Source organism: Lygodium microphyllum, chromosome 22, assembly GCF_053477565.2.
Source record: "Lygodium microphyllum isolate KBCC chromosome 22, Lygodium_microphyllum_v1.1.10, whole genome shotgun sequence".
Lineage (NCBI taxonomy): Eukaryota > Viridiplantae > Streptophyta > Polypodiopsida > Schizaeales > Lygodiaceae > Lygodium > Lygodium microphyllum.
Window position 1 is genome coordinate 124,592,289 of NC_141156.1, and position 72,089 is coordinate 124,664,377.

The following is a 72,089-nucleotide window of genomic DNA, read 5'->3' on the forward strand; positions in this document are numbered from 1 at the left end:
TACTTACCCAATTTACAATGACTAATATTCATCCAAGATCATAAGACAAAATAGGGGTTAATGTCAGCCATTACAATGAAATTCGGGAAGAGGTATGATGGTTGTATGCAATCTTGAATCTCTCCAATAATGGATTACGCTCAGCAAGTGGCTAATTTGAGAGATTAAGATCAGAGTGGCATATCTCTTTAATGCTTGTGACGATCGTTGAAGCCCGAATCATCATGATGCCACTTGCTCCATTGAATCACAAGTCTGGTTGTTGGTTGGGCATCCGTGGAAGAGTGCTTCAGCATTTGAGTGCTCTTGCTTATGAAGAAGGCTCCCAAGCTTATCCGCGAGCTTGAGCTTCAAGAATGGGAAGCTTCAAGTGAAGCTTTCATGGTTGCCCGCAAAGCTCCCATACATGCTGAGCTCAATGTCTTCATCCGGGTAAGAGAAATCCTTCACGAGCTGAAGGGCTTGTGGGGTTGAGCTCTCCGGGTCAGGGAAAGCTTCAGTTAGAAGAATCAATGGCTGTCCCAAACTGTTTCAAACAGTCCTAGCTGTTGTCCACCATGGAAGATGATTTTCGGGTCAAAATGCCAAGGGGGAGAGGAAGGGGTATGATGAATCAGTGCCCAAGAGTGCTGGGGAGGTGGCAAAGCAGGAGGAGAAGGTGGGCAGGGGTGCTGGAAGAGGCAGGCAACTCAGCGCAAAATACACCGCATTTTGCGAGCTGCTGCTTGCTGTCCTTGATGGGTTGAAGGTAGTCACCAGGGTGCTTGCTAGGTAGGAAATGGCCCTGGGGAGCTTGTGGGAGGGCTGAATGTTGAGGTTGAGGGCTGAGTGCAGCAGGAAGAAGGGATTTGGGGGCAGTCCACCATGGGAACTTGAGGGAACAGCTTGATGGGGAAGAGAGAGAAGTCTGGAATAAAAAGTAGATGTGGTTTTTCCCTTCTCTAAACTATTGAACCCCCAACTTGCCCTGGGACTCCTAAAATTTGCATGAAAAGAAGCGACGACCTACTACTTTAACCGTTTTACCTCCAAATATGTCTAACTCTCCAGCCGTAGCTCCTGCTTGCTCCAAAAGGCTGGAGTTAACTGCAGTCCTTCTTGCTGTACCTGTACCTGTAAGTTGAGTAACTAGGGTTTTTGGGATTTGAAAAGGGAGAAAGGGGAAAGAGGAAAAGGACCAAAGCCTGAAGCTCTGATACCACTTGTAATGAAAGAGGCTGAGGGGAGAGAGAAGGAAAGCTGAGGAGAGAGAAAGAGAACAAGAAGAATAAGGAAGAAGACTAGAAGAGGAGAGAGAGAGAGAGAGAGAGAGAGAGAGAGAGAGAGAGAAGAGGAGAGAAGGGAGAAGGAAGCCATGGAAGCTAGAGATAAAGGTGAAGAGTATGATCTTGATAATAATTGGTTGCCCTAATCTGAGGCTCTTACACCTTAAATACCCCGGTCAGTATGACGGGGTGTCAAAACCCTAGTCGGTGTGTATCCCGCTTGTTACAGAGAGGAAAAGAAAAATGAGGAAAAATAGAGACAAAGAATTAAAAACCAAGAGAAAGATAAAGAGAGAAGAAAAGAAAGAAGAGGAGAGAGGGGGAATGGAGAGAGAGAGAGAGAGAGAGAGAGAGAGAGAGAGAGAGAGAGAGAGAGAGTAGAGTAGTTTATTATCATCCATGGAAGGCCAAATTATGACCCATGGGACCTTTTCAGATATACAATGATTCTCCTCCCCCATGGTAGGAAAGGGTAGCTATAGTGAAAGAATAATCTATGCAGCGTGGTTCTCACAAAAGTGTAACATGCGGGTGATGAGAGCTCCCTAACTTCGATATAGGAGTAGTGTTCAAAAACTGGTGAAGTGGCCCCTGTAAAGGGGTATCAAAGCTAGCCCGTATGTGTGCATATGATGGGCATGTCATAATCATGTGCTCCTCTGATTCTACACTCTGTAGTCCACACAGCTTGCATAACCTTGTCTCTCTTGCCTGTCCACTCCATGCATCTATCTCGATCAATAAAGTGTGTGATCGAGTTTGAAGTCGTACAATACTCCGTCTAAATACCATTGAGAGCGGGTTGGGTATGTATGGCTGCGTGTGTACCTTTGCTTGCATGTAGGATTCCCAACATGAAGGATAGATATACATACTGTAATAAGCAAGTTTGCCATTTTGCTCCCTTGCTTTGATGTTTTGCTTGATACAAGAGAGAGAGAGAGAGAGAGAGAGAGAGAGAGAGAGAGAGAGAGAGAGAGAGAGAGAGAGAGAGAGAGAGAGAGAGAGAGAGAGAGAATATTATTTTGATTGTAGGTTCAGAAAGCCCCAAACCTCCAGAGGGCTTCCCGAATCTAGCCCCTTGTTCCAAACCTCTATTTTTCTTAGTTAAAACCCTCTCCCCTCTTTCTCACATGTAATCTCTTCCTTTCTCTTCCCCCCTCCCTTTTTTAATTAAACCCTCTCCTCCTTTTCTCCCATGTGTAGAGCCTAGGTTCTCTCTCTCTCTCTCTCTCTCTCTTTCCTCTCCCTTTTTAAATTAAATCAAAAGTTTTGCCCTCTCTCCCTCTCTCTCTCTTTCTTAGTTAGATTAAACTTTTGAAGTTAAGCTTTCCTTTTAATTAAACGTTTTAAAAGTTTTTTTGATATAGTTTTTTCTACACTTTGAGAGGGAGATAGAAGAAAAAAGAGAGAGAGAGAGAATTATAGAGGAATGGTGCATTTTAAAAGAGAGAATAAAAAAAGAGGAGAGAGAGAGGAAGAAAAAGAAGAAGAAGAAGAAAGAGAAAAAGAGGGAGAGAGAGGGGGAGAGGAAAGAGAATAGTCTTTTTTAAATAAACCTTTCTTGACATAGCCTTTGACTTAGAGAGAGATAGAGAGGAAATATATAATTTGAGAGAGAGACAGGAAATAAGGGGAGAGAAAGGGGAAGAGAGAACAGAGAAAAATAGAGAGAGAAGAAAAAATATAGAAAGAGGAAAGGGAGCAAGAGAAAAAAACCTAAAAGAGAAAGAGAGGAAGTGAAAAACGAGAGAGAGAGAGAGAGAGAGAGAGAGAGAGAGAGAGAGAGAGAGAATATAAAAGTTAAAAGAGAGAGAGAGAGAGAAAAAAAAAGGAAGAGAGAGAGATAGGAGCGGGGAGAAAAGAAGAAAAGGAGAGAGAGGGAGAGAATTAGACATAAGGAATTGGGGGGGAGGGGGGAGAGAGAGGAGAAAAAAATTAGAAATAGAGAGAGAAAGAGGAGAAATGGATTGTTGAGTAAATTCGCTTATTGCTTCGTGACAATGACCTAGTGTTCTGTGCGTAGTATAGATTAGTCAAAGTAGGGGCCTTAATTTAGCTAGGTCCCATTCTTTATTCCAACAAATATTGATGTGCACTTTTTACAACCATTCTTGCCCAAGTGAAGCAAAGTTCCACTTTTGGGGTGATGAGTCAATGCTATAGAGACATGAAAAGTAGTAAACTACTGGGTTTGATAGGCAAGAGTTGAGATTTGAGATATGAAAAGTTGTAAACTATTGGGTTTGATAGGCAAGAGTTGAGATTTGAGATAGGAGCATAGCTTAAAAAAAACTTGGAACCAACCAATCATACATACAAGACTTCATTAACTCCAAAGGGGGCAAACATGTCACAAAATTGGCTTTAGAATGCTATGGACTTGGGGAGATCTTTTTGCTAGAGTATGTGGGTTGGTTTTTAGTCACTCCCTTACCCTAATACAAAAAGAATTAGAATGTACTTATCTTAATTTATTGCTTAGGTTGCATTTTTGACATCTGTCGCACAATGTGATAACATCAATAGAACATGATGAAGGTTTAAATCATGATCTTGGTTGTTCTTGCAACAACTAGGACTCTAACAAAATATATTTGGTTGTTGCATGTACAAAAACCATTGGAAAACTCAAAAATTTAGGGTTTCAAACCTTCCTCTTAAAAAATGCAAAGTTATTTTTGGTACATTTTTATAAGTGACATTGAAATTGAACCTCATTCTTGCATAAAAACAAATTCACCACTTAACAATCGGGTCGAAAAAGTTACAATTCATTTTACATTAAACCTCAAATCTTGGATAGAAGCAAAGCAATACACTCCGTGATTGGAGCCAACTCGACTTGCGGGTATGATTCTTAGAACTACTAAGGTCTAGCCTTTGTGATGTCAAGAGTGTACCTTTTAAAGAGGCTGACGTGGAGTTATCCACTTGGTCACTGTATTCTTCTGTGTTGTACCGATCCCTTCGACAAGAAGGGGGAGAGAGAGAGACAGAGGGGCAAAACATGTTCTTGGCTGATAATCAGCAAACGCGACGATAACTAATTCGGATCATTGAGATTAATAAAATATTTATTAATAGTGGGCGGGTTAAAATTCTATTTCGTTGCGAGGACTCGCCGTCAAATCTGACTGACGGGCGGCGGGAATTTGACGGGGCCGGTTGACCCGACAAACCCTAAAAACAGGGTCGAAGGTTGGGGGGCGGGGAGCGATCGCCACCGTCGGGGGGCAGGACGGACGGCCGAGATGTGCCCGATAGAAAGAGACAGAGAGGGAGATGAATGAGAGAGTATTCACTCCGAGCATTTTTTCCTTCTCCCTTTCTCTGAGATCAAAATTATTTTCCTCTGCATCGGCCTCACGCTCTCTCTCTCTCTCTCTCTCTCTCTCTCTCTCTGTGTTCCTGTCTGATTTTCTACCGCAGCTCCCAAACCTCAATTTTGATGGCGTTCTTGCCCATTCCTAACTACTAACTACTATACGAAGCTTGCGGGCGGTCCCCATTTTCCCCGGCCTCCTTTTTTGCCCCCCCACCCTTTCCCCTGTTCCTCTGCTCGGAAAAAATTTTCCCCCTTTTCGGGCTTTGCATTTCCATGTACAGTCACAGCAGAACCTCTCCGGTTCCGCCTTCATTCTTCTTCTTCTTCTTCTTCTTCTTGGCGCTCCGATCTGCTGCTTCAGAAGAACTCCACTCCTCTAGCAAGGTTGGTTGCTCTCACACAGCTGTTTTTTACAGTTAATTTCAAATTGAATTTTTTGAATTTTGTGTTTCTTGCACAAAAACGGAGGAATTTGAGAGATGTTTCTTGTCACCCAGTTCTTGTTTTGAGACACCTGATTTCGTGCTAAAGTCACTCATTTTTCTTCCTCCAGTTGTTTTCCTTTCATGTGAGAACTCTTATGTAAACATGCCTTTTTTCCCACTGTTGAAGCTCATTGGCCACGCTTTGCTTGGTAATTTGCATCAGTTTGATGAAACTGTCTCTTGAATACCCTCTGTGTCTGTCTCAGTGGGCAGTGCAGCTGAAGGCAGCGCGATGACTAGTCTATCACCGGGGAATGAAGCCTGCATCCAAGGTTTAACGCAAGTACAGCAAAAATGGGTAAGCATGTACTCTTCCCTTGCATAACTTTCTCCTAAGTACTGTACTAATATGGCCACGAGTAAGTGAAATTTTTTGGCCCAATCGAGGCATTGAGCTCGCAGGCTTGTAAATAATGGTCTCCAACCTCACAGATACTTGATGGCAGTGACATTTTTGTAGATTCGGCTGCGGAGTGAGTTAAGGGTTTGCTTGTCCACATCAGAGGAGAAGCATGGCAACAGAGAACCCAATGCGTATAATGGCTGCAAGTGGTATGAGGACAAGACTCAGCATGGGTGATAATACAAGTTTTCCAGGTGGGACTGGGCTAAGTTCTTCTTCCTCACACGAAGGTGCAGCACAGGAAATAGGGATGCTTCTCAGAAGCCATCAGAAACTTGACAACACGCTCAACAGAAGAGAGTCACTTCCCTATCGAAGTGGAAGTGCACCTCCTAGTGTTCAAGGATCTCGCGCTCTGATAGACGGTCTCTCAGTTCCCAGTGCTGAAAGCGGGAACTCCCTCATCAACGCAGGTGCTGGTGATGTGGTGGATGCTGTAAATTCAGAGCAGCAATTGCGGTCTGATCCAGCGTATCTAGCATACTATTATTCACACATAAATTTAAACCCACGGTTGCCTCCCCCTATTATCTCTCGTGAAAACTATGTTCTTGCACAACGTCTTGCAGCTGGTGGTTTCACTGACAAGAAGAAAGTAAGGGCTCTCGATGACAATAATAGCAGATCTTTGTTCTCACAACCTGTGCTTCCTACTCATAATGAAGAGGCTGAGCTATACGAAGATGAAAAAATGCCAACATCCAACTTACTTAGGCATGCAATAGATAATTGGGAAGAAAAGGGAGTTGATGGTGTTTTGGGGATGACAAGTCATGGTTTAGGGGCTCGACCAAAAAGCTTAGTCGACCTGATTCAGGTAACTCTACATATGGCATTTTTTTGAACTGTGATTTCCAGCCAGAAATTGCATGCAACAAATGTAAGAGGCCTGACATCGTGTTTTCTATGTTTGCAAGTCAAGTGTTAGATTTTTATATTAGCTGTTGATGGTTTTTTGTGCCTTGTGTGAAATACCTTTTGTGGCCATGATGGACTCTTTTGAGTTGTTTGGTTAGAATTTGAACTGTGACTATACCTGGGTTTGCATTCTTTAAATTTCATTCACTTAGTTGGGGGTGTATTCTGGTTAGATCAGGTGCTATATCAGCAGTGTGTTTTATTAGTAAACTGTAGTGATGTATATTAGATGTATGGAAGTATAGATTGTTTGCCAAGTCCCTTTCATTTATCAGCTTTATAACGTTAAAGTTCATGAATCTTTGTGTCAACATTTTGACCACAGAGAACGAATTATCTTGCATATGGGTATGCATTTCATTGTGAACTATTCACATCTTCTTTCAGTCCCTTTTACTGTCTGTGGTTGTGGTTTGAAAACTTCCCACTTCCGGCCACATTACTACAATGAATAGTCCTGGAACTGCTCGTTGCCTAATACTTCTGCCATTGGCTCTGTGAAAACATCAACAGTATCTCCATCAACATGCTGAGAACATTGGATGCAAGGATAGTTGTAACCTTCAGGATAGTTGTAACCTTCAGCATTCTTGTCATGTTTTAAACTGGTCATGATGTCAATCTGTAAATGTGTGCAGGGATACTAACTAAATCTTTTACGGAGAGTAACTAAATCTTTAAGTATCAAGGATTTGAGAAGTTAATGTTACCAATCCAGTTTTATGTACCTTTACAACTCGAAGTCTTTTTTAGGAGAAAAACTAACTCTTCAATTATCCAGGATTAATTTAAAAAACATGGACATTTACATTTCTTGAAAATGACTGGATTTTGTTGGATCTCCACTGGATTTTGTTGGAAAGTCACTAAATTTTGTTTGACAGTCTATGACTGATCTCAGTGCAGATAATATTTACAGTATATTTATTACTTTTCTACTGCAGGTCTTTACAGGTCCTTTACTCGCTGTATCCAGAAGCCATTTTTTGGATTTTGATGGATTGAGTTAATTAGACAAGCTATTGAATCACATAACCTCTGGTTTGAAGCAGAGTTTGTTTGGAATTAAGTGTGTGTGTGTTTGTGATTTGAGAGTATTCATTTAGGGCTTTCTTAATATTGTGGTCAAATTATTCTTTTGATGTGCTGTTGATGATCTGGCATGCAGGAAGATTTCCCAAGAACTCCATCTCCAGTATACAATCACTCACGATCTTCAAGCCGTTTGGCTAATGAAGAGCCAGTTGATGGAGCTTCTGCATTAGATGCTCATGTTTCACAGCTGAGAGAGGTTGGCATGTCTGCTGCAACTGTAGCAGAACTAAGTGCAGCTTTGTTGAGTTCACGGTCAGCTACATCTAATGTTGTTTTGGGTTCCCGCTCAGTAACACCAACCCCTGGATTAAGCTCACTTGCACCAGCATCTAATCCTGGAGGGGTCCACTTAAGTTCTACAGTATCGTCATCTTTGTCTTCTGGGCCTGCCAGAATTCCTACACCAAAGCCTCCAAGTACTGATGACGGATTTGAAGATCTATCAGGTTTAACAAATGCAGCAATTGTAGGTGCACAATCTCTCGATGCGTCACTGGTTGGTGCCTCCAGTTCATCTGGAGCTACTGATCTGGCAACTACATTGCAAGCCTTAAACTTATCAAGCAGACAGACGGCAGCATCGACTGAGCAGCCACCCCAGTTGCACCTACCAGTTGAGTCTCAGCAGTTGCAACAAGAGATGCCTGATCAACATCAGTCATTAAGGTTGCAGCGGCATAATCAGCGATCTCAAACTTCTCAAATTCAGGCTCAGATTTCTCAATCTCATGTCTTCTCACAAGCGCTTCACCAGCAGCAGCAGTTCTCTGTTGCTGAGCAGGGCTTCAGGGGACAGGGAAAGTATGGGCTTTTGAATTTGGCATCTCAATCCCAGAACACTGCAATGCAGCCTGGGTCTGCAAACAACATGTACGCAGCAGCAGCAGCAGCTGCTGCCATGTCCTACATGGCTGCTGGTAATCCATATTATCAGAACCTCCAAGGTGGTAATTTGTATGGGTCTCCTTATAATTTAGCAGGTTACCCTGTTAATCCGGCTCTTATTCCTGGAATGATGACAAGTTACCCTCCATATGATACACCTGCAGCAGCAGCAGCAGCTGCAGCTGCTGCTGTAGCAGCAGGGATGGGTGCGCGGACGCCTGGATCAGGATCATTGTCAGGAGGAGGTTTAGACATGCAGCAACTGTACAAGTATGCAAGTCAAACGGGGACTTCACGGCTGCCAGATCCTTTATATCTCCATTATTTACAGCAGCAGTCTGTAGATGATGCTCGTGCTGCTGTCAATGCAAATGAGTCCTCATCTCTCCGGGGATATGCAAGTGGGACTAGTATTGATACTATGGAACTGCAGAAAAGTCAGTTGAGCTCTGTACTTGGTTATCCGAATGAACAGAAATCCCAGTTTTCCAGAAGTGGCTCTCTTGGTATTCCGATAGGTAGCAAGAGTGGATCTGTTAGTCCAGTTTACTATGGCAGTCCTCCTGGTGTTGGATTTGTCATGCCATTTCCAAACTCTCCGATTTCCAGTCCCGTGCTTCCTGGCTCGCCTGTGGTTCCCGGGGCCCTCTCATTGAGGCAGGCAGATAGAAGCTACCGTTACTCTTCAGGGAATAGTAGAGCCTCAGCTGTTGGCGCTTTTGTTGGGTGGCAGGGTCAGAGGGCAAGTGAAACGGAAGAGCTTAAAGGATCATCTTTACTAGAGGAGTTGAAGAACAATAAGTCTAGGAGGTTTGAACTTGCCGACATCACCGGTCATGTTGCAGAATTCAGGTAAAATGCCAAAACTCTCATGCTGTTCATGGTTTTGCTCTTGCTTTATATCTTCTAGTACAACCTAACTGTGTTTCTACTTGAGCAATTGCTCACAGTGCTGATCAGCATGGTAGCCGATTTATTCAGCAAAAACTGGAGTCAGCATCTGCAGAGGAGAAGGCAATAGTCTTTCGAGAAGTCTTGCCCCAGGCACTTTCCCTCATGACTGATGTTTTTGGAAATTATGTCATTCAAAAGGTAATTGTTGTCCTCAATTTCAATGGCAAGATTTTTCACATAGCCATTTAAGACTATTTACTTCTAGTATGTGATGTTGGTGAGAGAATCTACTAGTTTCCAAATTTCCATGTTTATTTTGAGGGCTATTCTTAGTCATTCATTTGAAGCTCTTAACTTCTGGTACGTGTAAAATGTTGGTGAGAGATTATTCTGTTTCCAAGCTTTCATGTGCACCTTGAAGGGTATGCATAGGTGCTAGATGTGCAGTTTCAACTTCACTGAGATGTTATTATAGTAGTAGTGAAATGTTTCCTTCCCTCGTGAAAGAAGAGCCAAATATCTTACATAAGCTCCCTTACAACAATGCATTCTTCTTTAGTTGTCTACTATGTTTCCTACTTTTTTCCCTGCGATTATTCTTATTTTTCAATTCCATGGGTATCTTCCTTTTCCCCACCGCAAATGTCACCTTAACAAGTCTCTAGTTGTGACTTGCCTTAAAATTGTCCCTTGTTATTGGATTAATTTTTGTCTCCCTATTCACCTGCCTGACACCCATTCTTAGGCTCCAACATTGTTTATATTTTGATGTGATCAATGGTGGGTTCATCCACACTTTCACATGGGCAGGTGTTGTGGACTGAAGGAATACCATACATTAGGTATGGAGGCTCAGCTATCATTAGAGTGGGCTTTGCCCAACTGTTTACAATTATAATATTGATGATTGCATTATCCAGCAATAGGACTCTGGGAATTATTTATCAACTTGTGGCCAAAGTATTTTTAATCACCTTCACTACACATGGCCATTGAGTTCATTTAGCATGAAGCACTTCAGCTTGATTCCGATATGTTTTTTGGTATTTTTAGCTCTCTTGTAAATTGCCATTCTTTTGATGATTGTTGAATGAAGTTTAAAGATCCACGTACAGTAGTAGAGGACTTATAAGGCCTTCAAATTGCTGCCTTTCTGTCTGTTGAGAGTCTCTTTGGTTTTTAAAACATCCTATTTTCAGCTGCATTGGATAATTTTGTTTATGGAATCAAAATTTTGCTTATTGCTTTGAAATGTTGGAAAAATAATGCGATAGTGGAGGGCTTATAAGGCCTTCAAGAATTTTCAACATTGCTGGCTTTCTGTCAGTTGAGGTGTCTTTGGTTTTTGGAACATTCTCTTTCATGCTGTGACAACGATTGGACAGTAAATTGAGGATATTTCTAGGAGTATCAACAGGTGTGTCTGAGAGAATGGATGTTCAAGATAGACAGCTCAACCCAATTTTCAATTCCTTTTGCAAGTTGAGTATCAATTTGGGGGAAATGGCTAGAAACTGACATTTATTATGTATTGGTCATCACTTTTAAGAAAATGCAGACTGCCTGTCAATTGTACTTGTTAAGTAAAGAAAAAATTAAGCAACCAAGTTGGATCAGAGGTGGAGGATATACTGTTTAAAGATTACATCACAGATGCTAAGCCCATTGCAATTTTGTACCTCTAAGAAATAATGTAACGTTCTATTTTTTGGCTCCCTAAACTTAATTTTTATGAATAGGTTGAATGCTTTTTCATATTGTGTGAATGCAAGCTAGATTTTGTTAAGACAGGGGACACTGATGCTAATAGAAATTTATAATGTGATATTGGCTTGGTTTTGATTAGAAACCTGGGGCTATACAAGTTATTGCACAGCCTCTAATTTAAGATAGTTTCATGTTTCATATCTATAAGGAAACTAATTTTGTTAAGCATATGCATCTTGCGATTGAATGCTGTAAGAAGACACATCTTGTTTAGTTAGTTTGATTGATGATATGTATTTTGTAATTACAATGTTTGCATATGTTTGCTTGCTACAAGACCAGGGAAGTACCTAAAGAATAATGGTGATTTTCATGTAGAGGAAAAATTTCTTGCCTATATTGTAGTATAAAGTAGGGATATAGTCTGTATATTTAATTAGCAGGGAAAGTTGTTTATGAGAATATTAAGCTTACACAATAGCCTCACTGGACTCTTCCAATATAATGGAACCCTTGCATATCTGGTCATGGAGTCAGGCTTTTGTTGTTTAAACAAATATCATTACCTAGGGTTTTCTGGTAAACCTGAACCTGGATTGTTAAATTTGGTAATGACATGGTTTATCAAAGAGCTGTCCATTGAACCCTAACTGAAGTCAGAAATATCTGAAATGATGTGAAAACAGTTCTTCTCAATGGAAATATACTCCAATCCAACCTAATAGTTTAGAGAATAGATTGCCCTAGCCAATGTGGTGGAAGGCTTACAAGCATCTTAACCTGAGGTAGAAAACCATACTCAAAACTTTAAGAGACAGTAGATAGTTGGATTGAAGTCTAAATCCTAAGTATTGGTGGAAGTCTAAGTCTATAAACCGTTAGTGTCGGTGGAAGTCATAGCCTAGAAAGGTGGAAGACAAAAGTAAGAGGATGTATGTAAGGATTACACCTTTTGGCACACACTCTTATGTGTTGCTGGAAAATTTGTATCGAGTCTTGATTTAGATGTCTAAGCACTCATGCTTAATCATCAATTAAATTGCATGCCGTTGTTTGCAGATTTAGCTGACACTTGTTTTGATAGATAGTACACGTTTATTTATTGCCTATAATTTTGTAACTTTATGAATCTTGCCATGCTCTGTTCGAGATGTTTTAAGCTAGACAAATTACAGGATTACTGAAAACATTAGCAACTCAAGTCTTTAAAGACCAAAAACAGCAGACTGAGACCATTATTGGACTACTTTGACAAATTGTGCTAGGTCACAATGGACATAGAATTGGGTAGACCTTAATACAAACAGTTGAAGAGACAAAAATTGAAGTTGATTTAGTTGTATCATTTCTTGTCTTCAGCCATGGTCTTGGCTCTTTTGGTGGGAGCACTCCCTTAAAGTGAGAGATGTTGAAAAACAATGTGATTGCAAGAGTGATTGATTTTTCACTTCAAGTTGAGCAGAGAGAGGCTTGAGACATTTTCTTTCTCTTCTTTCTTGTAGTGCATTTGCGAGAACGAAACAGAAAATAGATCATTAAGAATTTGATAACTAGCAAAATCTAGAAGAGAACATGAGAGAATTTAGTGCTTGAATATTCCACTTGATCCTCTGGCCTCTTTTTGTCATTATTGCACACCATCTACCATGTCTCAGCATAAGTTGTATGCTACCTAGGGTGGAAAAGCATTGATCTACCTTGTTAGCTTTCACCTTTCCATCTTTAGGCACCTCAGTTCATAATCTGTTTTATTTCTTTGAGTGCACTTGTTGAGAATGAAACAGAAATAAATCAATAAGGGAATCAAGTCAACGAGAGGTGATTGTTGATCTATGTCCCTACTGTATTGAGCAGCTCTCCATGCCTACAAATCAAACAAAAAAGTTAAGAAACTTTGGGTATTAATACTCCTCTTGATCAGCTTGCCTCTTGTAATCATTCATTTAGAATTTAGAATGATATATTATGCCCCATTTTCCATGCCTTAGTGTAATCTAGCCCATTATCTTGCATCATCAGGCACCTCAACTCATTTCCTTTCCCATTGCTGGTTTTTAGAGTAGTAGACTTTGTAAATTCACTCTAGGGCCCTCCTTGGCCTATCCTTCTTAGCTTCTCTCCTCCACTCGGGGGTTGTGAAAAGACATTCAGGACACGGTTGAGTCTTAGAACTAGCATAGCATCACTTTGTAAGGGGCCAGTGTGAGACTATGCATCAGGGGAGATTTGGACTCAAGTTTGGGTCTTTTAGTTTTAGAGAGAGAAAGCCTCTCAACCAGTAGGGGGGGAGAGCTACTGTTATGATAAAATGGGGTTCTCCAATTGTGAAGTCTTTTATCTCCTTTTTATAGATTTTTGAAAAAAAAGTATTTTTAGGTATTTTTGGAGAAAATTCATGAAGGCACAAGAAACAAGAGGTATTTGTACAAATAAAGACACTAGATGGAGATATTTCTTGTCAGCCCTATAGTCTCCCGGTCCTTCAAGTGATTATATGGATGTGAAGCTTCTGTGGATTTGTACAACTTTGCATAAATGTGAGTACTGAGTAAGTGTTTCTTACTGTCAAGTTGATTGTCAATGTGCTCAGCCCTCTTAGGTTTTTGGATGGATGGGAGAGAAATGCATGTCATTTGGGGTGTTGCAGCAAAGGGGGCTGTCCATCTTCAACCTTCAATCAGCCTTGTACTCTTTTGTGTGTCCATGGTTGTAAACACACTAATTATTTGGGTAGTTTTTCAAGAAGCATCTCATATCTTTATGTTTTTTTTGGGCCATTCTCGGGTCATTGATGGGTCAAATTTCCATCAAAGCTTTGTGTCAAGAGATGCAGCCATAAGCACAGAGATTGATGGTTTCTGCATTCTGCTAAAGCTTATGGAATATGGATGCATAGGGCAGAGCATTATTATCTTGGGCATATAATATTTGCGCACTTTTGTACCACTTGTATGCCACCCAATGGTTGTACTGTATGCCTTTGGAAAGGGTGTGCATATATATAAAGGGATGGGGCACTGGATGCATTTTAAAGAAATAATAAGGTTTGCATGGGAGACTGGTAACAAAGTGTTCGACAGACACTATTATTGAATGAACTCAGATCATAGAGAATGAATGGATGATGAGTAGACACAATGATGATACAATGAACTGAAGCCTATGTGTCTCCAGGAATGGGGCTGAGGAGAGCCAAGAAGTTGGTAATGCTGGAGTGGCTCAAGATGGCTGCATTGCATAGTTGCCCAAAAACACATTTCCTGTAGGTAGGAGAATTTCAATTATTATTCATCTCGAAAGAAAGCCATTTTATGTTTTTCCCATTTTGAAACCCTTGGCAACTATGCTGCACTGTCCAGGCTAATGAAGACTGCATCACCTGTGGAAGGAGTGTGCACTGTGGGGAGTAAAACAGTCCTGGTCAGCAGGGTGTTAAATAACGACTCCAAGCAGCAAAACCAAGTTCTGCTGGCTGAAATGTAAACTCCATGATCAGTCAATGAAGATGATGATTGCACCAGTGGGCTATCCTTTTGGCAGTAAAACTGCAGGCAGCTGGAGCAAAACACAGTCAGCAACAGATGATATTAGTAGGGGCTGCAGCTGAGGTGATGGCGATCAGCTGGATGGCTGTAGAAAGAGCTGGGTGGCAGCAAGTCAAACGAGCGGTGATGGCAGCAGGGTTGGTGCCAGCTAGGTGGCAGCTACAAAAGTAGGATAGACTTCTTCCAATTGGTGATGACTGCCAAAATTGCTGGTGATCGCAGTCTCTAGGAAATGGGCATGGTCCTACCATCCAAAAATAAACCTCTTTAACATGAACAAAGCTTTTTGGGTCTGTTTTAGGAGTAAAAATAGGCACTAATGCATGACAAGTTAATATTAATGCATGCCCTAATTTTGGGGGCTCGATACACACTTCTTTGTAAGATTGCTTTGCTTGTGTGGGAGAGTGGAGTCTTGTGCCCATTCCACGTACCATCTTTCCATGTGTTGGTGTATCCAATTGATCTTTGCTAGTGGATTCCTTACCCTTTTTGATTGAATCTCGTGTTTCACTATGTTCATTGATTATTGTTTTGTGTCGTTCTTCCATTGGGACATATTCTAACTTGTCATGGTCGTGAGAGTGTCTTACGTCCCACCTTGTCATGGCCGTGGCTGTGTCTAGGCTCATGATTTGGTATGTGCGACTGTGTTGCAACATGGCTGCATTCTTGTTCGCCTTGATTGTCATGCATGCATGGCAATTTGCATTGACTGCATACATTTGATTGTTGCGAATTCTTTGGTCTTGCATGGATGTTGGTGTGTCAATATTGCAGTAGACACCTGTGACAATACTTGTTTGTGTTGATCTGCGGGTTATCTTCATGTTGGCAGGCACTGACCTATTGTTGTTGCTGCTGTTGTTCATGTCGACTCCTCTTTTGATGATATTTCTATTGTGGTTTTATACTTAAAAGATGGTTATCCACACACATGTCCTTTCCTTTAGTTTTATGATGGAGTTTTCCACTACTTCTGATCTTTGAGATTAATGTGTTTTTTTGTGCTTATGTCTCTTTGCACAAGGCAAGCTGTTATGATTGAGAGATCCATTGTTTTAATGTACCTCACGAAGCTTTGATTGAGTGCTTTTGTGCTTTCTATTGCTTTTGGGAGAGGATGTTGAATTGCTATGGCCTTTGGAGGAGTTTTTACTTCCATCACCATTGGCTGGCGATGATTATGCACGTGAAGATCAAGAGAGGGAATGGTGTGACTAGGTGTCACTACAAAAGACAACCACAATATGGATGATCTCTTGTTGCTACAAGTGGTGGCAATGCTGGGTTCTGTGCATTGCTGAAGATGGTGATCACATAGTGGTCTCTATCTTTGTTCACTTGGGGTCTATTGATTGCTTGAGTGATACACTCTTTAGCATGGTAATGTTGAATTCACCCTCCACCTTTATCCCACTAGAGAGAGGTACATGAGAGGGCGAGAGAGGGTATGCTATTGCTATCATACTTTGGTGTGGTGGATTATGTGGATTTGTTTGCTAGTGTTCACATTTACACACACTCTTGTTGCTATGGCCTTCTATGCCAGCCTTCTATGCCAAAGGAGGTCATGGTGTCTTGAGGCATATTGTTTATACTTCAGCAAAAATAGTTGATGTGCTTATTAGCTTTTTCTTCATGGACTTCACAACAAAAAAAAAGGCATGATATAGACGACTGCTGTAATAGACTGCACGACGCGAGAGAGGAGAGAGGAGAGAGAATAGAGGGACACTGCAAAGAGAGAACTCAAAGATATGCTCGGGAAATGTAATCCATAAACCAAACATAACACAGTCATGTACAATAGTGAGACGCTGATTGTGTGGGCATTGGCATTGGCTCCCTCTCTCCAACAAAACCTGTTGTAGAAGTATACAGGAAGAGACGGGAGGGAGCACCTGGCCTATAAACAGGCTGACCAACATGAACTGGTTGGCCAGCAATAAAGGCCAATAAAATAAAGTCACCACATAAAAAAATGCCAGTCGGCCATAAAATCAGGCGCAAATAATTGGGTAACCACATCATTGGAAAAGGTTTAAAGGTAAATGCCCTGCCCATAGACACATGCACAGACTCACACATGAACTGACACACCTGCTAACAATATTCTGCAAGATAACAAGAGGACTCTGAGCTTTTGGCTGGGAGTTAAAGCTTTGGTTGGAAGTCAACTGCTCTAAGTGCTGGCAAGGACAATTCCTTTTAGTTCTGGTCAGTTCTCATACTGACTGCTAGAGGGCATTATTCTTTTTGATGTTGATTATGTTTTCGAGGGTATAATAGCCTTGTCGGAATATGAGAGTCGCTTTGTTTATACAGTCCCTTAAAATTGTAGCCCTTCATGTTCCTTATTGTTATGGCATAATTGATGTCAGTTTTTTTCCTTGATACTTTGTACGTGTGTGTCTCACTAGGATTAGTGGTTTATGTTTTGTAACACCAGGAAGAGAATATATGGAACCCTTTGTATCTCTTCAAGCAGGAATTTTAGGAGTATGCCTTAAGCTTATCAAGTTAAACTGTTATAGAATTGTTCCTTGATTGTTTGGAATGATGTATTGTTGAGAGATCTCTCGTAGTCAATTCCGATGTTTTCCAATCTGCTTCTCACAGTGTGTCTTGTGCCTTGCTCGACCATTCCATAGGTGTGGATGCCATAGTTCAGTAATTTATATTTCCTTCACTTCCTTAATTAAGAATGTGTGCATCATAGAATTGTCCAGAGGCCCTTGAGAGGAGGTGTCCTTTTGTCTTTTGGTTTTGTGGTCGAACAGGAGGTGGGGACTTCAATATAAGTTCCACTTCATTGCATTTTCATGATGGATTAAGCAGACTGGTAGCCTTTCCTAGTTATTTGGTCTCTATCTGCACATGCTCTTCTGTAGAGATAAGGTAGTGCTCCTGTTGAAATCACACACACTTTCTACATAACGTGTAACGAAGATTAACTATTGATATTGAAAGCACACCTTTCTAAATGGCAGATGTCTATGCTTGTTTAAGTATTAAGTGCTGAACAAATTGAAAAGCACACCTTTCTAAATGGTGCATGCCTACGTTCCTTTAGTATTTGTTGACTTGTTGATGCTTTTTAATGACAGTTCTTTGAGCATGGGACCCCTGAGCAAAGGCTGGAGCTTGCCAATCAGCTCCTTGGCCATGTTTTAAGTTTAAGCCTTCAGATGTATGGGTGTCGTGTAATACAGAAGGTATACAATTTGGTTCATTGCCCCTCTCAGCTTCCTTCTGTTCCTCTATCTTCTCTCTGGCCTGCCTGGACATGTTGCCAGTCCGTGATCAATCAATGTTGTGCTGCATGAATAATTTTTTTTTCTAATAAACTCACAAGCTGGTTAATTTATTTCAGGCATTAGAAGTAGTAGATGTTGAACAGCAAATACGAATAATTGCTGAACTGGATGGTCATGTGATGCGATGCGTTCGTGACCAGAATGGTAATCATGTGATCCAGAAATGTATCGAATGTGTTCCCCCTGAGCACATACAGTTCATAATTTCGGCATTTTATGGTCAAGTGGTGATTCTGTCAACTCATCCCTATGGTTGTAGAGTGATTCAGGTAAAAAAAAGTGCCTCTTCTTTAATGTTAAACAGCTTGTAGTAATTGCAGATATTGTGCAATGTGCTTTCTGATTTCTTTATTAATGTTTATTCACACTGTTCTGGTCTGGCAGCGTGTTCTGGAGCATTGCACTGATGAACAGAAACAGAATGGTATAATGGAGGATATTTTGCATTCTACATGCTCTTTGGCGCAAGATCAGTATGGCAACTATGTTGTGCAGGTTTGTATCATCAAATTTGAGGCACCTGCCACCAGCACCAGCTTTGGCTGCATCTATGGACTGGTGCATGTATGGGTGGAGCTCTCTTAACTCCTTGATTGATTATGTACATGACAGCATGTTCTGGAGCATGGAAAACCACACGAAAGAAGTGAAATATTGACGAAATTAGCTGGTCAGATAGTTCAAATGAGTCAACATAAATTTGCTTCTAATGTTGTCGAGAAATGTTTGGAATTTGGAGGCCCTGCAGAGCGGCAAATTTTAATCAGTGAAATGCTTGGTCACAATGATGAGAATGAACCACTGCAGGTAAAGCCTTAATAAAAAGTCTGAAGTGTTTGCATGCATAAACTTATTTCTGTCTCCATAAATTATCATCCCAGGTCATTAGTTTGCAGGCCATGTAAAAGAGGCAAGTGCTACTCCTAGACTTTGATTGGGTTCTTGGGTTATGAGTTGCAGGCAATGATGAAAGATCAGTATGCTAATTATGTTGTACAGAAAGTGTTGGAGACGTGTGATGATCAGCAACGTGAACTGTTGCTGTCTCGCATTAGGGTACATCTCCATGCACTGAAGAAATATACATATGGAAAGCATATCGTTGCACGTGTCGAGAAGCTTGTGGCAGCTGGAGGTACTTCTTCTGTCTAGCAGTCTATGTAAGGTAACTTCTTTATTGATATATGAGATATTGCACTGAGCTTTGGGCTGTGATATATGCAGAACGACGCGGGGCTCAAGTTTTATCTCTATAATGGAACAAAAATTTAAAGCTAGGAATAGGCCTGTGTTCCCTCATTCAATCTGTGAATAGTACACATCTCAACAGTGGGACACCATTTACGGACGATTGACTTCCAACAGTATTCTAATCTTATTTTATAAGGGCTAACTTCGACAAGAGAAAATAAAGGGATGCCAGCGAAGAGTGCTTTTGCAGCTTGTACCGGAATGTATCTTTCATAGTAAAGCTGGCAGTAAAAGTAGAGTTTGATTAAAGTTTTATTTTGAAGCCATTGGAATAGTTGTCTTCTGAGTGTGACAGTTAGTGCTCTGTAGGCTTTCAATGGTGCACCCCAGGTGTACAGACAAGGTATATTAGTGATCTGTACAGACTTCACATGGATATTTAGATGTGCCAAGCCTGTTGCAGATATGCTGGCATGTTTGCATCGACTTCACTTTTCTGCTGTGTGCTGTATATATGGCTTGTGATTCCAAAGGCCATAGGCAATTTTTTGGTAAATTGCCAAATGTATCATGTTCTATGATGGTCATCAGTTTGGAATTTGTTTGTCACTGTATGTTAAGACCTTCCAAGTATTGGAACAAATTCACAGTTGGTTTCCTTACAAAATTCACTTATTTGCTTAGCCTTTTTCCTGGCCTTTTTCAAGGTAAGCTAGGTAAAAATGATATTGTTGTTTTTTCTTTCACAAACCTTTCTCATTTGCGGTTTTTGTACTTGTTTCAAAATTTGTCTTTGTTCAGTGGAGGCTGTAAAGCTGAGTTTTGTCGAGGTAGGATAATTTAACACCTACCGATTGGAAAAAGAAGCCTTGGGGTTAAAGTTACCTGTTTGAACTAATGTAGTTCAACCCTCTCCACACACACATGCACAGGCACAGGCACATGCACACTTGAACACATCCATAGACAGTGTGCATTGACAAGCCAATGTATATTGACAAGGCAATGTACAAGGGCCAGTAGTTGACTTTTCTTATCTCTGGGCTACTTCCATTTTGATGAAACATCTTGCATTAAATGAATGCACCTAGCAAAGGAGTTTTGATGCTTTGACATCTTTGGCTGGAAAATAAGCCTTGCTTCTAAATTGTCTAGGCTTGGTTGCTATGTGAAGCTTACATTGTCAAAACTGCTGATAGTTTGCATTGCCTGCTACAACTAACCTTGCATGGTCAGTCTTTGGTGGGGTTCTTGATGTTAAATAGGCTGTGCTGTTAAGATAAATTAAAAATTGCAAGGATAGGGAAAATGTGTAGAATAACTCGCATGGCCAGTCTTTGGCGGGGTTCTTGATGTTAATTAGGTCGTGCTGTTGAGATAAATAAAAAATTGCAAGGATAAGGAAATTGTGTAGAATAACTCGCTTGAACTGGTGGCCTTGGCCAACTGACTGCCAACAACCCCCCCAAAACATGCACCGTAGGCTAGGTGCCACGTGGCTGAGAATACGGCAAAATTCCTCTCCTTACCAACTGAGCTGCCTTAAAAGACTGGAGGGCTTTTGTGGGCAGCTTTTGTTGTAGATTTCATCTTAGTGCATTTGGGCCAGCCAACTTCCAACTGCCAAACCCCCATGTGCCAGAAAAAGATGAAGAATACCCTCCATGGCCTACAACTGTTCCACAGATGTTGCTAGAAAGACCCGTGGAAGGCATTCATGATGTGCTGCTATGCCTAATGTCTATTGCACGAGGTTGCCCAATCCAACTCCCATTGCATCAAAACATCTCTTGATCTTAGTTGTGCATGCCAAAAAGCTTTGTGGTGTCGAATGGAATTTCTGTGGGGTTCATGAAAGTTGCTCGCCGTAGGGACGATGTTATGCGAGATGGGAGCACGGAGTTCCAAGTACAAATCCAAGGCAGATTACAAATTTCAAAGCTCAATCAGGACAGTTACAAGGAATACATACGGAACTAGGTGTTCATATATCAATCATGAAGAGAAATATGGTCAGTTTGTTTGGATGGCAATGTCGATATGATAAAGAATACTTATACATGGCATGATAGCTCCATCTCTTTTGCAATTTTAAGTAGCTTTGGGAGTACATGCGAGTACCACGTGACTTCTTTTCCAAGCTTTGGGATTTCAATAGTGCTGATACTAAGGCATGAGAAAGTGTCCATTCTTTGTAAACTGTCAACAAGGTACCACTCCATGTCATGATGCAAACAAAACCTTAGCCTTTCACAAGAGAGAATAGATGATCACACAAAAGAGATAATAGATGAGCTCACAATAACTTGTTTTCTAGAGTCGTTTGGAGAGGAGGGGCCTCCACATTATCATTATATTTGAAGACATTAATGCTATCGTCTTCAACACGGGATGATTGTTGCATCTCAACCGAACTGCAATCAACAATAATAAGTAATGGTGAACTTAAGCTATAAGATTAACTCCCTCTAGCAAAGGTATACTCATTTGGCTCAACGCCATCCGCTTGCATACACAGATAAACTCCTAATGCATCAACACCATGACCACAAGCAGTGTATGTTGAAATCAGGGCTGTCCAAGGAACTACCGATTAGCATGGCCAGGAAAGCAAAATATGGTGAGCCTCATTAAGGGCACCACACTTGGCCAAAGCTCTAGAAAGATGCTCGCGGACGACAGGAGAATTCTCGAGAACACCGCCCTTGTAGAGAAGGGTGTGGTTTTGGAGGGAGAGCCCTGGCTTTGCTAAATGCTGCATTCATTATTACCGAGCCTGCACCGATACCGACGAGCCAATGACTCTGGCTCGCAGTTCCAGTTGATGCGGCTGCTGTTTATGCCATGACGAAAGCCAGCTCCAAGAAATCACTGCAAGCGGTGCGATCGCGTGGTGAGCAACCAGGATGGCAATCATGACCGGAAGGGCAACTAGGTCTTCTCCTCCCTCTGGGGCTGCCAAAAACTTCACAACAGCTTTCGATTAAGACTCTTCAATGCGCACGACTATATATCCGCCATGAGTGCCGCTTTGACGTCGTCCAGCACGAGCTGCAAGCCACGATTACGCCTTTCATCGTCTTCTTCAACCGCTGCAGACTAAGCCATTACAGAAGTCGGCTTCCAACAATCACGACGAGCAATCCGGATAACAATCGCGATGGAGAGCTGTTCCACCCTCGTCACCCCAATCGTTTTATAGCCAGTGCCACCCTCGAATTATCACACGGTTACGCTGAAAAGCCGTAGCTTTTTTATCCCAAACACGCTTTAAAATTCTCTTTGCCTTGACATCAGTAAATATATATAGTGAAAACGTAAAAGCTTGAAAAAAGAACATCGCTGAATTGACAATCTAGCTGGACAACCGCTATCAGTTCTGCGGAATATCAATGGCCTTGCAAGCCTTCCACTAGGATCCTCCTTTTTGTGATAACCAACACACCATATATCTACCATAACTAGCTCCATTTTAGTTATGCCCCTCTTCTTCATTGCATCTCTCAAGGGAGGAAAGGCTTTTACTGTGGCTTCACACTCCACATATTCCATTGCATCCTTTTTCAATGAATGAGAATTCTTTCCTAGCCCATTGATAATCCAAGAAAGAAGAGGAAAATTGCTGTCCACATGAACAAATATCCACCTTTGTACCAATAAAATATCATATTAATCAAAGCAAGCTCCCCAAGTAGAAAAACCAGATTTACCACATGCATACTAATCTCTATATCAACAAAATTATAGCTTGGAAATATACAGGTCCAATAAACTACATTTATAAGAAAAACTACTTCCCAGCAGCATCAACATGGCATACTTCAAGTACTTGTCAAATAGGTCACCTATAGCAAGAGCTATCACCAAGGCAGGAGAAAATAGGTGGCTTTACAATTCTGTGAAGTTCATTGCTAGACAAGTCCTCTGATATATTTGGTGTTGCAAATTCAGAAGACATAGAAGTCTCTTGGCTTGAAGCTGGAGATAATCTTAAAGTTTGATCTATCATTGGATTCCCAGCAATGCCAAAAGCCCCTTGCAAAAAATCTATGGAAGCAATGATTCATGGTGAAATTCATCACTCCATAATATGTATTCTCCCCATGTAGTATCTTCCACAAAATCATAAAAATAGAAAGACACACACAACGAAAAATAAATTCCTAATGACGCTGACTAATGTATTCAAATTCTTAGCGAAAAACTGTCCTCAGGTTCGTAGTACTGGTGGATGTGCAGCATCATGACAACGATTTCTTGGCGATTGTCATGGCTGGCCATATCCACTGTCCAAGTTCCCATTCTGGCCCATCTAGAGCATGAAATCTCCCATTTCCAAAGGTGTCACTTCCATGATATGGTTAGGCCCGACACCTTGGTCTTCCCCTGGAGGTTGATGATGCGGGTCCTCCTCCAAGGGATGGCAAAAAGTCTTCATCCTATTGACCTCTATCAATGGCTAGTTGACCACAAACCCTAATTGTGAAGAGAACCTCATGGGGGGCCCCATCCACTTTGTTTGTCACTTGTAAGGGGATGCCTCTCTGTGAAAGCATAGCAGCCCCCACACCTCTCTAGATTGCGTAGGATCTTTGATCTTTTAGGGGGGTGGTTTTCTAGCCACTCCTATGGGACTGTTGCCTCAATCTTCCTTGTAGCCCTCGACTCTCTTAAGATCCACCCACCTATTTGATGCTGGCTGTTTAACACGCCTCGAAGGAGACCTTAAGCATAGCCATGGGATGCAAGAGTTTAAGTTAGTAAAGATATTTATATTTGATAATCAACTCAAACTTCAACAAAATAAGTTTATTCTAAAGTAGGTTAAGTCTCTTGAATTTGATAGGAAGGGTAAATATGTGGAGGCAAATGTAGATGTATGGATAAAATTTATGGAAGATTACTTTTGGGCAGTTTGGGATTAACATTGGTAATTAAGCAATAATAGCCAAGCTAAAGATGATAGGGGAAGTGTGCCTTTGGTGGAAACAATGGTGCAATGACAGTGGCACCTAGGAGGCCAATATTACTCTGGAAGAGATAAATAAGGTTGTAACATTGCTACTTAGAAGTCTATCAAGATGAACAAATTCTTCAACCTGAAGCAGTACAATTTATTTGACAAAGCATATTATTCACGCTTTGTCACTTTGTAGAAGTATATACACGTCATGGAGATTGCTAATTGAGTGGTAAGGTTTTGTCAAGATCTCAATCATCCCTTGAGCACAACATTGTTATCTATGTGGCTAAGTTACCTACAAGGTGTGCTTGTTCGAGAAAAACCTCGGTAGAGAACTTTGACAAAGAATTCTAACAAGTGTTAATTTGGATTGTTTTTCTAACTAGTGCTAATTTGGGCAAAAACAATCAACATAATGGGTAGAAATCTTACCTCAAGAAGAAGGGATAATTAAAATTAACTATATGGCCAAAGGACAAAGGGTTGAGCTAATCTTGCAAACACTCTAGCCCAAACCAATAGGAATGACAACGGGTGGAGGTGCTTTAACTTTGATGAAGTGGGTTAGCTTGTACCAAATGATGTCAATCTACACTATGGTAAGGGACTAATTACCTTTAAAATTCTTCAAGGAAAGTTGGCCATAGAACATGGAGAAGCTAGATAGCCAAAAATTTAGCTTGCTAAAGCATACCACATAGCTTAAGGCATCAAGAAGGGCCTTCCTTTGTATCTCATCAAGGTCAACACACTAGAGAAGCTCGCCAAGAGTGTCCCTAGATGGAGTAAGTGGCGTATTTTTTGGAAGAGCTGAGAGAGTTACCACTAAAGAGGGATGTGGATCATGAGATCAAATTAATCCTTGAACCAAGTACTATTGCAAAAAGACCATGTAAGTTGTTAATTGGTGGAGGCCATCAAACTAAAGGAGAAAGGTAGGAAGCTAATAGATCAAGGATTTATCCACCCTAGCAACTCTCCTTAGGGTGCACTAGTGTTGTTCCATAGAAAGAGGGATGATTCTCTTAGATTCTGTATTGACTACAGGGATCTAAATCATGTCATAGCAAAACACAAGTACCCTATCCCCAAGATTAATAAGCTCTTGGATCGCCTATAAGGAGCAGTAAGGATTTTCTCAAAGATAGATCTTAGATCCAAATACTACTAGATTAGTATTAAGAAGGGAGGACATATCAAAGACAACATTTAATACTAAGCATGAACATTATGAGTTCATTGATATGTCCTTTGATCTAACCAATACACATGCCACCTTTAATAAGTTAGTGCATAATATTTTTAACCTTACCCTAGATGAGTTCGTCTTGGTCTTCTTTGATAACATCTCGACCTATTCAAAGTAAAAAGAACACATTGACCACTTGTGCATAGACCTAGTGACATTGAGAGAGCACAAGCTATATGCCAAGAAGAGATAGTGTGTTCTTCAAGGAACAAATAGAATGCCTTGGTTTCATTATTTCAAACAAGGGAATTACTGTGGATCCAACTGAGGATATTCAAGATTGGCCGCCACCACAAATGGTCAAGGAAATTAGAGGACTCCTTGAACTAACAGAGGTTGGTACTAAATTTTCATTAGGGATTGCGCTCTTATAGCAGTTCCTCCCATCAAACTTCTTAAGAAGAAAAACCAAATAGTCTACACATAGGTGGAGTAGAAGAGCTTTGATAAGCTTAAGGAGTGCTTAACTATTGCTCCTATCTTGAAGATCCCAAACTTGTCAAAAGAATTTGAGGTTATTACTAATGCAAGTGCTCTAGTACTAGGATGTGTCTTTACCCAAGTGGGATATCAGATAGCTTACTCCGATCGTAAATTGAAACCTTGTGAGAGGAATTATGCTACACATGACCTTGAACTTCTAGCGCTCATCCATGCCTTGAAGATGTGGTGACATTATTTGATAGGTATAATTAGTCTATCTTACTCATTGACCATAAGAGGGTGAAGTGGATATTCACTCAATTAGACCTTAACATGAGGCAAAGGAGATGAATTGGTTTGCTTCATGAGTTTGATTTTGAGATCAAATATTGCCCAAGGAAGGACAATTGGCAGTAGATGCCCCTAAGTTAAAAGGCATTTCTAAATGCAATAATTACAGAAGTCTTCCAAAGGAGAAGCCTTGGTACAACTCATATCCACGTTGAGCAATCCTATTCTTGAAGCAATTACTTAAGCCATTCTTAGGGATTTCGTATATATACAACTTGTTCAAGATAAGCACAAGGATCCTAAATTATAACACAAGTATAAGAATTATCATGTAAATGAATAATATTTTGGCAACTTGTCCTAAACTATAGCACGAGAATAAGCATTATCATGTAAAGGGATAACATTTATACTTCAATAATAAGGTATGCATTTCAAAGGATGAGGAACTCAAAAAATTGATACTTTGGGAATCCCATGATTCACCTATAGTAGGTCACCTAGGTTACACTAAGACCCTTACTGTAGTAAGGAAAAACTTTTATTGGCCATGCATGAAGGGTGATATACTTAAGTATGCCACTCAGTGTTTAAGCGGTCAAAGAGTCAAGGGTGAAAGTATTTAAGTTATTGGAAAAGCTACAACCTCTTGACATGCCAGAGATGAAATGGGAGTTCATTAGCATGGACTTTGTGCTAGGACTTCCTACAATAATTTAAGGGGGTTATGACTCCATTTTGGTCATAGTGGATATGTTGACTCAACTTAAAAATCCTTCAAAATCTCTATTAAATTACTATTTTTGTAATTATTTTGATTCATTGTGAATTTTATTTACTCATACAATTCTATTGCAAATATTTATTTCAACCATCATGACAAATTTATAAGTACTTGACTTGTAAAACTAGTTATTTGTGTGTTCCCAATAGAAAATAACCATGTTGAAGAAAATTTGGATATTAAATAATGAATTCCAAACACAAGAAAATAATGATTTTGATCATTGAATTCAAGCCAAAGGGTGAAAACACTAGTTATCTCAAAATTTTAATGAAAAATGTCAAAAATGAGGAAATATATGGAAAGTTAGAAAAAAAAGTGGGTAAGACTATAGGGATCATGTTAAAAATAGTAAATATAGGCCTAAAAATAATCAAAATTTAGCATGGGTTGTAGGAGCTTGCCCCAGAATTATTCATCATGATTTCTATCTCTCTTCTTGATTAATACCTCATCTACTACACTTTTATATAGAAAAACAATTGATTTTTGGTCCCCTTGATCTCTTATCTTCATGAGATCTCTTTCGAGTGGATATAGTAATTAATGAGATGAGAACTTGTCATAAAATTTGAAAATTAACAACTACATGAGCAAATCCAGCAACAACAGCTATCCATGACCTCTAAATACTCATCCTAATCGATTGCACACACCGACTCTGAATTAATCCATGAGCATAAGGACAAGGCCAAACCACTTCTATATAAACAATTGAAAACTCCCATGATTGAACAATAGTTGTTAGAGAGCTTACATGCTGTCATGCTCAATCTAGAACCCTTCCATAGCCTCAATCTAGCCCCAAAATCTAATTTCTGGTTCGAAATTAGCACCCTATGAACTGAGTTTGATTCCTATATTATCTCAAGCTAGAGAAGAAATTGAGATTGAATTTGGTCTAATTTAAGCTTGGATTTAGCTCACTTTATAGAGCTTAATGGCACTGTAATCACTTCTCCACACATTCCAAAAATAGTCTAGAATTAGCTACCCATCGCATTGTCAAGTACTATTTGACATTTCTATTGCTAGCTCCAAAATACCCATTAAAAATTCAAGCTATTTTAGAGGTGATATTAATGGTTTTTAACAAGGTATGGAGTATCCTAGATTAGCAATTTCCTTTAGGAAATTATCAAAAATTTACAAAATTCATTGGTAGCCCATATACGGAGCTGCTGGAGCACCAATAGCTAGTCTATTAAAGGAAGTGGATTCAAGTGAAGAGTTTGCATTCTAAAATGGCCCCTTGAGTGACATGGGAGGGTAGTTGAGCTTGACATAACCACAATTAGAGTGGAATTGATTGTTGTGGCTGTGAACACAATATTGTTATCCAATTGGCAACCCCCATGACAAGTGCTCTATGCATAGTGTCTAATTAACTCACATTGCTATATTATTAATTATAAATTCATTCATTTTCTTAATAAGAATAATTTTGACAAATAAAATTTAACAAGTAAAATTAATAAAAAATTACCGATTTAGTTGAACTTTAATAAACATAAAAACTACGAGTTAATTAAATACATTATTACTTTCTCCTACATTGTAGATCCACTTCCTCCTACACTATAGATCCACTTCATTCTCTTCCCTTCAGGGACTAGCTCCCGTGACTCCAATGCCAAGCTTCTGAGATTCTTAGGCTTCACAGCCTCATGGGTTAATGGCTTTGATACCATGTTCAAGTTGAGAGAGAGAGAGTCAAACAAAGGGGAAAAAGCTTAGAGTGCAGTATACTCGCTTCTTCTCATCAATATTCCATCACACACTGAAAATCAAAGTACAAATAAACTAGGTCTAAAGTGACCATGCACACTAACTAGAGTTAGTTTGTTACCTGGCCGACTTATTTATGAAGCACACGCTAGTGATAGCTAAGGACACAACTGTCATGTTGGGGTTCAGATAAGGTATGATGGATTGAGCTTTCATAGCTGTCAACACTTAATGACTCTACTATAGTCATTAATAGAATTTTATTGTTGAGGTAAGAAGGCCACTATTGCATGATCAATCATAGCTTGAAGTAGGCAAGCATCATAGTTCATTCAATGAGGTTGAGAAATGAGGGGGAGTAGAATGTCTACCCCATTGCCCAGAAGGTAGTCTCATACCAACCCCCTAAAATGATGCTGTATTGAGATCTAAGACTTGGACATGCATTCTCTAAATCTTATTGAGAAGTCACTCAACTAATTGAGTCCACCCAACCATAAGGCAACTCTCATCAGGAAGTTGTCCTCGTGTTTTCTATATACACACCCAAAATGTCTTTAGTTTTCTAATTAGGGTCCTAGCATATTTAGTCTGGATATTCAAAACTAGCTTACTTAATTAGCCCTTTAGCATAAGTTTGTTTCATGTCTTTGGAACACATACAAGAAAACTAGTTAAAACAATCCTTTATTTCAAACAAGATAAATGTAGAGGCCATTGTCTAATAATCATATCTTGTCATTTAATCATACATAAAATTGGCTCTAAGTAAAAATTATCCTTTATAAAGCCGAAATTGCCTTGGATAGACGGATCAAAAATCAATTTGGATTGGGACTATTGGTACCAAGCCTTCACCAACTAACTAGTATAGGGTATTTTTGGAACCCATTCGAGCTCAGTAGTCATTAATATGATCCTATGCCTATGAAAGTCTTCCTAGACCCATGGAATTCATCCTAGACCCATGAAAGTCTTCCTACAACCCCATTAGTTATCATAGTCTCAAGTGATCAGTCACACCTTATGGAGAGACCTCTCGTTTACGAACCTAGTTTGAGTACTCGTGATGGAACTAGTTCCTGGTGGCAAAACCCAATAGTGTGCTTGGTGTGATAGCCACACCCATTGCCCGTACACTCTGCATGGACTCAATCCATTATTAGTAGCTTCTTTTGGAAAAACGTAAGCAAGGCATCCAATATTACCTTAAAAAGAATACTTGCAAACAAATTTTTTCAAACAATGATTTCCCTACTTGCATCTAACAAAGGTGCATCTAACAAAGCAAATAGTAATTTCAATATTTACAAAAGTGTACTACGTTTTTGTTACTATAAATTGATTGAGTGCTTTGATTCATGTATGCCAAGGTTTGCGAGTTTAAAAAAGGGGTATTATTTTGAGTTTACCTTATGCTTTACTAGTACTAATTTCTAGTGAAATAATTTGATTAGAGCCCCATTAGTTATCATAGACTTGGATAATCAGTTGCACCTTATGGAGAGACCTCTCATCTACAGGATCAATCTAAGCACTTGTGGAACAATTCATGGGGGGTGAAACTCAACGGTGTGATTGGAGATAGGAATTAGCTCATATACTTTGTGTGGACTCAATCCATTATTTGTCTCCAGTGGTGTGCTTGGAGATAGCCACCACTTCGTATACTTTGTATGGACTCAATCCATTATTATTATTCTTTGGAAAGCATAGGCAAGGTAGCCAATATTCACTTGTAAACAATTCTTGCAAACAATTTTTTCCAAGATGCTTTCCCTAGTTGCATCTAACAAAGAAAACAATAATACCAATAACTACAAAAGTATATCACATTTTTGTGAATATAAATTGACTAAGTGTTTCAATTCGTGTCTGAAGGTCTAGTAGTTTCAAGAAGGGTATTTTGAGTTTTAATGGTACTAATTTCTAGCGAAACGATTTGACTAGAGTCACTTGGTAAACTAGAGTGGAAGAGAAGAGGTGCTATGATCACCTTCAATGTACCTTGGTATCGAAACTAATTAACATAGTCACTAACATTTCAACAAATGCTAAGCCGGGGGGGGGAGGGAAAACTGGGACTAACATTTTAACCTTCCTTATTTAGAAGGATATCAAAGAATACATCCTTTTGCAAGATAACTTGCATAAGGATCTGCCATCCTTGCTGAGGGTATTTAACCTTCCTTCTTGTGAATCAATCACAAGACCATATGACTTCGTACTCGCTGCGCAAGTCCTGCATCGTAATATACGATGAAACAATCCGTTTTAGTTTCTTTAAGCTGACGTTTGTCAGACCTAGGATCTCTTTTTAAGAACCTCAGGGACAAACCCTAGTTCTTTTTTATTTACGATTTATTGGCCCTACAATCAGGGAAGGTAGGCAAGTGTTTAAGGTATAAACGTTTCTTGGTTTTTAAAATCATTCCCAAGGCATATTTCGCAGCATAGGTATTTCTAAGTTTACATTAATTCGGTTAACTTTTAGAAGGTAATATTGAGATCACCTTGGCACGATTTGTTATCCTTGTGACAATTGATTTTTCAGTCCTAAACTTTATTGTTTTGAGGTTAGGTAAATTCAATTAATCTTCCTTTTTCCTTGCGAACGAAACTCATGCCAAATAACAATCTTTTCCTTGCTAAGATATGCATTTAGCAATGATAACTTGAGTTCAAGCAACGTAAGAAACCTTTCATGAATTTCATCTTCTATGATGATTCGTTGCAAAAAAGAATAGGGGTTAATGGTGCAAGATGCAGTTTTTATACCTTCAAGATTTAACCGAAATATACTACTATAGTAGGTAGATAATCTTGCTCGTAATTCGTTTCAATGCATGATGCTATTTGAAGGAAACTATGTTTTATATATTATCATTTTTGCATGTTCAATTAAACTAAACTCCTTCATCGTAAATAACTAGGACAAAATATATCTTATCCCTAACAATTCATCTTGCATGATTGAATTAAAACCGATATAAAACCAAGAAGGAAAAACCTAGTTTTGGGGTGAGATATCCACATGGATACCGGGAGATGACCCTCTCGCAGCTACTCCTTGGACTTTCTTAGGTGGCATCGCAGTTGTAATCATTCGAACATGAAGGCAGCTTTACACTCCTTTTTCAGAATTCCACCACCGCTTCAATACTCTTCTTCTTTCTTTCGAGGCAAGGAATCGTTAAGGGATTTAACCACGAAAAGGGGTAACAAGACCTTTAAGGTCTTAGCTTCTTCGGAGAGGGAAAGGTTTATAAAGCCTAAGAAGGCCCTATAGGGTATATACACGGCAAAAAGGTTATGGGTGAGTGTGGCTTCGCATCCATATGAACCTTGGGAGAACTTTGGGCTTGGGGTAAAAGGTATAGGAAGGGGGATTTTTGGAGAGGTTTTGGGACACGGAGTAGTAAAGGTTTTAGGGATTTTAACCCGGAGTGATAGGGGAAAGGTGAAGGGTGAAGGCTTATAGCACGGGGGAGAGGGAAAACGGTGTGTAAGGAAAAGGGGATACGGGGTTAGAAAGGGCTTAGGGGTTTAAAAAATCGGGGGGGAGGGGGGGGGGGGGAAGGGTGAGTAAAAAGGGATATAAGGGGGGTGAAAGGGTTCTAAGGGAACAAAACCGGGAGGGGGGTGTGAAAGGTAATAAGACTATAGGAAGGGGGGCTTAAGGAGCCCCCCCTTAGAAGCTTCAAGAAGCTTCTATAGCCACGTGGGGGGAGGAAATTTGACGGCGATGGGGGGTGAAAAGTTTGCAGGCGATGTCGCTGATGGCGCACGTGGGGAGAGAGGATAGAGGCGGCAGGCAACATCGGCTCGGCTTTATCCTTCTCTCCACACGCGCAGGGTGCTGCCTTCTTACCGCAGCTCCTCGCGAGTCTCTCGCAGGCCCAGCTCAAACTTCCCCCCTTTCTTCCTTCACACGCTCGGCAGTATGGCAGCATCGACGGTCGTTTTCACCTCTCCCTTCACAGACTGTTGTAGGTTTCAACTAGACTCTACTCTTCTAGCTTACGGTTGTAGGTTTCAACTAGACTCTACAATCCCTCTTGCACTAGAAGTTTCAATTGGGAAATGACTCCCATAGTGTCCCAAAAGTAGCCAGTTAAAGTGTGGTAATATGATTGAAAGTAGTTTTAGGAATGGAGCTATGTTTGGGTCTTGTGATGTATGGCAACTCATGAGCCTTTAACTGATGTTATCCGTGGTGCTCTGGTTCGCCATGATTCAAGAGTCCTTCTAGGCCTCCGGTGGTGAAATGTGAGGTAACTTCCTACAACCTAGACTAGTGTCACACACCTAACCCTACTATGCATTATGAGGGTCCACACCTAAGTGCATCCTAAGAATTAGCTAGGTAATTTGAGGCATTCCTAATTGGATGTGTCTAGGGTTGTGCCTAGGTGTGCATACTCAGGGTGGTGCTCATGCAAGTGCACTATAGGGTTGAGAATAAGTGTATGGTTAGTGTAGTGATACTTTACTAAGGTGATGGTGTGTTCTACAAAGTGCACTAAGCAATTAAATTAAGGAACGTGCGAGTGTACTAGTGAAGGACATGGGTGATGTGGTGTCATCCTCGGGTGGTGTGAAAGTGATGCAATGCTAAACCCATGAGCAATGAGTCTACATGAGTATGTGTAGTTGGGGTATTATAGGGTGTTTTGGATGGTCATCTTGCATCAATACAGCACCAATGCTAAAACCACTACATTAGTAAAATGACTAGAAATAATCATTTACTAAAATTAGAGAGTTGTAAAACAAGTGCATGAGTTAATTCATGTTTTAGTAAATCAAAGGATCGCTACTATTGGTTGTCGGCCTAACAAAATACAAAACTTTTCTTTAATAACGAAGGTAATAGCAAAGCAACTAATGAAAAGTTTCTAACAAATTTACGATAAAAAGTGGCTAGTCCTGAAAATGAGCAAACTTCGAGTACATTTTTTTATGTAGGCCATGGTACTCGTTTCTAGATTAGCAAAAATACGATTTTGTTTTAGTAAACTAAAGACTAAAGATAACTGATTTTCATGTACTCTTTCATTTTTACTAAAAAAATAATATCATAAAAAAAGACAATAATATAATGCTAAAAATTTAGCAATATTCGATTTATCATCCTATTGAAAGTGGCAGGTGCGTTAGTAAGACCGAGGGCATTACTAAAAATTCATAGTGGGGCCAAGTTGGATCCTAAAGGTAATTTTATAAATGTTAGATGTAGCCATGAAAAATTGATGATAGCCAAACTTAAGGTCAATTTTGCTAAACGTAATAGTGCCTTGTAATTTTTCTAACTGGTCATCCACACGAGGAATTGGATATTGATTTTTAACAGTGTTTTTATTTAGAGCTCTGTAGTCTATACACATATGATAGATTTGATTCTTTTTCTTTACTAAAAGAATGGGAGCTCCAAAAGGTGAACTGCTAGGTCAAATTAATTTTCTATTGAATTTTTTTCAACTTATTTTTGAATTTCTTTTTGTTCTACTTGATGATGGCAATAGGGAGCTTTATAAGGAGGTTGATTGCCAGCAGGTAGAAGGTCAATTTCGGATCGTGATGAAGAAAGTTGAAGAGGCAAGTCAGAAGAAAAAAAAATATTAGTAAAATTTTGCTCTCTTATGGTTAGCTTAGACTTGGCAGCTTTGACTTCATTAATTAATACGAGAAAAGTTTTAGATTGTTTTCAAATGCCATGCTTTGCCTGAGTGTGACTAAATAAAGGGTATAGCTAAGTGTCTGTTAGTCCTTCAAGAAAAAGAAATTTACCTTTATGTTGGATATGCATTGAATGCGTGTCATAATCAATGTTAGGATTAAATTGATGCCGCCCAAGGCATACCTAAATTTACATTGGCAAATTGTAACAATGCTACTATATATATATATATATATATATCCTATAAGGCCCAATGCAAATTTCTAATCCATATACTTCTTTAGTACTATTATGTCGTTGCCCTAAAAATGTGACCTTAATTTTATAAGTGGACAAAATAGTTTCTAGTTGTAAATTTTTAACTACCTTTTTTGAAACAAAGTCATGCATACTACTGTCATCATGCAAGATAATCATTTCATTATTGCGGATTTTACAACTCATTTTCAACAAAGCATGGATATAAATTTTACCGGCAAGTTCTTTAGCATCATTAGAATTTTCTCCCATAAGTGTGGCTTCATTGAAATCAAGCATCGCTTCAAGGTTTTTAATTGCTTTGTTAGCTCCAAGATAATTTAAATGGGCGACAGTTTTTTCCCCATTACGAGCATTGCTCATAAAACAATGATTAGCAATGTGACCAGAGAGATTGCATTTATAACAAATTACATTCTTGGAATTGGTATTTTTGAGGCACTTGGATTAACATTTTTAGGTTCAAATGACTTAGACATATTAGAAGGTAGATGAGAAATCTTGGAATTAGAATTTGAAGTAGGGTGGCCTACATTATTATAAAAATTTCTCATCCAAGGTTGGTAATTAGGATGATTCTTTTCAAATTGAAAGTTGGAGGCATTAAAAAATTAATATGAGAGTTGTTGTTACCCATAATATTATCCGTGTGGAAGCTAGAAGTTGTTATGTCAATCTTCTTTAATTTGTTTATTTTCGATATCATGCACCAAAGAGATAGCCTCGCCAAATGTGTTGGGTTTAAACATGTTGACTTCAGCTTGGAAAAATGGAAGAAGGGCGACCATATACTTCCTTTTAAAAGTTGTTATGATGACATGCTCGATCATTTGAAGTTGCAGCAAAGTGCTCTAAGGAATGGTCTCTTGCTCTCGTTATAGAAAGACATCCCATTGTTGTTGCACGTGAAGCTCGAATTGGACAAGAAGAAAATTAGTGAGAACCTTCTTATGGAATGCCTCCCATGTAAGAGGATGGTCATTGCTCTTGCATGTGACATCCCACCATAAAGAAGCTTTGTCGATAAAATAATGTGAAGCACACTTGATTTTATTATTTTTAGCATAATTTTTATGATTAAAATATGAGTTGAATTGACTTAGCTAAGAGAGAACCTTATGATCATCTTTAATACCATCATATGTATTAAATTTAAATGTGCATTTGCTTATCTTTGTCTCTTTACTGATGGATCGTGCTTCAATAGTGGCATTGATGGTGCATACCATAGCATCGTCAGGAGAGGAAATTTGGGATGCAGGATGCTTGAGAGATCACAGCTCTTGCTCCAATTGGGCTTGATGTTGAGACGCTCTTTTTCTAGTTGCATGGACAATAAATCTAGGTGTTCCTCCATGGTTAGTTCAAGAAACAACGATGTGGAATCAAAATTTGTAGTGTTGGATGGTCCTTCATGAGACATGTGATTGCTTACAGCTTGGTTAAATATTCGAATTACAAAGATGCTTTGTAATTAAAGAGACACTTTGCTTGTGGGAGCAAAAAAAAATTGATGTGTAGGTACCCAATCAAAGAAAGGCTTCTTGACAAAATTATGAGATGGAATAGGTAAGAAAAACCAAAAGTTTCAATGCTATTTTGATGAAGTTTTGCAATCCCAAAGTGACTGCATAGGAATCTCCTCTTGAGAATTGTAAGTCAACTATGATTTAGGTAGAAGTCTGTAGGTGACTTGGTGTAGGAGAGGATGGAGTTTACAAAGTAGGAGATGATTCACTAAGGCTTTATGCCTTAATTTTTTAAAAATTGACTTTATGGGACAAGAGGATATTGTTGACCTATTCCTCGACGACGGTCAACCCCCCCTCCCAACACAAATTCAAAAGAAGCTTTAAGCTTTTTAAATATTAGCTAAGCTTAAGATAATAAAGCTTAATTAAGATCTTTTTAATCTCCTTTGGCCACAAAAGCTTCAAAATAATGGCCCCATGGTAAGGGGGTGTGATTTTTCGATGTTTGGATTGGACTAAGAAATTTTTGTGCAAAGATAGGGGGTTTGGGATTTTGAAGCCCTGAGAATCTAGCCCTGAAGTTGGTTTGGCTGTAGATATTGATTGCTCTAGAGAGCTTATCTTTTCACAAGTGGGTAGGCGATTGGAAGCCCTAGGTGTAGCCTAGGCTCTGTTAGCACAGTTGCACAGATTGGATGTGAGGCTTGTGCATAGTGAGTAGACGAAGCTCTCCCTCAATCTCTTTTACTCATAAAAATAAAAGCAAGACTCATAAAACTCAAATTAGACTTAAAGAAGAGTAAATAAAATTTGAGCAACTCACTATTGGGTGCAATCTCCCCCCATACATGGAGTGGGCATCTCCTCTATGCCATATTTATAATATTAAAATGAATCTTGCTTTGCCCAAAGATAGGACCTTTACAATCACTATTTTCATAGAAGAGTTTGAGTTCACTAAATAGATTGTTGCAATTAGTTACATAACTCACAATTGTTGATAGCCATAAAATATTTCTAGAATATCTTCAATATATCTTCTAGAATCTCAAATATCAATAAATATTTACAAAGAGAGTATGTGTCCGCCTTACAAAATAAATGACGATACGTCTATTTAAATAATTCAATGAAGAAGTCTATGAAATAAATTGCACTTGCCGCATGTATCCAATTCATCTTACTCTACACATCAACTACTCTATTGCTAAAAAGTCAAAAAATCATATTAGAAAAATAATTAATTGAATAAATGAATCTATCTATTATAAATTAAATAATCATTAAAATTCTATTAAATAATAAAATCTTGTAGACATTAACACTTTGGGATATGAATATAATGGCATCACCCACGTATGGCTTCACCTGTGTTTACATCTACAAGTATTACGTTTGAAAAAGGATAGGCATCCCCATTAACCTTCCACCCAAGATAAAAAGTAATTTTCTCTTAGGAACATGTCTTACGCTAAATGAAGAATCATTCGCGGCACTCATCCCCTTTATAGGTGCCACCTAGAAACACTCATGATCATTGAAGAGATCAACATGCAAGGTGAATCATGTGAAAGAAGTGGTGAATGGGTCCAAGCATTTTACTCAAGTCCAAGAAGGGAACATGGAAAATCCTCTTCAAGAGGCCATGGTATGGAACCTACTATAGTAATAATGAGCAAAATAAGTTAAATTAGCGATTTGGTAAAATGTAGGTTTCAAAAGGCCATGGAAACTTTAGAGGCAAGGGAGCTCTAAAGAAAGAGATGGAAGGTAGAATAGAAGTTCTGAAAATTGTAGTATTGTTTATCATTATTGTAGCAAAACATGTCGTATTGCATCCCATTGTTATGCTAAGAAGGATGATATCTACAATGGTAAATTACAACAAGAAAACTATGTATCGTCTTCATAACAAAATGAAGACAAAAGTAAATGTCTCTCTATTATGCAACATATAATGAATGCTATTATAGGAAAGGGGACACATGATGATGTATTGTATGTTGATTCACGTGTATCTAATCATATGACTAGTCATGTTGAATGGTTTAGAGAGGTATGGGATTTTAAAAATCTAGATTATGTGCAAAGGGTGATGATTCATGCCACCCATTTTCATACTTTGAAAAGATTCCTTGTCCTTTGCATGATGACCAGACAAAGAATTTATCAAATGTATTATATGTACAATCCATCACAAAGAATTTCATATCTATTGGTTAGATGGTAGAGCAAGGGTTGCAAGCTTGATTTAATTCAAATGGTTTCTTTGTGGAACATTTTAATGGCAAGTGTAAGTTGGTTACAAAAGGAAGTAGAGTTGATCGCATGTTCACTTTAGATGTTAGAATTTCTGCTATAAATGTTGTTATGTATGCTAAAGAAAAAGGAGTGGTTGTAGACATTGAAATGTGGCACAAATGTATTGGGTATGCAAATATATAAACACTGAAATTAATGCAATCCAAAGGGTTGGCTACAAGCATGCCTACTTTTAGAGTTGTAGAATTTCATAAAGTGTGTGTAGCATATCAGTTTGGTAAGTAGGCAAGATAACCTTTTTTGCATGACAGAGATGTGAGTAGAAATATACTTGATATTGTGCATATAGATGTTTGGGTTCCTACACGGAACATATCTCTTAGTGGCAGCAAATATTTTGTCACCTTTGTGGATGATTGTTCAAGAAAGTTGTGGGTATATTTTAGAAAGAAAAAGAGTGACGTATTTGAGCAATTCAAAACTTTTAAGGTTACTGTTGGAATAGAAATAGGCTTGAAAGTTAAGTTCTCAAGGTCAAATGGAGAGGGAGAGTACCTCTCTAATGAGTTCAGTGACTTCTTGAAGTCTCATGGAATAAAGAGACAGTTTACTTATAAGACATCCCATAACAAAATGGGGTTGCAAAAATAAAAATTAGGCATACTGCAAAAGTTGCGCAGGCATTGATAGTTGAAAAGAGTATGCCAAAATATTTTTGGTCTAAAGTTATTCATACTACTATCTACATTATGAAAAGAACTTCCATAGTTGTAGTTTATGAAATGACCCCCCGAAGAATGCTTTACAAGCAAGAAGCCCAATGTGTTCCACTTGAAAGTGTTTGGTTATATTGCATATGTTCATGTGCTAGAAAATAAGATTAATCCAAAGGCTTAAAAATATAATTTTATTAGATACTCTTTAGAGCCAAAAGGGCATTGTTATTATAACCCTATCATCATAGGTGAGTTTAGAGTGAGAGCAAGAATGTTATTTTGTATGAGATAAGCAATTTGTATGCATCTAGTGGTGATGCATTGGATGATGATGATAATATTGATAGTTATATGCATAAAGAGAAGCAAGAATCTCATGGCCTTAGTGAACCAAAAAACATCATTTGGTACTACATCTACAGTTAGCCCTTGGTTTGGGATACTAAGATGCAATCCTACATCTTTGAGTGAATCTACTAGTGTTGCAAGGTAAAGACAAAGGGAAAAAGAAAGTGTCAGATGTTAATAATGCATCTGCTAGTCACTTGGGATTTGATGGAGACTCTAGTGGTTCAAAGAGTTTGGATAATGAGCTTGGTATTCCTTTAGTTATAAAACCACATGTACAAAGAGCACATGGTAATGTAAATGCTCCACTGAGTGATCCAATGGTACGTGGTTTTAGCAAGGTCTCATACCCTATTAAAATATTTAGTTTTGAAGGTATACAGCTCACCATTATGCTTATATGGTAAAGATGGTTGAGAATGTTGAGCCCACTTGCTTTAGGGATGTTATTGATCATGCTCATTGGGATGCAACAATGGATGAGAAGATGGTTGCATTAGAAGTAAATAAAAATTAGGATCTAGTGCCATTACCTAAGGGCAAGGAAGCTATTGGTTGTAAGTGGATCTATGAAATTAAGCATAATCTAGATGGTTCTATTAACAAATATAAGGTTAGGCTAGTTGCAAAAGGCTATGCTCAATAATATGACATAGATTATGAAGAGACATTCAGTCTACTTGCTAGGATGGCAACTGTTAGATGTGCGATTGCTTTATCAGTAGCCAAAGGTTAGAGTTTATAGTAAATGGATGTCAAGAATGTTTTCTTGCATGGTGAACAAAATATAGTAAGGAAGTAAATATAGTAAGGAACAAAATGACCATCAACTTACTCGGCCCAAAAACCCTAATCGGCCCTTAGGCCAAAGTCCACTCGGCCCCATTTACCAGTTCGGCCCTCAGCCCAAGACCTAACTCAGCCCTCGGCCTATGACTTGACTCGGCCCTCAGCTCATGACACGACCTGGCTCTCGGCCCGAGCGGCCTGTCCAAGTCACCCACTTGGCCCTTGCAATTCGGACCAGTTGGGCCAAGTGTGAATTTGTCTCTACTTTTCAGAAATTTGATCTGACCCAGCTAGAGCTCAGCAGTGCAAACTGTCGCAAGCCCTCCTACCTGATGCTAAGAACTTGATTCTGGCACGTGGAATAGATAAAATCGTAAGGTGCAGCTGCTTAGCAACTTGAGTAGATGGTTGCATGGAGCACGAGAACTTGACTATGGCAGAAGAAAGATCAGACCGCAGGTCTAACGAGGAACTCGACTTAGGCGTCTTCCCAGAGGCTATTTAGCAGTTGGTCAGCAGCTACGATGTGCATGCCCGATATGAGCACCGCGACCAAACATTAGATGCTATCATCGCAGACTTAGAAGAAGAGAGAAAGCTAGCCCACAAGGCATTGCAAAGCATAGTCGAATACAATAGAGACGAGCAGGCTAGGCACCAAAGGCAAAGCACGGAGTTTCCTGAGGTGCAGCGGGTGCTGAACTTAGCCGGTAGAAACAGAACGGATCACGAGAGGGCCCTAGAAGGAGACTTAATGCTGAGTAAGCTTCTTATGAAGCGACTACTAGACAACACCATAGCAGAGCAAAGTGCCGCAGCATTGGCGACGTCATTGCTTGTAGGATTAGGAGCAACCCAAGGCTCTAAGAGCCAGTCTAAAATCCCAATAGTCGCAAAGCAGCTCGACAAGTACCAACCCCATGACGATCCATATAGCTTTGTAGAGTAGTTTGAGCAAGTCTGCGAAGCCAATGGCCTCAGCGACCTGACTCAGCGCTCTCAAGTGTTTGGGCTCTGCTTAGGTGACAAGGGTAGGAATTGGTATACAAGCTCAGATGCTGCAGAGCGAGCCAATTTCAATAGCCTCGAGAATATCTTCATCAAGAGATTTGTCGAGCGTGGATACTTCAAGAATCTGCTAGTACGATTGATGAATGTCAAGTAGAAAGAGAAGGAGGATATTCGCGATTACGTAACCCATGTGAGGAGTCTCTTCAAGAGAATCCCTATGGGCGAACAATCGACTGAAAGAGCAGTTTTAACTGTATTCATCAATGGAATTCGAAACAAGGAACTGTATAAGACTTTGATAGGCAACTTGAGCTTGCAGCGGGATGCGCTAGCTAGGATTTTTGAGAAAGCCGTCAGAGTTGACGATCGACTGAAAGAGCAGAGCTCCAGGAGCTCCAACTCAGAAGAAACTAACTCGTGAAGCTCAGAGAGAGCGTCAACCTCTAGTGAATGACCAGTCCCATCATCCCAAGATAAGCCACCGAGACAAACCAAGACTTGGCTGATGTCAAGATGGAGATAGCCAAGCTGTAAGACATGTTGAGACGACCAATGCGCCTACACGTCCAATGTGTGTATTGTGGCGGAAACCACTTGCCAGCTGAGTGTCAAGACCCTAGGTCGAGACCTTGCGCTAACTGCGACAGGTTTGGTCACGACATCATGCATTATAGATTGCCAAGAAGACTTTCGTACTTGCAACCATACTGCTAGCCTTACCTAGCGAACATGCCATAGTCACTCTTCGGAAGTGGAGCCCCATTGGCCCTTCCTGCGCCTAATGGAATTAAGTCGGATGTTCCTAGGATGGACATAAATCCTACATTCATACCTAGACCGCCTGGTCCCTATGTGACCCATCCACCGAGTGATGCTCCAGTCCACTATGTGGAAGAGCCAAATGAGGAAGAGACTTACTTATACCCTTATTTCTCTCACGATGACGAGGGAAACACAATCCTTATGGACTATCGACCAGTACTGGTGATGGCGTTAGGGAGAGGACGAGGCAGGGGCCTAGGAGGGTAGATGTAGGATCCAATCATCTGTTGGACTTGTGGTCACCCAGGTCATGTCTCATCACATTTCCCTAAGAGGGAGCAACAGAACAGAGACAAAGCTGACCTAAGGTGCGTTGAGTGCGGAATCACCCATCTCTTTGTCGATTGCCCAAAGCGGAAACCTGCTTCAAGTTCAGCCAACATACCATCTATCCCATTGGGGATGTTTGGTGTCGAGAACCTTGATGGGGAGGCCACACCTATCCCATTGTGGGTCATGACCCGGGCCTAGACGAAGTAGGCCGGCATATCAATATTAGGACCTAGCAACCTCGATGCAGCCTCGATAGGGAAGAAGAGCCGCAGGCGGAGAAAGAAGAGGTTGAAAGCTAAGATTGCACTGAAAACTGAGAGTGCTACAACTTTGCCTATTGGAAAGAAGGTCACAGACACAGAGATAGAAACTTCAGGCCCTAAGATTGACAAAAAGGGAAGTGCCAAGGTAGGGGAATACCTGTATCTGAAGCGCCAACTAGAGGTCATAGAGAAAGTGAAGGACTAGGTGAAAGAGGCTCAAGAGCACTTAAGGGACATTGAGCCCATCTTAGAGGACGAGATCGATGATCTCCCCAACATAAGCACGTCAGTCTCACCCCCTCGACCAAAGTTAAGAGATGCAACTGCAACAGAAGCAGCACCACTTAGGCCAAGCCTTGATGCTGCAGGCCCACAAATCAGTCATGGCCATTGGTCCAGGACAATCCGGTATAGGAGAGAGACGAGCGACCAACAGCCTCCTTACCACACTAGTGACCACCCTGTGATGTTAAGCCTAGGAGACCTGCTTAAGCAGCATCCCACCCTATGGCAAGACCTCAAGCAGTGGGTTGAGGGGTCGCGAGAACAAACTACTGATCTGCACGACCACAATGCAAAAACACAAATACCGAGTCTAACACTGCACTCTGTGCCAAAATCCTTGCACGTTAATGCTTTCTGGGAAGGCACCGAGATGCATGCAGTATTACTGGTCCTAGCCTTAGGCGACACAATGAGAAAGGGGATCGTGGATACGGGAGCCAGGGTTAGTGTGCTGAGCCACGCAATACTTCAGACTTGGAGAAACCCACCTATCGAGACTGCTCGGTTTAATGTCACATTAGCAAACGGCATGAGAGTAAAGCCATTTGAGGTACTTAAAAACTGGCTAGTGAAAATCGCAGGTGTCTAGTTCTCTGTCAACTTTATATTCATGAAGGGGGTGGACCACGATATCCTATTAGGCTAACGCTAGATGCGCAATGCCAGAGTTATCGAAGATTGGGGTAACGGCTTGATCTTCCCAGGCAACAGAACAGAAGTTGTGAGGGTAGAGATGGACACTTGGAAGGCCTCACCAATCGACTTGGATACCATCTCTGCGATGCTCAAGGGTAACGCTTAAGTCAAGAAGTCTTATGGGCCCTTGACCAAGTATATCGCATGCCCAAAGGATGAGCAAGATTGGATGCATGTCCTTGCTACAGTTGACCTTCCGTTCTCGGATCATGAGGCATATGAGCAAGCCATCAAGATGAGGGGCAAGTCTGACGGGGCACACCCTCCGTACCAGTTTGCATGATGGCAAGAACCCTTCATGGGAGACCTAAGCCCATCGCCTTCCAAGTGCTAAACTACAAAAGAGAACTCCAAGAGATTCTGGAATACTTAACAGACAAACTAGTTGACAATCCAACAGTAAACTTCAAACTACTCCGGGATCTCTTAAGCAAATCCAAGTGGCAATGGACCAGGGTGCATGACTTAAACCTTATGTACAACTGGGCCCTAGTCCTTGATCAACGACAAGAGATATACCAAGCCCTAGGAGACAACGAGAAGTCTCACACAAAGTACTCTGGTAACGAGTACGAAGACTGCCAATCCTTCAGTGACAAAAGTGAGGGTGAGATAGACACTGTAGAATACAACATTGAGGGACATGAAATAGAACAAATACAGGCAGACTCCAAGCCACAGAAAAAGAGTGTCTTTAGGATAGAGCAAGGGGTCATGCGTATAGATTGTGATTGCACTTGGTTAGAACACGTAGGAGCCATAGACCTTGAGCAAGCATGCCTAGCCCAACCGGGAGCGACACCAGTGCTTAGGACAGAATCACCATCTGAACTGCGACCACCTCTTCTAGTGAAGATGGTGAGTTTGACTCTAAGTCAGAGGTAAGTTTGGATAGCGATCCAAAAATACCTAGGCCACCCAAGACCCACCGCACCAAGGGGAACTTAGCCGTCCATCTGAGATGCAGATGATTGAAGCAGGAAAGGGCGAAACAACCTAGGGACACACGAACAGACAAACAACCAAAACCGTGGGACCTCCCTAAAATATTTACGAAATTCAAGAAAGGAGATAGGGTAGTGATCTTGTTGGGTGCCAAACGGCAAGGGCAAACGAGCAAACCAATCAAGGGACGAGGTCAAGGAGGTGAACCTAGCCTAGGAAGGGGAGACACCCTGACCAGCCTTCATTGCCGATGACTTGACTGAGGAAGAAGAAACGAGTCTTGTCATTCTCCTACGAGAGTACGTAGATGTATTCGCTTGGTCCTTGGAAGAGCTCAAGGGGGTAGATCATAGTGTAGTGACTCATAATATACCCATGACACCAGATGCAACACCAGTGAAGCAGTGATCGTACCCTATGAATCCAAAACACGCTCATGCTGTCAAGGAGGAGATTGATAAGTTGATGAGAGTGGGATTCATTTACAAAATTGAGCACACGGACTGGGTGTCACCCATAGTCATCGTGATGAAGAAAAATGGAAAAATCAGAGTGTGCGTCAATTACAAGAAGGTGAACGCTGCTACTAAAAGAGACAATTACCCATTGCCATACACTGAGCACATGCTTGAAAGAGTGGCGGGCAAGTAGGCCTACAGTTTTTTGGATGGCTTCTCAGGATACAATTAGGTGCAAGTGCATCCTGCCGACAGGCATAAGACTGCCTTCGCCATTGAGTGGGGCGTCTTTGCTTACATAGTCATGCCTTTTGGGTTGACTAATGCCCCTGCGACTTTCCAATGCCTCATGTGCAGCATATTTAAAGACATGCTTCGCAAAGATTTGGAAGCCTTTGTCAATGATCTCTACCTTCACTCAATCTGGATGGAACACTTAGACAAACTCCAAGCAGTCTTTGAGCGATGTCCCCTATATCGTCTCTCCTTGAACCCTTTAAAATGCCAGTTTTGGGTGAAGCATGGATGCATCCTAGGCCACTGGTGTCAAAGAACGGCATTGCCACTGACTTCTCGAAATTCAGGGTTATTGTTGACCTTTCACCCCCAATCAACTATAAGGGAGTCCAATGCTTCTTAGGCTACAGGTTACTATCGATGGTTTGTGTTGAATTATACATTGATAGCTAGATCTTTATACAAGCTGCTAATTGTCTTTGAATGGATTGAAGCATGCCAATGAGCATATGAAGAGTTGAAGATGGCTCTAACCACATCACCAATTCTACGAGCCCCAGATTGGACCATTATCTTCCACGTGCACATCGATGCTTCTAAATTTGCTATGGGGGAAGTGTTGTGCCAACCTGGTGAGCATGACCTAGACTATCCAGTGAGCTTTGCTAGCAGACAACTCATTGAGACAGAAATGAACTACTCGATGATGGAAAGAGAGGGCTTGGCCATGGTGTTTCCTGTGAAGAAGTTCCGGCACTATCTATTGGCTACACACTTTACCTTTTTTGTGGACCATCAAGCCTTGCTATATCTAGTGAATAAACCTTGGGATGCATAGCTTGGTGGCTCCTTCTGCTTTTGGAGTTTGACTTCTCCATGGTTGTATGGAAGGGAAAACAACACTACATGGCTGACCATATGTCACGCATCCCCACAGGAGAAGCCGCTGGAGAAGGCATTGCCGATGAATTGGGAGATGCCCATCTCTTTAACCTTTCCATCGAGAGAGATTTATTCAAGGCCGATCTAACACCATATTGGACAGATGACATAGTCCAAATGCTTGAGCACGGACTACTTTAACGATCGATAGAGAAGGCAAGACTGAGGCAACTCATTCTCAAGATCCAACCCTACCACTTGATAGCAGGCCAACTATATCATCTAGGGCAAGATGGATTGATGCGCAGATGTGTGTGCGAGCATGAGATGCACGACGTGCTCTCAGAGGCACACAACGGAATTGGTGATGGACACTTTAGCGGAGACACGACGGCCCGCAAGGTGCTGTAGTCTCAAGTATGGTGGCCAACAATGTTTCGTGATGCAACACGATTTGTTAAACATTGTGATGAGTGTTAGAGAACAAAGATATCGATTCACAAGGATCAAATGGAATTGACCCCAATCATTGCACAACAACCCTTCAAAAAATGAAAAATCGACTTCGTAGGACCCATCAGTCCCATTGCGCAGTATTCGCAAGCCAAATACATCATTGTGGCCACAGACTACCTAACAAAATGGGCAGAGGCGAGAGCAACATGAAAGAACAATGCTCGAACGACTGCCAAGTTCTTGTGGGAGCAGGTGATCTCATGATTCGGCTACCCCATCGAACTAGTCAGTGACCAGGGCACACACTTCATCAATGAAGTGATAGCACATCTCCTATCCACCTTCCTAATTATCCATCGAAAATCCTCTCCATACTATCCTCAAGCAAAGAGACACGCATAATCCATGAATAAGATTCTTGTCAACGTCCTAACCAAGGTAGTCTCTGCCTCGCGCAGTGACTAGGATAACAAGTTGATGATGGTAGCCTTGTGGGCTTACCGCACAGCTTATAAAACGGCTGTCGGGGCCAGACCCCCTTTAGGTTGACCTACGGAACCGAAGCAATTCTCCCTGTAGAATTCTTTGTGCCTAGCCTGAGAATTGCACTTTAGGAGCGATGGGAAGGAAAGGAGGCATGGACACAACTTCTAGCTGAACTCGAATGAGACTCGCCTTCTAGCCATTCATGAGCTCATATGTGAGAAGGCACGATGCAAGAGCTGGTTTGACAAGCACGTCAAGCAACGCGACTTCAAACAGGGCGACTTAGTGCTCCTATACTCAGTTAAGGGGCATAAGAAAAAAATGTAGTTTAGGGGTCTTGGACCTTTCAAAGTTCGTACAATCAGTCGAACGGGCAACGTCGAGCTTAAGACTCTAGATAGTGAGATAATAGGATTCTTCAATGGCAGTTGTGTCAAGAAGTACTATCCTCCCACACATTCTTTGCATGAGCCACCAATGTTGGAACCACCTGTCAAAGTACGAGTAGCCACAATCACTGAAGTTGAGGATGAGGATGAGGAAGCCGTAGAGCACGCATACCTGTACATCACGGTCACTGCCAAGCAAACATGCGCCTTCAATGCCTTGATCGACAAGGGAGCAGACTTCAATGTCTTGACTCACGATCATTGGACCCAACTTGGCAAACCACCACTACAACCCGCTAATGCCAAATTAAGCCCATATGGGAGCCGCTCATACGCACTTCTCAGCAAGTGCAAGGCCGCCATTTCTATCGAGTCTGAGACTATACCAATGATCTTCTATCAAGTCTGAGACTGTACCAATGATCTTCTATGTGTTGCTAGATGCCAAAGATGCACGCATGGAGTCGCTGCTAGGGAGAACCTTAAAAAAGAAAACTCGTTGCAATGTTGATTATGAGTCATAGTGCATCCACCTCGCCATAGGCAATGTTCACATTGTTGTAGCTTTCAGCAAGGGCTGCGCGACCTCACTACAGTCCACATGGCCACCGGTAGAAATATTGGCAGCCAAATCTAAGGAGGGAGGTAGTGCTTAGCCACCACCCACCAACTCTCAAGAACCGCTACTCATGGCAGCAAAAGCTAAGGCCCAATAGCCTAGGTTTCAATGGAAGCCTAAACAATTGCAACCATCACCTACTAGGGGTCGACACACACATCCTCATAAGACCTGAAACTCTAAACCTAGGAAACCAAGGCGCAGTCTCACAGAAATCGGCGCATGATCAAGAAAAGGTGGGTCCCTAAAGCCGTCTTCCATGTGCAAGGCTACTATGAGGGGAATGCCTGGATATGGATCCCTAAAGCCCACATGGCCAAAGGCACCACTTGTACGCCGCCCTCAAGCTTGATCACCCCAAGTCCCATAGAACCTCAAAACCATAATCCACAGCGCTTTCCAGACCCACATCCATCAAGCTCATCCACGCACATGCCCAAGAGAGTCGAACAAGCCTATCGGCCCAAACGACAGATATCGTCACATAAAACATCATCTGCTAGAGCCAATTTGACTACAATGATCCATTCTGAAGGTAGCAGTCCATCAAATGTAGCTGCTACTTCCCCAGCCCTGATCCAGGAGGTCCAACCGCAATCTCAAGAACACCCGCAACCGCAACTAATCATTGTTAAAGGCTCTAGTGCTATCAAACCCCAACCACCAGCATGTCTTAAACCCTCCTATGAGCGAAAATAATTTTTGACACTGGCCTTAGATATAGCCAAAGATACAGGGGATGACGTGGTTGATTGCATTAGATGACTAGATGCCACTTTTAGAGAGCTAGCTTTGAGCTACGACCACTTGGACTTAGGCTTGTTTCCCGAACCTCTTGCAACAGAAATTCATACTAAAGAGCAAGCCCTCAAACAATGCCTCATCACGTCATATGATCAGCGAACCACTTCTGCCCCATCACCGACCAAGAAATTGCAGAATTATCAAAACTTGCTGATACTGAATCCCCGTTCTTGAGGCACTGGTATACTCTTAGGTTGCAATGGGAAGTTGAAGGGTGCCAAGTCATGACAAACGCTGAGTAGTGCTGCGCAATCAAAATAGCAGAGTATGATCCCACTTACGTCGCACCAACCTCGTATAGAGTATTAACCACTCTTCGTGGCCGACCCTTGGAAGAGCACATCAAGGCACACCTTACCTCGATCGCCTATTGATTGAGGAAGAGCTACATATTGCTAGCTGCATCGCTTTCGGTGGCTTTCTAACAGATGTTCTCACTTACGTCACACACGTAGGCACTCGACCTTTTGATCTAGACTGCGAAGCTCAGCTAGAGTACAACCCTGATTTCTACACTTGGTTCCTATGCTGGTAACTCCTAGACCCATTGCAGAATGCCCCTGACCTCCTAACCTTCAATCCTAGAAAGGATTCTTCTCGAGCTGGAAGGGGGGGGGGGTGAGGTGAAATGCATAAACACGTAAACAATGAGCGAGGTAGGAAAAATGGCATGAGAACTTTGAAATAAAGGGCAAAAAGTTAAAGCCCAAAAGGAAGAGTCTACATTGGATTGGATTTTTATGTTTTCATTAAATAAACATATAGAATCTTTCTTTTTAATTATGACTTTTCTAGCAAATTATTATTTGGGAAGCGCTAATGGAAACTTGGGATCATGACAGGAACAAAAGATGTCGCAGCAAGACCTCGCCCACCGACTTCCGTTCACGGTTGAGGAAAGAATGCAATACCACATCACCCTTGAAAGCCACGCCTACAACCAACTCAAGTTCCAAACCATTCATAACGTAGAGGGTGTGGTGGCCAAGGAGGAAGCGGCCAAGAGAGTCATCAAGCAATGCAACCTCACCAAGTACCTCAAGAAATTTGCGCAAGAGCCTGACCACACAAAGTGTGTGGAGTTTCTTAAGACATGCGGCCCTGACCATGAGCGCGGCACCATGACGGTGGGAAGGGGAGAAAATGCTAAACAGGTGCAGGTTCACTTAAACCTAGCCTTGGTGGAGAAGGCATTGCAACTAGAGCCAAAGATAGAGAAGAAGTAGAAGAGGGATGTGTATATCATGCTAAAAATGAAAAAGGAGGATGTGCTAACTAATGATGGCATCATCATCCAGGACATTCCTGATGCGAAAGTCAGACTACAAGCGAAGCTAGTGCACACGCTCTTCTCTAGCCATCGCTACAACACCTTAAAGCATTGAATCAACGTGCGTATGCTGGAGAATGTAGCAGCTCACACTTGCATGAAGTCAATTGGAATGGATATGTACGCAAAACCATTGACCAGGCGACTAAAGCACTAGCTTTAGGAAGTACAGCAAGAGGGGAGTCCCTAGCTTCAAGGCCACAAAAAGAAAGAAGGCCTCGTCCAAGGCCTTGTTTATTGCCTATGGAATCATTTTTACTGCGCTCATCCAGGAGGTAGTGAAGGCGACACAAGATGCAGAAGAAGGAGAAGGAGAAACACCTGACACGTCACCCCCTCACAAGGACCAAAAGAGGCCGAGAAGAGGAAAAGGAAAGAATAGGAAGAAAAAGAGAAATTGGAGGAAGAATACAAGAAAACTAAAGAAGAAAGGCAAAGAAGAGCTACTGAGGAAGAAGAGAAATTGAGAAGAAAGGAGGAGGAGGACTTGGCCGAAGCCACACGCCGGTCCATTGAGCAGGAGAGTAGGGCCGATGATCTAGGAGCCTGGAGCCCGTTGAGGAAAGAAGGGCCTGGTTCCAGCATGCAGGTACTAGAAATCACGCCGCCCGTTGTCCTTGAAGGCAAAGGCAAGGCCCTTATCCATCCTATCCCTACCCTCATGGTGCCTTCCACTGAACCAACCACCCTCACCCCTAGCATCCCCACTAGTGTAGAGGTCTCAAACTTTGTGGCATGGATGCAATATTTTATCAGTAAAGAAATGGCCTAGGGAAAGAGCATGGAGACCATGGCCACGGGGCAAAAGAGACTAGCCATAGATGCTGAGTCAAGATAGGACCAGAAACATCAGAAAGTGGAGGCCTCGACCACTCCAATCCACACAACATTGACGCCACCAGCCAATTATGATGAGTACATCACCGAGCTGCTCTCCCAACTGGAGAAGGCTAAGGAGGAAAAGAAGATGGCTGTGGGTTGAGTTGGTGGCGGAAAAGGAGTCGGTAGCTGCTTTCTAGCTCAAAAAGACCCGCACAATAGCATGCAACAACGAGAGATCTTTGATCTCAAACAGGAATTAAAGGCCAAGGAGGACATGGAGGAGAGCTACAAGTAGTGGGCTGGAGGATGAGAATCAAGAATTGGTGTAGATGCAAAGAGAGTATAAGCTCCTTCTGATGCAACATGGGGAATTGGAGGCAAAAACTGCCGACATCGAGCAAATGATTGTGGAGTTGAATGCCAAAGAAGAAGAGAGAAAGAAGGAGAGGGAGCAGCAGCAAAAGGAGATCGAGTCTATGACCGATTAGCTACACTTGGAAAAGAAAGAGCAAGGGAACATGAGCAGGAAACTGAAAGACCAAGAGTAGAAGCTCGTAACCCTAGTATAGAAGCAGGGAGAGATCATGGAAGAAATGAACAAGAGAGTAGAGGAATGGGCAGCGCAGAACGAAAAAAGGGTGAAGACCCTAGCACAGCGCCTCGCTTTGGTGGAGAAAGAAAAGATCATCGCAGAGAGTAAAGCAGAAGCCGCCTAGACAGCCTTCAGTGCCCAGCAAAAGGCCTTCATTTACACACTAATGGACACCACCCGTCCAGAGGAAAATGAGTCATTGGAGGTGGTACATAAAAAACTCAGCATCGCACATAGAGCTCTGCATGGAGGGCTGTAGATGCCACCCCAACCTACGAAGGTTAGGCTGAGCCTAGAAGAGCAACGAAAGTACTTGCTACTGGCTAGCCTAACCCCCTAGGAAATTGACACAATGGGCTTTTAAGGAGCACAACAAGAAGACCGGCAGGGGGAGGAGGCTGAGCTTGAATTTGATATGGGGAGATTCAAAGAAGAGGTGATCCCACAGCCCCCCTTGCCGCGTGTCCAAGAGAAACAATAGGTTGATCCATCTGCGGAGAGACAAGCCGCACTCAAGGAAAGACAGAGAAAGTTAGTCAAAGAAACCAGGAAGCAACTAAGAGACAAACCGGTTGTGCAGCCATCCCCACCCCTCCCACCTTTCCCTAATGACATCCTGCTCAGAGCTGGTAATTTGGGAGTGGCAAGAAAGAGAAAAAAACCCATTCACCTTCAGCTTCCTCATGCCCAACAGCTTGCGGAGGGTCCTACCGCTCAAGGTGATGGAGGAGGTGATCGTGACTGGCAGCCGATTGGGACAGAAGTGGCTGGAGGAAAGGGAGAGGACCCCCACTCTTTGGGGAAATGAAGAAGCTGATTTTTGGCAAAACAAGGTGTTTGAAGTACCACATACTGTACAGGGATATAACTGCCAAACCCTATGGAGGAGGCAGGGGTGCGACATCAGCATGCTCGCCTGGATGGCTTTTTGCAACACCCTGCCCTATGAGAGGAATGACCCCACATTCATGGCGTACCCTCGTAGGGTTGGTGTGGATTTTGTTTTCACTCTCCATGGGCGTTATGATTTTCCTATCATCTACAACTCCAATGCTGCCTCCTTCGAACATGCCCTCCTCTTCAACTTGGGAAGCCTGTATGATTCCATGATGCGTTTTCTCGCGGATTTCTCTTCATGCCCCAATGATCTAGCCTTTGTAACTACTTGTAATTATCTTAGGTTACTTAAGTTATTACTCAAGCAGGACTCGACCCCACAAGAACATGGTTTGTCTCCCCTCTTTTTTGACCCTAACACCATCGACAGCTGTGCCATGGCACATCTGATGATGAGGGCTAGCCTTCTCCCCTCTTTTTGCCTAGCTCTCCTAGAAGGTATGAATGACAGCCAGCTCACTAGATGCAATCATCCTTTCCTCTCCACCACCTCCCTCCACGTCTGCATGAATCTGAAAGGATACATGCAAAGCTATCAATTTTTGAGCAAATGCATCCAATCCCCTTCTCCGCCTAAATCAGACGAGGAGAATTAGGCACTAGCTGTCGTTCTAGTAGTGCGATACTATTTATATCCAAAAGCATGAAAGGAAAATCAAGAAGAACATTACACATGGCAAAATGGACAAAACAACTCACTTACAGAAATCACTGCACCTAGGGGTCCTCAAGCTAGGCATACTCGATGGCTTTGGTCGGCTAGATCCACTCCTAACCCCCTAGCCTTTTTGCTTCCCCACTTCACGCTTAGGGCCCATCAAGGATAGGACATACCTAGGGAGGTAATACTCGCCTATGGTTAGACCTGTCACCCTAAGCTACTGGCACCGCACCTCTCTTTGCACAAATGGGGGCCTCAAGTGTGGGACATTACCCAGGCTAGCCTGTGGTTAGACCCAACTCCCCATTCCACCAGCACGAGCACAATACACTACACAATAATGTAGACAACCCCCTTAGGTAGAGCACTGCACCTTTTCCTTCCAGGCATCACAAAGGCAACAAACCATTGACTTCGGAGGCCCCCGTCATCCACTTGCTATCCATTTGGCTTCTCCAACAAACCTCATTACCGAGCTTCCACGAGCACTCGAGTTTACATGTGGCCCTACCCTCACACGACTACTTCGCCAACTGCCTATTAAACCCCAATATCAACCAAGAGTGCCATTACCTTCTCTCTCACAAAGTGATAATGCATATTGATGTATTTTATCCTAGCATGGAATACTAGGGTCCTATCTAACTATATATTGCTCATGTTGTCACAGTAGATGACAATTGGACCATATCCTTGCACATCCAAATCACCCAACAACTTTTGTAGCCATACCACCTTATATACTACTATAGCAACTCACGTTAGCATCAAGGTAAGATTTCTACACTCGTAGGATCGACTCCTCTATCCACCTTATATACTACTATAGCAACTCATATCAGTGAGAGAGAAGGCAAGCTTGGAGGGATCAAGAGAGTGATATGAGTTGCCTCCTCTATCTCCAAGCTCCATCCACCATAGCCACACGCGCAAGAGAAGAGAAGAGAAGATGGTGAAGAGCTTCACCCTCCCTCACTCCCACACACTCACTCTCTCACACTCCCTCTCTCAAGAGCACACACTAGCAAGGAGAAGAGGAGAAGAGAAGAAGGAGAAGAGAGCTCTTGTTAGCCACACACCAAAAAATGAGCTTCCATTCACTTTTTGAACTTTATATATAAGCCCTAAAATCCCATGGGCACCCATCCCCTTTTTTTACATGAGCGACCATTGTGGCAAGGTCCTTTCTCTATTTCCCTCTTCTAGCCTTATGCCTCTAGCCTACACCCGTCTAATACTTTACAATCGGCACAAGAGGGAGCCTGGCGCTCTTTTACACGAGCTTTTGGAGTTTTTTTAGGTGCCCTTCATTTAAAATTATGCTTTTGGCCCCAGCTTAGATTTAGAGGCCACCTGCATGTCTTTGCTCTTTTTCCATCCTCTTCTCGCTTTTTCATTAATTTTTTTGCCTTCTTGACTTAGGGGAGTGTTGAGATGATAAGCTCAATACATACAGACATTGATGATGGACTGCCTGGCTAGATGGGTTTGCACATCTACACTTAGCACATTGATGATCATTTTGTTCCTTACATGGCCACTGACTTATCACTTACTATATTTAGTTTGTTACACCTACCTATTAGCTAGCATAGTTATAGCACAAGTTGATTAGTATAGTTAGTCATGCACTATTTGATGACTTAGTAGGGCACTTTTCTTTATGTTGTATCTTATCTATACTTTGCATAAATTTTATTGTGTGAAAAATAAGAAGAAGAATAAGAAATCAACAAGAAAATTGTTTGGCCTCCATCTCTCTTGTTCTATTCTTGAGTGAGCATTCTCTTGTGTGTTTGATAGTAGCAGCTCAAGTAAGTTCCCCTACCATGCAATTCCTGACAAGATGACTCATACCACGAAGAAAACTCATCAAAGATAACATCTCTACTAATTACCATTTCCTTGGTAGATAGATCAAAGCATTTGTAAGCCTTCCACTCTTGAACATAGCTAATAAACACACATTTCTATACCTTAGGATTTAACTTTTTCCACTTCTCATTTGAAATGTGTATGTATGCAATGCAACCAAAGACTTTCAAATCATTGATGTTGAAAACCCACCATACAACCTTTGATACGGTGTCATGTCATGAATCCCTCCAGTAGGAGAATGATTCAGCACATACATAGCTATTACTATAGCTTCAACCCAATAATATAGTGGCATATTGTGGGAGCTTTCACTCAACCGCCAAGACCCACAGACCGCTTATTGTTTCAAGCGTTCCAAGCCGAGCACTAATGGCTACCTCTCACATAGCCGATGCGCCATCCATATCTACGGGTGTAGTGAGCTTACCTTGATGCCGTTCGAGTTACCTCCTCTCCCGCGCACTCTGGTAGCTCCACGATCCAAGTGCAAGCTTCAAGCAAGCTCCATCCTCAAGCTCCACACTCCAAGCTCCATTGCTGCGAGCAAGACAAGAGGAGAGAAGAGAAGAGAAGAAGAGAGGAGAAGATAGAGAGCTTCTCCTCCTCGGTCCCTCACCCTCACACACTCACTCCCTCACACTCTCACTCTCCCTCTCTCAAGCACAAGCTCAAGCAAGCAAGAACAAGAAGAAGAGGAGAGCCACTTTTGGCCACACACAAGAATGAGCTTCTCATTCACTTTTCAACTTTATATACAAAACCCTAAATCCCTTTTGGGCGGTCATCCCCTTTTCCCCTTTTTACATGGCCGGCCATAGCCTAGGCCCTTTTTCCCATTGTCCTTCTATCTTCCTAGATTCCTTTCCATCGCCTGTCTACATTTACAATTTGCACGGGTGAAAGCCCGACGCTCTTTTACAAGATTTCAGGGTGCGCCTTTTTATTTTAAAATGCACATTTTCCCTTTTGTGTTTGCCTTGGACTTTTAAGGTTGCCCTTGCGCTTTTGGCCTTTTCTCCTATTCTTTCTTCAGTCGAGCTACCTTTTTTCTGCCTTTGCCTTGCGTCTTTTTTATTTCCTTTTGCTTTCTTCGTGTTGGGGTTAACATTACCCCCCTCCTAGACGAGTGCCAGTCCCATGGCACTCACCGTCGTAGGTAGCAGGCTGTAGCATGCACCGAAGACGTGGGTGACAAGGACGCCTGTGGTTTCCGTGGAGGAGTGTTGGTAGTGGTGTGGCAGAAGGTCCTGGGGGCCTGTTGGTGGTCAAGGTGGCTGGTGGAAGGTTGTTGGAGTTGGTGGTAGGGCTATGCTGTGTTGTGCGTTGATGGCCAGCACAAGTGTTGGTTTTTTGGGGATTCTTCACATGACGATCCTTTGTGGGCTTGTCGGATGGTAAGGGATAAGCATTCAGAGTTGGGTGTTGATGAAGATCGAACGACACTTTTGTTGGAGTCTTCAACACCTACAATTTGAAAACCTCTCATGTGGTCTCTCCCTAAGGGGTAGTGCTAGTCTTTTATCATGCACAAGACATATTTGATTAGTTTGGGAGACAGGTCGAACTCTTAAGCAAGTTGAGAGTATTGTCCTGCACTTGAGGACCCAAACTGTGGATATACTTTGGTGCAAATATTATGTGATTGCTCGTGCATACTTAGATATTACATAGTTAGAAGACCGTGGGCTAGTTTCTCATAACAATTCGTGGATGAAGCAAAGTTGTCCATGTGGAGAAGGAGTACGCGTGAAGGCATATGAGACATCCTTTGCATTGCGACTGCACGATGTAGCATAATGGAATACAAGGACACCGCACTTTCAGTAGTAGCTGGAAACTATTGGACTTGCTTGATGAGTACGGTTTACTTTTCATGGCCAAGCGTGCGGTGCTTATCACCACTGATTGCAATGGTACTAAGGCAGAGTGCAAAAGAAAATTGTGCAAGTGGGTTAGGGTGACAGGTCTAACCTTAGGCGAGACAAGCTCCCCTGGTATGTCCTGGCCTTTAATTACCCTGAATAATTGTGGGTGATTGTAAGGGGCTAGGGGACTAAGAATGAAGCCGGTCGACCGAGGTCACCAGACGTACCTAATTTGAGGACCCCTAGGTGCTGTGCTGTGATAGTGGGTGCTTCTTATTTTTGCATTCACTTCTTTTTCTTTTCTTTTCTTTTCTTTCTTTTCTTTCTTTTCTTTCCCTCTTTTTTTTTTTTTTTTTGCCTGAGTACAACCATTACAATATGTTGAGGCTATCAGCCTTCCAATGGGTTGGAAAATGTTAAGCTTCGAAGGCTCAGAAAATGAATAGTACAATGATGATGGTGCCCTAGCCTCGTTGTTAGAGAAGCAGTTGGCGAAAGGGGGAGATACACTTGAGCTATTGCAACCCTCCTTGCGGCACATGCGATGTGGGTACAATTGAGGTAACGGCTGCCGTGAGCTAACTATAGAGCTTGACCCAGAAAGGGGGCGTGGCCCCGGAATGTTTTGTGGGCGGTTGGCAAGGGTGCTTTCGGCAGCCTGGCTTTGCCGTGGCTCGTTGTGGGGTTGTGGGTGTTGCGGTGATTGGGTATTGAACATTTTCGCACAAGGACCTGTATTATCCTGCATCCACTTGTCGCTTCATGAGAGCATATGCATTGTGTATGCGCAACTATAATAAACCAGTGCAATGCAAGGAGACATCACTTATTTGAATTCTATGGTGTTGACTAGACATTTATCACCTGTGCTTGATTAGCTTCTTCTTTTGCTCAAGGCGTAGCATATATTAAACGCAAATATGATAAGTTCATACAAGTCAGGAACATGTCAACACTTAACAAGTCGGGAACACTTAACCATTTAAAAACAAAAAGTCCTGGCCAGTTATCATTTGATAGGACCTTTGTGCATTATGGGCTACTCGATTTGTACGAGGCGGGGCAAGTCTGGATGGCCGGGTGATTGGGGCTCTGCTGGTATGGGGCTCCCGTGGGGGTGAGCAGGGAACATGTCGGCCGGGATATGAATGGTGTAATCCCGGCTCGCTACCGTCTCCAGAATTTCTTTAAATAATTCATTAAATTCTTCTCTTTCCCGAGCTGCCCTTTTTGCCTTTGAGCGTCTGGGGCCCGAGCAGGAGCTGGGAGTGCGCACCACTAGTGCTGCCACCCGTTGTGCGTTTCGAGTCTCAACTTTCTTAACTCGAGGATTCTTCGGCCTTCGCCCTGGGCAATGTCGCTTACGGCCCCGCTTCTTGGCATACCTCTTGATGGTGGGCACATAGCGCTCTGGTGGAGGGGCGCGTGCCACATGCTCCCGCCTTCTGCGGAGAGCGTCCTTGCAAGCCAACTCTCCATGATTCTCCATGCGTTCCGCCAAAAGAGGAACCCTGCAAGGTGCGAACCAAGGGTTAGACCTTGATACAGGAGACAACTGTTTGCATGGAAGGGATTTTAGTGTGGTTTATGAAGCGCATATGACAAGAGGGGGAGGGGTGAGACATGCGGTGTTTGTTGTAGGGGAATGGTCCCCATGTTGATGTTCGCGTTGCCTCCAGTCATTAGCGGATATTAGTTTATGCTAAGTCGCGTGGACTGGTTGTCGTGGAGTGGGACAGGGTACTTCCTCAGGAGGATAGACCAAAAGGGAAGGTGTATGGGAAGGGACTACACCCTGTCTACACCATCAGAGTTGTTGGTCAAGGTCTCCTATGGTGGCAATATGGGTTGCATGCCCTTCACTTGGAGGTGGGGCTGGTCACACGACTTTTAAAAGTGTGATGTGAGGAGGACCTGAGGAGCTTACCCTGTCAAACCCGACTCTTCTCTCTGCGCTCGACTATCATTGCTTGTGTGTGTTGATATTGTTTATACATGGTGACACAAAAATAAATGTTTATTTATATACATATCTATGAATCCATGTCACATCACGAGGATAAGAACCAAGTGTAGAACTCGGGGTTGTACCGGAGCATGGCACACGCATCTAGTAATCGTGGCAGCTGACTTAATACTGATAGATATTTTGCCACGTCGAGTAGCATGGAACCTTGACCGAGTCTACTGGCAATATGTAACTCTTCTTCGGTGAGAACCTTATCAATCAAAGGGCCCTGTAGCCTAGTCCCAGCCAAGTCCGCACCCCGAATGTCAGTGAGCACTCGAAGGGAAGTTGGTGCCACGTAGGTTGGGTCTCTTTGAGACCGCCATTTGGCCAATCGCTCTTCTGAGACCATCATGATCTGAGCCCCTAGTTCGGCCATTACGACGCGGCTTTCACACCAACGCCGCTCAAATTGACTCTGGCCTGCTGACAGTCGCTTTAGCAGCTCTAGGTCTATGAGATTCGGTCGGCAGAGCACTTCATTGAACGTGACGGTTAAGCGTAGTTCGTCAGCCTCCTCGTCAGGGATGAGTTGCATCTGTTCATGCAGGAGCCTATCGTAGTGCCCATTAAGATGTTCTTGTTCTTCCCATGATAGAGGGAAGGTCAAGTAATCTCCAAGCTGCTCCTTGGGGATCGTGCCCATGTCCGCAAGGACGTAGACACGCGCGACCACTTTGAGCTTAGCCTCCAACTCAGTTAAGCATTCTGCGACACTTCTATGTTCAACGCGGGCTTGCTCGGTTGCTATCTCATGCAAAGTTCTAAGAGTTTCCTTAGGCTTTAGCATGGCTGGGGGCTCAGGCCTAGATGAGCAAGATTGGTCAACGCTAGGATTTCTTATGCTCTTGGGGTTCTCACGTTTCTCCTGAGGTTTTGCTGCTATTTTGTCTTGGTCCTTCTCGGATGTGACTGGTATAGATTTGTCACCCTGTTGTGACAGCGTTGTATCCACTCTTGATTGATCAATGTGAGTTCTATTGTCAGTGGATAGAGTGTTGCAAGCAACTGTTGATGGCAACTGTTGCTTTGGTTTGTCAAAGCACACAGGTGTGTCTGAGGTTTCACCGCTATTAGGAGAGGCATCAATGGGTTCATTGGTAGATGGACTCGATGCTTTATTCATCAGCTCTCTAGCACCCTTTGTTTCAATGTTCTTGGGGTCCACAACCACCTGCAGCTGTTGCTGTTTTATCTGCTTTCTCCTTTTTTTCTTGGTCAATGAAGGTGCCTCTCTCAACAACTCAGGACCCTGGGCTATATCGACTGTTGACGTGCTTGGTCGGGCCTCAGCATTCTCTCTCTCTAGTGTGTCCTCATGGGACATAGCCGTGGTTTGCTGAATAGCCTTGCCCGATTGTGAGGCACAACTGCTGCCCTTTTCGGAGAGTCTAGCTTTTCAACCAACTCCCTTGCATTTGACTTCTCCGTCCTAGGCTTTAGGCACTTTGAAAGTGCTGGAGTTGTTGAGGGATTTGGTTGCGACACCTCCTCCACAGGTAAACTACTGAGGACACGCTCCACAAGGGGCATTGTCATAGCCAAGGGCTGTGACTGCTGTGATCCCTGATTGGAAGTAGTAGCAGCTAGTTTAGTGGGCTGGCTACCCTTGGTGGATTGCGGTGTCAAGTCCCTAGGGCGATCAGAAGTGGTTGTGTCTTTCGTTGGCCTTTGAGCACTCATTTGTGTAGATCGAACAGAGTTGATCTAGTCGCATTAGGTGGCTCAGGCATATCCTTGGGTCGAGAGGTACAGAGGGCATCATGTCCCGCCTCTTTGACGGTTGGAAGCTTAGATGGAGGTAGCGATTGGAACTAAGCAGTCGCCCTTGACAACTGCTGTGGTGCTTCCTGTGTCTGTTTGGGAGAAGAGGGCGTAGGAGATCTAGGACTCTTGGGTGGACTTGGCACTCGCTGAATGACCTGCTCGAGGTTACTAGATGATTGTGCCATTTTCTTTGTTGAGCGATCAGCCTTGCCTTGAGCAATGTTGTGCCTATGATGCTTGTTCTCCCCTTGGGGAATCAAAGGCTCCTTGGGTGCTAACGATTTTTGTGCCTGCTCAATGGCTATGTATGACATCTATCTATTTAGCATGCTAGGCCGGGGCTCTTTCCTTCGAACAGTCATGTCTGGTTTCTTGCCTTGAGACCTAGAGTTTCTTTTAGATTTCCTCCTGTGCCATGCTTTTGAGGCACTCTGGCCTTCAGCTGATGGAGGTGGTTTAGCAGGGAATTTTGGCACCCAAATCCATCGGTTGCCTGCATAATACCCTTGAGCCTGAAGCAACGCCTTGGATATCCATCGTGGCGTTGTGCTGGCTCTCCACCGACGCTTCCGTCTATAAGGCTTGGGCTTCTTTTGGGGTCTTCTACGATATTTGTAAGTCCAAAGCCCATCCTTGGCATTGTCTCTTGACCTCTTTTCAGGCCTGGCCCCACTCACTGGTTCTTGTTGTTCGACATGTGCTTGTATCAGTTTTTCCAACAAGTCCTTGCTCTCGTTAGTAGGCTTGACTATTACGTCAGCACCTTCCTTGCCTTTCCCTTGAGGTTTGATGAGGTCACCCTTGCTAAAGGTTGTGACTATCCTCACCCCCGGTAGTGTCAGGTGTATCCTCTGTGCTACATAGTCGGCCTCACACTTGGTTGCCCTTTTGAAGGGTCTACCTAGGAGGGTTTCTTTCCCGCAGCTAGCACTATTTGGAGGAACATGAAATAGGATAGGCAAGCTTTCCGTTTCAATCGTCGCAAGGATTTTGCACTTCCCTATGAGTGCTTGTGGGTGTCCCCCATAAGGGCTAAGAGTTGGACTAGTCGGTGTGAGCTCTGGTTGGCCTAGTAGGGTCCATGATTCATAGGTCAATATGTTAAAATCTGCTCCTTCATCAATCAGAGCATCGATAGTATGCTCTCCTTTCGCGGTGAGTTTGACCCTAAGATAAGCAGGTGGTACTATGTCTTCATTTTTCGGGTCCTGGCTTGTAAATTTAAGCCTTCTGACTGATGCCCTTGAGTTCTCGACTGCACGACCAGATGTGGATTCTCCACTGCTGTCTTGGGTTGTCTGTGTAGTGTTGCTAAAGGTACATCTCTCGTCAAGAGTGTCATGTCTAGTCATCTCAGCATTTGTAGCTTGCTGAAGTTGCATTTTGCTCTGACTAGACACGGTTTGAACACATTGTCTTTGTGTTCTAGTGGTGTGGCCTTTTTGCCCTTGATGGCTCGATTGGCCCATTGATGCTCTAGGGTCTCTGTTTATCTCTGTTCGGGTATGGGCTTTTGGTTGCTCTTTTGCAAGTGAGAATCCATGCTCGTGTAGAGCCATCACTTCACTAGGGTCCAATTTGGAAGACCTGTCACGGCACGCGTTTTCTCTCCAACCTACTCAGGGGAGGTGCAGAGGGGGTAGGGCCCCCTCTGCGGGGGTCCGGGGGGGCAGTCCCCCCCGGCCCGCAGGGCCGTTACGGTAGACGCCATAAGCAATTTGGAGGACCTTTTATAGCCAAATTTTGAACTACGTGCTCTAAATTTTAGCCCAGTTATGGATCTATGATGTGCCTTCAGCTCTACGTAGCCTTAGGGGTCAATCGCGGGGTTTAGATGTGTCAGAATTTGTGTTCTAGGCACTTGTCCGATTTTGACAGTTTTTTTTTTGTCCGATTCTCAGATGTCCGATTTTCAGGAGTCCGATTATCAGAAGTCTGATTATCAGAATCGGACGTCCGATCTTGGGTGGGTCCAATCGGACCAGTGGTCCGATTTTGGTCATGTCCGATTCTAGGAGTCGGATCAAAAAGTGGTCTGATTTTCAAGTGGTCCAATTCTGGGAATCGGATCGGACAGGGTGGTCCGATTCTGTTTGGTCCGATTCTGGTCTGAGCCTGGGTGGTCCGAGCTTGGGACTCGGGCCCAGTCCGATTGTGAGTGGTCCGATTATGGACTCGTCCGAGTGTCCGAGTCGGACGGATTGGTCCGAGCATCCGATTCTCAAAATCGGATGGGTTGGTCCGAGTGCCACATGGCACGTCCGATCGGGCTGGTCCGATTCTGGGAATCGGATGATCCGACTCCCGAACTCGGGTGGTCCGATTCTGGGAATTGGACCACAGCGAGTTGGTCCGAGTGCGTCGGCAGCGGGCACGATTCGAGTGCGTTTGACCCCTCCTCTCTGTCTGGTGCACAAAATCACCACAAACTTTTTAAATCTGATCAGGGCACTTGTTGGAAAACATCAGACTCACCTGGAGCAGCACGAATCACCGATGCCTAGGAATCGGGGCAGCGCTTCCTCGCCCTGTGAACCAGAAGTTCTCTCTCTCTCTCTCTCTCACAAGGCAAACCAAGGAACTGAGGTCTATCCTGGCCTCCCAGGCCTCTTAAGGTCCTTTCCCAGCACTGCAGAACCTCACAGCTAGTTCCTTGTCCCTATCTTACCTAGAAACTTGAATCTGGTCCCCTGTTTCCCTGTTTCAGCCTGTTATACAGCAACAGAAAACCCCACTGTTTGCCTGTTTTTTTCTTCTTTTTCTTTGTTTTTTCCTACCCTAAATGCATCCAAATCACAAAATAAATACCTACACTACTCCATTCCACAATATAAATCTCAGAAAGCAACAAACCTATTTGCCAAGGAGATCGAATACCATCTTCAACCCCCTCGCTTCCTACCTATCTATCTCAAGCACCGGTTCGGGGGAAACCCCTTACTTTGATGCTCGATTCGAAGCGCGCAAGCGCTCAAGGCTTGAATCCGTTGGTCCCGGCAACGGAACCAAAATGTGGGAGCTTTCACTCAACCGCCAAGACCCACGGACCGCTTATTGTTTCAAGCGTTCCAAGCCGAGCACTAATGGCTACCTCTCACATAGCCGATGCGCCATCCATATCTACGGGTGTAGTGAGCTTACCTTGATGCCGTTCGAGTTACCTCCTCTCCCGCGCACTCCGGTAGCTCCACAATCCAAGTGCAAGCTTCAAGCAAGCTCCATCCTCAAGCTCCACACTCCAAGCTCCATTGCCGCGAGCAAGACAAGAGAAGAGAAGAGAAGAGAAGAAGAGAGGAGAAGATAGAGAGCTTCTCCTCCTCGGTCCCTCACCCTCACACACTCACTCCCTCACACTCTCACTCTCCCTCTCTCAAGTACAAGCTCAAGCAAGCAAGAAGAAGAAGAAGAAGAAGAAGAGGAGAGCCACTTTTGGCCACACACAAGAATGAGCTTCTCATTCACTTTTCAACTTTATATACAAAACCCTAAATCCCTTTTGGGCGGTCATCCCCTTTTCCCCTTTTTACATGGCCGGCCATAGCCTAGGTCCTTTTTCCCATTGTCCTTCTATCTTCCTAGATTCCTTTCCACCGCCCGTCTACATTTACAATTTGCACGGGTGAGAGCCCGGCGCTCTTTTACAAGATTTCAGGGTGCGCCTTTTTATTTTAAAATGCGCATTTCCCCTTTTGTGTTTGCCTTGGACTTTTAAGGTTGCCCTTGCGCTTTTGGCCTTTTCTCCTATTCTTTCTTCAGTCGGGCTACCTTTTTTCCGCCTTTGCCTTGCGTCTTTTTTATTTCCTTTTGCTTTCTTCGTGTTGGGGTTAACACATATTCTTTTCATTAAGCTTTGTATGAGCAGTCTCCATAAGAACCCTATTCTTTATTTCTACTACTCCATTCTACTATGGAGTGTAGTTGCAAGTAAGCCATCTACGAATGCCATTCTTTGCCAAGAATCTATCAAATTAATTGGATACATATTCACCACCACTCTTAGATCTCAGACAAGAGAAGGGCAATTAAATTCTTTCTCAATATGTTTCTTAAAGTCTGTAAAAATAGCAAGCACCTCATCTTTATCTTTCAATATATACACCCACGTATATATGTTGAAAGCATCAATGAATGTGATATAATATCTCAATCCACCAAGAGTAACTTTATGGGATAGTCCTCAAACATTGAAATGAATCAACAGTAGTGGCCTAGAGCTATTCCAAACAAGCTTCATAAACAAAATTTAAGATTGCTTGCCGAACTAACATGCAATACAAACATGACCTAAATCCAAATGTGCAAACTTTGGCAAGCCTATAACCACAACTACTTTCTTTGCATAATTTGCAACCTTCAAACATTCACATGTACAATGCTCTTATACCAGGTCTCAAGATCTCTAATGTGCAAACACAGTTGATTTCAACTATAGAATACTAGCATCTAGAGTGAACACACGACCATGTCTTCTTCCTTTAGCAATTAGCTTACAACCATTTCCAAACTCCTTGATAAAATAGCCATGCTTATTGAATCAAACTTGTAGATTTCTATCTATTGTCATTTGCCCAATTAAAAGTAGATTCTTAGTAATGGAGGGAATATGCAATACATCATGCAGACTCTTCTTCTAACCATCATGAATAGCCAAGGGAACTATACCCTTATGGTCAATGTTATGCTCTATGTCATCACATGTATAAACATAGCCATGCTTATCCGAAACCATGTTAGTGAGCCATTCTCCATGTGGAATCATATGATTGGATGGCCCAAAGTCAATGTACCATACATCATCTAACTTATTTTCTTTAGTAGCATGGTTACAAACATATGCCATAGTAAAAAACTTGTGAAATAGTAGCATTCTCAACATGAGTAGACAAAGCACACTGATCCTATTACTTGCCTTTTTGATTCAATTGTTTCTTCCAACATTCCTTAGCAATATGCCCATACTTTCCATAGTAGTGGCAATCCTTATCCTTATTTGCATTCTCATGCATACTCTATGATTGCCATGAACCTCTACCTCTAGGGATGGATCTCCCCCTTGCTTGAAAAGTATCCATCACCTCTAACATTTTTCACATGTTAATTATTCATATTCTAAGATGCATTTTGATTAGGCTGTCGACACGAGAGAATCCTCTACCATGGCTTCCTCGACCTCTTTGATTCGAGTAAAAAATTGCATCTCTATCCTTCAAGCCACTAAAACCAGTAGTGAATCCAAGCTTTTAACCTCTTCATGAACAAGAAATGAAACCAACTCATTAAAATTAGGCATCTTTAATCGCACTAAGATAAACATATCAAATGACTTATACTCAAGTCTAAGACCATTCAATGTAACTCCAACTAAATCTTCATCATCTATGACTCTAATAGACTTTCCTTTCGCATCCATGTTATTAAACTTTTGTTTTAGTTGGATCTCTCATGTAGTAGTACCATAAATACCATATTAAGATGTCCTGTGCATCTTTCAACGACTTGCAATTCATTATCTACATGACCATTGCATTAAAAATACATAGTGAAAGCCAATGCAAGACTTTGCAAGCTCATTCAAGCTAAGCATGATGTGCTCTCTACTGTTCAGCAAGCAATGGGATTTCTTTCTAGAAGCTTTGGTTTAGCCTCATCATCAGTAATAAGATCCTAATATCATTTTCCAATCAAGAAATATTCATACGAAAATTCCATATTACATAGTTGTTATTATCCAACTTTTCACTGACAATTTGTGTAATATTGTTTAACCTATCTACATTTGCCATATCTATTGTGGGCATTTTTTTCACTGTGCAAGTTTTACGCTAACAATACTTGACTCCATGTAGACCAAATAGCACCATATTAGAGAATTTGGGAATCTCCCAAGTCCCACTTTCAAATAAGGGGTAAAGATTTGGCCATATGACTAAATCTTAACCCATGCTTCAAAGTGGGACTTGGAAAGACAACATATATAATAATTAGGATAGACTCCACTTTCAAGCAAGGGGACAATATTCAGCCTCCACCTGTGTGTGTATTCCCCCATTGTGCAAGCAAGAAAGGTACAAGTGAGACTCCTTCCTTCTCTCCCACAATCTTGACATGGTATCAGAGCCTGGTTCGTGGTAAGGAGCTCAAGAAAGCAAACCAAGTTCGCGGCGTTCTGGTAAGAGAACCAGTATTGCTTTCATTTTTCGAGTTTGGGAGCAAGTCTCTGCAGGTAGCATAGCCGGAAAGTGCAAGAGTGCACTGTCTCAGATTCAGAGACCCTTCACGGTTGCCCTATTTTTTGATTCGAGGCCATTTCGGGGCCTGTTTTGGAGGCAAAACTTTTCCGCACGCACTCAAGAAAAGGCCATGTTTTTTGCTGTGCGACCACTGTTCTACAGGTTGGTGAAAAGTTACTGTAGGTTTTGACCATGGAGACAACTCCAAAAACTTCGCGTACCCATCCCACGAAACCGGGTTCATTAAAAAGGGAAAATTAAGTGAAATTGCATCGTATGCCTGTGCATAGAGACATTGGGAGTTACAGAATCATCCTTGTTGCCTGTTGATGCAAAATCGTCACTAGGAAGTGACTGTGTGGTCAAATACCACTTTTGTCAGTTTTGCAGATTTGCCCTTGTGAGGCTGAAGCTGTGTTTTTTGTAGTGACAGAATTCTTTGCAGTGTTTTGTAATGGCGTCTGATTCTCTTTCACAGATTGTCATTGAAAAGCTTGACAAGAACAACTTCCAAGCATGGAAGTTTAGAATGACGAATTTCCTTATGGGAAAAGGATATTGGGAATTCGTTGCAGGAAATGAAGAAGAACCAGTTCTTCCTGATGTTCCCAATCAACAGCAAATGCAAGCATTTAAAGGATGGCATGAGAGAGCCAGAAAAGTTATGTACTGGCTGTCTATCGGTATTTCAGACTCTATGATTGTGCATATTCAGGATGCAAGTACGCCAAAGGAGGCATGGGATACATTGTCAAAAATGTATAACACAAATACACAAGCCAGGAAAATGCAGCTCAAGCAAGAGTTGCACAATGTGCAAAGAGAAAGTATGAGCATCAATGACTACCACATGGAGGTGAAGAAGATTGTAGATGCACTTGCTTCCATTGGGTCGCCAGTGGAAGATGATGATTTAGTTTCTGTGACCCTGAATGGTCTAGGAAAGGATTGTGCACAGTTCCAAACATCGATTTCCGTCCATGAAAGATTTCCTGATTTTGAGGAGTTGATTGCTCTTCTAATTTCTGAGGAGCAGAGAAGTGGTGGTGCATCTTCCTCAGGAGGAACTTCAAAAGAAGCTGTCTTCTACTCAAATGCTAGAAGAGGTAGAGGCAGAGGTAGAGGAGGCCATGGTAGAAATCAAAATATGTAGCAAACTCAAGAAAACCACTCTGATGTGTGGACTACTAAAGCTGCATCTATTGGAGGCTGTCATTATTTTCTCACTTTTATTGATGACTATAGCAAAAAAGTTTGGGCTTATTTTATGAAAAAGAAAAGTGAAGTGTTTGGGCATTTCAAAACTCTTAAAGCTATGGTTGAAAAAGAAACATGCCTACAAATAAAATGCCTAAGGTCAGATGGAGGGGGAGAGTACCTCTTAAATGAGTTTGCAAGGTTCCTGCAGGAGCATGGCATAAAACAGCAATATTCATGCAGTCATACCCCACAACAAAATGCAATTGCAGAAAGGAAAAACAAGCATATTGGAGAGGTATCTCGTGCCATGCTCAACGAAAAAGACTTGCTAGATTTTTACTGGACTGAAGCAGTTGCTACAGCAGTCTATATAATGAACAGGACTCCCACTGTAGCAATACATGGGATGACTCTAGAGGAGAGGTATACTGGTAGGAAGCCAGATATTTCTCATTTGAAAATTTTTGGTTGCATTGCCTATGTCCATGTGCCAGATGAGTTGAGATCCAAGTTGGATCCAAAAGCTGAGAAGTGCATCTTTATTGGTTATTCTCTGAGCAGAAAGGGTATAGATGCTATAACCCTTCTACTCGTAAGTTTACAGTGAATAGAGATGTTGTTTTTGATGAGATGAGTAGTTGGTATAAACCACTAAATGTGATTGATGATGTAGATGCACAAGATGGTAATGCTGCATAGAATTCACAGCAGCAGTCACAAAATATTAGTGGACCCGGAGTGTCCTCTAGCAACGGTTCACATTCTTTGCCATGGAGAGGCAGATTGAGATCGGGAGAATCTCCTCAAAACAATGCAGATAGTGGTATGCAGGTTTCACGAAAATGAAAAGAGATGGTAGATCAGCCCATGTTTGATGTGAATGTAGGTCACTCTTATGTGGATGGTGAATCCAGTGGCTCAGAACAGAGCATTGATGATGAGTTGGGTATTTCTTCTATTGTTACACCTGGAGTAAGGAAGACCAGGGATGTTTTGAAAGCACCTGGGAGTGAACCTACTTTATGCAGGTCTACTAGAGCTAGGTATCCTATGGATAGGCTGAAATATGATGGATTTACAGCCATTCACTATGCCTATATGGTCAAAGTGATGCAGGAACCAGAACCCACTTCTTTTGAGCAAGCCATGGGAAAAGAAAAATGGGAGAAAGCCATGGATGAAGAAATGGATGCCTTGGAAGAAAATGCTACATGGGAATTGGTACCTTTGCCTAAAGATAAGAATGCAATTGGCTGTAAGTGGGTTTATAAGGTGAAACAGAGTGCAGATGGTTCTGTGAATAGATATAAGGCAAGATTAGTAGTCAAGGGGTATGCACAAACATATGGCATTGATTATGAAGAAACATTCAATCCGGTTGCAAGGATGGCAACCGTAAGAGCAGTCATTGCTATGGCTGCATCAAAGGGATGGTCTTTACATCAGATGGATGTAAAGAATGCCTTCTTGCATGGTGATTTGCAAGAAGAGGTCTTTATGGAGCAACCACCAGGTTATGTGCATGCTGTTCATCTTGAGTTTGTTTGCAGGTTGAAGAAAGCCTTATATGGCTTGAAGCAAGCACCTAGAGCATGGTCTGATAAGATAGGATAGTATCTTATCACTATTGGCTTTCAGATTTCCAAGGCAGATTTCTCACTTTATGTGAGAAAAACAGAGAAATGTATTATGTTGCTTGTCATTTATGTTGATGATTTGATTATCACAGGTGATAGTAATGAAGATATCCTTCATGTGAAAATGCTATTGAAGCAGAAGTTTGAGATGAAGGATTTGGGAGAGCTGCGTTATTTCTTGGGCATTGAGGTGATTAGATCACCAAGTGGGATATGGCTCTTGCAGAGGCAGTATGGATTGGACATGCTGTCCAAATATGGGATGATAGAATGTAAGCCTATTTCAGTTCCTTTGGAGCAAAATATGAAGCTGAGCATAGATACATGTGAGCTTCTGGAAGACCCTACTATGTACAGACGCATAGTAGGAAGTTTGATTTATATGACTATTACCAGGCCAGATTTGAGCTATGTTGTTGGATTGGTAAGTCAGTTTATGCAGGCTCCAAGGAAACCGCATTTGGATGCAGCTAGACGCATACTCAGGTATGTGAAGTCCACATTGCAGTATGGACTATTTTATGAGACTGGGCTTCAGGTACAGTTGCATGGATAAACTGATGCTGATTTGACTGGTAGTATTTCTAATAGACGATCTACCAATGGTGGCAGGGGTGCAGCAATGGCTGCATGTGAGGTAGCTTGGTTGCATAAGCTACTTTATGATATGCATCAAACTACAGATGGGCCAGTTGTCATTTATTGTGACAACATGAGCAGTATACACTTGGCAAATAACCCAGTCAAGAACAAAGTACATTGAGGTGCATTATCACTATGTGCGGGAGAGGGTTTTACTAGGTCTTATTGATCTAGTTTATGTCAGCACAGAGGATCAGGTAGCTGACATATTCATGAAGGCATTGGGCGCAGAGAAGCTGCGCAAGTTCAGAGACCTGCTTGGTGTGCAGGAACTGGGATTGAGCTCGGGGGGGAGTGTTGAAATATCAAGCTCCACTTGTGATATGCCAGGGTGACCGTTGTGCATTTATGTTATCGACTTGGTAGCTGCAGATGCAGTTGGTACACCGCCCATGAATAATAGCTAGATGACAGCTATCCTTATCTACTCTAGTTCGTGGCTCAGTTAGTATGCCACCTTAGTTAGTTGAGTTTGGTTTGAGACCCATATATAGGGTTCTTCTATTTCTATGTACTAGAGTTCTTTTTGGCTTACACAACTAAGAAGAGAAAAACTGTTTTCAGCCTCCACCCTTGTGTGTATTCCCCCATTGTGCAAGCAAGAAAGCTACAAGTGAGACTCCTTCCTTCTCTCCCACAATCTTGACACCTGTTTCACATCCTCGAAAGCTACCTTACAAGGGTCGCTCCATAAAAATAGATAGCTAAAGGATAATAAGTTCGTTCGTTAGTGGCAACGTCCTTTTTGCCAAGGCATTTATAAACCTCCGATAGTACCCTATCGATGACAGAAAGCTATGCACCTCTTTCAGAGTGCATGGTGGACTCATAGCGACTATAACCTTGATCTTTTCAAGGTGAGTTGCAATCCCTACTGAACTGACCATATGGCCTAGCAATAGCCCATAAGGCACCCCAAATACACACTTCCATGGGTTAAGAGCGATACAAAATTGTCTGCAGTGCTCAAAGCACTTTCTTAAGATAATCAACATCCTTTCCCTTACAGTGGATGCCCCCAGATCGTCGATAAATACTTTCAACTCATCTAGGGAGATGTCACCAAAGGTCTTGTCTGCTGTTCGTTGCCATGATCCAGGTGCATTGCACAAACCAAAGGCCATCACATGGTATGCAAAAGTACCAAAGACAGTAAATGAAAGTTGTTTTCAACTTGTCCTCTTTTGCAATTGCCATCTGGTTGTATCCTGCAAAGCAATCCATAAAATGAATATATTTTCCTACTCGCTAATTGATCCAAAATCTGGTCAATAAATGGCAATGGGTAGTAATTCTTAACCGTCTGCTTATTTAGCTCTCTATCTGGTTGTTTTTCTTCTTCCTGATGACAATTGGTGAACACCATTCTGTGTGCTATACAGGGAAGATTAAACCAGCTTTCCTTAACTTCTGTAACTCCTCAAACAGCCCGTCCCTCAATTCAAAAGGCATACACCTTACTTTCTGACACACAGGACAACTGCCTTCTTTTACAAGAATAGTATGAACAGCCAGACTGGGAGAAATGCCTCTCAGCTCGTCATAACTCCAAGCAAAGATGTCACGGAATTCTTGAATCAAGGACACATAGTCCTCCCTTTGCTGAACTGAGCATGGAACCTAATTTAATTGGTCGCAAATCATTCAGCGTGCCAAGGTCCAACTCAATCACATCCGTGTCTCTTATCCTATCTTGAGGCTCTATCGGCTCATTTAGAGTTATCTAGTAAATATCCTCTATAGTGGACCCCTCTTTAGATTCATCGCTGGATGATGTCTCACTACAAGATGGATCATCTGCTGTTTCTAATTCAGTAGAGGATAAAGGAGCTCTCTCACTTTGAGGAGACTCAGGGTAAGCATCGACTATTACTCGATTAGCACCTCTATCTAAAACCACTCGACCGGCGGGTATATCGACTTGATAGTCTGTTT

General features: G+C 42.1%; 1 protein-coding gene across 2 annotated transcripts; it reads left to right on the forward strand.

Annotated features, from left to right (window-relative positions):
- The first annotated feature begins 4,510 nt into the window (after nt 1–4,510).
- On the forward strand, nt 4,511–19,719 carry LOC148017581 (pumilio homolog 1-like). 2 transcript variants are annotated; one of them, XM_087662508.1, is made up of 11 exons: nt 4,511–4,977; nt 5,285–5,376; nt 5,525–6,298; nt 7,568–9,231; nt 9,330–9,471; nt 17,636–17,743; nt 17,902–18,114; nt 18,230–18,340; nt 18,458–18,652; nt 18,806–18,980; nt 19,070–19,719. In XM_087662508.1, the coding sequence occupies exons 3-11, from the start codon at nt 5,591–5,593 to the stop codon at nt 19,099–19,101; spliced, it is 3,348 nt and encodes a 1,115-aa protein (XP_087518634.1). In that variant the 5' UTR covers nt 4,511–4,977; nt 5,285–5,376; nt 5,525–5,590; the 3' UTR covers nt 19,102–19,719. The 2 variants fall into 2 exon arrangements, with proteins under 2 accessions (XP_087518634.1, XP_087518635.1); XM_087662509.1 differs by having other exon boundaries at nt 5,539–6,298.
- The last annotated feature ends 52,370 nt before the right edge of the window (nt 19,720–72,089 follow it).

What these genes read in the sequence shown, in the direction of transcription:
- LOC148017581 (XM_087662508.1), top strand. Translation starts at nt 5,591, where the DNA reads ATGGCAACAGAGAACCCAATGCGTATAATGGCTGCAAGTGGTATGAGG. An exon ending in GCTTAGTCGACCTGATTCAG is followed by an intron (nt 6,299 to 7,567) that starts GTAACTCTACAT and finishes TCTGGCATGCAG; the next exon opens with GAAGATTTCCCAAGAACTCC. An exon ending in GAAGCTTGTGGCAGCTGGAG is followed by an intron (nt 18,981 to 19,069) that starts GTACTTCTTCTG and finishes TGATATATGCAG; the next exon opens with AACGACGCGGGGCTCAAGTT.